General features: G+C 41.3%; 3 protein-coding genes and 1 long non-coding RNA gene across 5 annotated transcripts; 3 read left to right on the top strand and 1 right to left on the bottom strand.

Annotated features, from left to right (window-relative positions):
• Nucleotides 1-1,217: 1,217 nt before the first annotated feature.
• LOC124252725 lies at nucleotides 1,218-12,927 on the top strand. The gene is made up of 6 exons (XM_046686383.1): nucleotides 1,218-1,355; nucleotides 4,362-4,524; nucleotides 7,006-7,085; nucleotides 8,734-8,784; nucleotides 9,830-9,915; nucleotides 12,703-12,927. The coding sequence occupies exons 1-5, from the start codon at nucleotides 1,304-1,306 to the stop codon at nucleotides 9,895-9,897; spliced, it is 414 nt and encodes a 137-aa protein (XP_046542339.1). The 5' UTR covers nucleotides 1,218-1,303; the 3' UTR covers nucleotides 9,898-9,915; nucleotides 12,703-12,927.
• Nucleotides 12,928-20,285: 7,358 nt separating this feature from the next.
• On the top strand, nucleotides 20,286-29,007 carry LOC124292572 (heparan-sulfate 6-O-sulfotransferase 1-A-like). The gene is made up of 2 exons (XM_046686309.1): nucleotides 20,286-20,583; nucleotides 28,234-29,007. The coding sequence occupies exons 1-2, from the start codon at nucleotides 20,546-20,548 to the stop codon at nucleotides 28,862-28,864; spliced, it is 669 nt and encodes a 222-aa protein (XP_046542265.1). The 5' UTR covers nucleotides 20,286-20,545; the 3' UTR covers nucleotides 28,865-29,007.
• Nucleotides 28,745-39,322, bottom strand: LOC124252654. Of its 2 annotated transcripts, none has more exons than XR_006891995.1 (3): nucleotides 39,232-39,322; nucleotides 31,907-31,980; nucleotides 28,745-28,834 (listed from the first exon to the last, which is right to left on the bottom strand). It is a non-coding gene; the product is annotated as an uncharacterized LOC124252654 (long non-coding RNA). The 2 variants fall into 2 exon arrangements; XR_006891996.1 differs by lacking the exon at nucleotides 39,232-39,322 and adding an exon at nucleotides 34,299-34,531.
• A 7,712-nt stretch (nucleotides 39,323-47,034) lies between these two features.
• LOC124292565 (protein FAM151A-like) lies at nucleotides 47,035-57,263 on the top strand. Its single transcript, XM_046729708.1, has 6 exons — nucleotides 47,035-47,497; nucleotides 49,311-49,436; nucleotides 50,383-50,489; nucleotides 51,939-52,069; nucleotides 53,950-54,419; nucleotides 56,311-57,263. The coding sequence occupies exons 1-6, from the start codon at nucleotides 47,386-47,388 to the stop codon at nucleotides 56,973-56,975; spliced, it is 1,611 nt and encodes a 536-aa protein (XP_046585664.1). The 5' UTR covers nucleotides 47,035-47,385; the 3' UTR covers nucleotides 56,976-57,263.
• The last annotated feature ends 3,685 nt before the right edge of the window (nucleotides 57,264-60,948 follow it).

The raw sequence follows: 60,948 nt of genomic DNA, 5'->3' as shown, positions 1-60,948 counted from the left end.
TTGTTGACCAATAGGATCTTATTGGAGAATGTCTATTTATTGTAGGGACATCACACATGATTAGGTAATCGAAAAGATATTTAGGGATATCTATATATTGTAAAGGACATAACGCCCTACCCACGATTTGTTAATCAGAAAGATACTTAGGTGGAATATCTATATATCGTAGGAGCATCACGCCCAATCCATGATTTGTTAATCAGAAAGATATATGGGTGGAATATCTATATATTGTTGGAGCATCACGCCCAATCCATGATTTGTTAATCAGAAAGATAGCTTGATGGAATATCTATATATTGTTGGAGGATCACGCCCAATCCATGATTTGTTAATCAGAAAGATATATGGGTGGAATATCTATATATTGTAGGAGCATCACGCCCAATCCATAATTTGTTAATCAGAAAGATATATGGGTGGAATATCTATATATTGTAGGAGCATCACGCCCAATCCATGATTTGTTAATCAGAATGATCTTACTGGGGGAGACCTATGCATTGTAGGGACATCACACCCTGTCCATGATTTATTAATTTGGGTAATATAACTATATTGTATCTACTCATTGCCTATCCATAACTCATATAACTATTAATTACCTATCAAAGTATCTACCCATCTGTCTCACTGTCTATCCAAGTACCAATCTACCCATGTATCCGTCTATCGGCTATCTATCAAGGTGTCGGTCTATCTAAAGTGGATTACTTTAGCGGATTGTGGTAATTATCCGTAGGATCCTATATGCAGGTATTACTAATTGTATTTTAAGACCATACAACCTTCCTATCAGTAGCGGCGGTGAGGTAGTCCGATGGTTAAAGCGTTCGGGATCGATTTCCCACATAGCTACAATGTGTGAAGCCCATTTCTGGTGTTCCCCAGTATCCGTGCTAAGTTTATCTGTAACCCACAACTCAGTATTAACCTCCTCGGACACTCCTTTCATTGCGACACACTGTTATCTTTGAGAAAGCAGCCGGTGTGTGGGCAAAAAGTATCTAAGAAAATTCTGCCAGAAATGAAATAGAGAAATATATTTAGCCATGGATTATATTCTACAAAAATGACTTTTAAAATTGTTTTAACTGTCTTTATGTATAATCTGGATAGTGAACTAACGAAATATAAAATACATGATTCCATTTATACACTGCGGTTTTATTATCATGGGAAACGTTTTTCATAGGGGTCATTTTCCTATTACACCGGTCAGTATATAAAGCTGTGCGGTTGTCCTCGGTATTACTTATTGAACTAACGTTCGGAAAGAGAGTCATCAAGTCTGGATAAAATGTCAGCCACCAAAGTTCTTTGTGCTTCGTTGGTCTGTTTGGTGCTATACAGTAAGTAAATTATTTGTCTGTTGTGTGTTTGTTTCATTGAATGTTTTTCTTCATGTATCTGGCGCCATTCTCGGGGGCCACGCAGATAAAATGAGATAAAACGTTGCATTTTTACTTTCCAAGAGTGCAGTTTGGTTGCTTCCTGATTAAAGCAATTATACTCAAAGTGACGGTTGATTGCGGTTTATTGCATATAATAACATAAATATGTGCCATTTTGGTTCTGCCAATTCATCGTATCTTAAGAATTTTCAGGTACATCGAATTGTGGTCATCACAATCAAATAAGAATGAAAAGGGGTTGATTATTTTCAGGATTCAATTTACACTGAGCAAAACTAACTCTTATCCCAGCATATATCCCAACCCCTCGCACAATATGCTAATGTTGACGTAACACGCAGTAACAGGGGTGGTGGGGTAGCCTAGTGGTTAAAGCGTTCGCTCGTCACGCCGAAGATCCGGGTTCTATTCCCACATGGGTACAATATGTGAATCCCGTTTCTGGTTTCCCCCGCCGTGATATTGCTGGAATATTGCTAAAAGCGGCGTAAAACTAAACTCACTCACTCACTCGCAGTAACATAATCGGGCCTGTAAGTAGGTTACGGCAGTTACGTCAGTACTCCCGCTGACAAACAATGTGCACTTGGTCCGGTCTAGTAAAGTCATAACTGGCGGTCGCGCAATTTGGAACCAGAACTGGTTCATGAATACACGCTTGTCACCGGAAATTTGGTACCGGAAGTAAGCTAGGACCCGTCTCGCATATCGCAAGTTGGCGCGCGCAAAGAGAGCCAGGGTGCAGCTTAGTACCGGAAGTACCTTAGTACCGGAGACTTACAGGCCCTATAAACGTAAGGCCTAAATTACTAGTAACAAACCTTCATAAAGAATGTAAGTGTGGTCTTCAGGAGGTCACTAAAGGCGGTCTTACTGAGGTAGGTCACTGGCTAAAGGAACACTGCGCAGAACGCAGAATGTCAAATCAATTAATTTTTCAAAAATTTACTATTTGTCGGCGGACCCTTTTCGCGAACACCTAGTGTCATCATTGATTTTAATATGGTCCGTCCATATTATTTTCACAGCTATTTTGACCTTTACAAAAAAAACGAATCTCTTTCTGAGGATAGCCCAAACTGGTAGAAATCAGTTTGCTTTCTTTTTCGAACATCGAATATACGTCATTGCATTGAGCGTTGACATATATCAAAAGCTGCTTCATTACAGAGAGGGGCGGTCGGTAGCCTAGTGGCTAAAGCATTCGCTCGTCAGCCGAAGACCCGGGTTCGATTCCCAAATGGGATAAAAATTTGTGAAGCCCATAAATCCTGGTGTCCCCAGCCGTGATGTTGCTGCAATATTGCTATAAGCGGCGTAAAACCAAACTCACTCACTCACACATTACAGAGAACAGACACAAGAACTTCCAATGGGTAGCCTCCATCACCAGTGTAGGAGATTGCCTGTTGCTGCGACTGTCACAATGTGTTGTGGTGTTGCTAACCTGGACTCGGCTTAGAGCAGCCGCGCTTATCAGGGCGTTGGGAAATACCAGCAGACTGAGGATCGTGTACGTAGAGATTATCTTACACTTCTGTGTTTCGACAGAACTGGAGCTTATCACTGATGTTGATTGTTGACATTGCGAAGGGAACAATGTTTGATTTTGAGCGACAATAGCGTAAATAATCTACAGTTATGAGTGAGTGAGTTTTACGCTGCTTTTAGCAATATTCCAGCAATATCACGGCGGGGGACACCAGAAATGGGCTTTACACATTGTACCTATCTGGGAAATCGATCCCGAACGCTTTAACCATCGGACTGCCTCACCGCCCCAACTGTTAGGTAAGATGGCTGTATGTTATTAAAATACAATTAGTAATACCTGCATATAGGATCCTACGGATAATTACTATGTTAATCCACACAAAGTGTTTGTATAAAAACATCACACTATTATTGACGTAATACAAAGACTTCCGTTGACGTAATAATTAATGACGTCACAATGCTTAATCGTTCTCGCCATGTTAGCTTTAGAACCCAGTCTCGCTCAGAAATATAGAAATAACCACACTCTCACTGTCGGTTGCATCTCAAACTAGGTCAATAGGGGTTTTAATCCTATATATCCGGGCGGATTTGTTTTCCGGTTCCCGTTGGTTGTTCGTACTCGATTTTGCTAAAGAGTAAGTTTTATGACATCCAAAATCATGTAAGAAATAAGCAATCATTGGGTGACCCCTTTCGGATCACAATTTCATGATGGCGGGACTAATGCATGGATTCATTCCTAGAAATATTTATATAGCGCTAGTTTCTGGCATGTGCCGCTCAAAAGCACTGGAGACGAGTCAGGGAAGTCATTGTTTAAGTATGGTAGGCAGAACTACAGAAATGCTTTTTCAGTTGTGAAAGCAGTCGTGCACCCTTAGCGTCAAAGAATTGAAGCAGATATATCCGTGATCAACACAAGGTCGTGTTTTACACGTCTTTAGTGTGAGAGAAAGTGTAGTCGATATCACCCGCCTGAAGCAGCTACCCTGCAGGTGGTCGACAGCGTTCCACCACACAGGCAGAAACATTATTGTACATTTAAAATCGTTACACTTTCAGTTCCGTTTTAATTTGGTAGTATGATAGAATATTATACAGCTCTTTCCTGAGAAATACGTTGCAGTTTGAAATATCCCTGTATACAGTGATTGGACAACTTCTACTGGACTTCAGCTTCAAGAGACCGAGGCATGCGGTAATGTATGCTGCGTGCTTGAAAACCTGTTTTTGGATGTATCGTGACGGATTGTTGAACATCATTATCAGGGCAGCAAAGGAACATTTGCCAGTGAGGACTTCAACAACTGTATTGGAATAGAACCCGGGTCTCGAGTGACGAGAGAACGCTTGAACAACTGGGCTACCCCACCGCCCTTGGTCTTATGCAGATGCAACAACGGTTGGTGATGTCAGGAATAAAGGTTGTTTTGTTTGTTTCAGTTGGTGCCGTTGATGCAGGATGTGGAACTTTCTCGCAGATCAAGCTCGGGACGTGCGTGGCGACATTTTCTACCGCCAATTTACTTAACCTTAGCAAGCGCCAGAAACTTCTCAATGATGGCAACAATAGCTGTCCCACAGACATTTTCAAGGATAGCTGCCCGTAAGTTGAAAGGTCGAATAATGTGTTAGAGTAACCCTCATTAACAGTGGCTGGGCTGGGGTGGAGGGCTAGGGTGGTCCAGGCGAAGGCACAGCAATCCTCTGAGCAGAGACCACGCCCCAAAATTATAATTCCGGGTTTGAATCCCGGTCCGCTGCGAATCATGTTTCGAGGTATCTCTGCACCTCAAATATGTTCGTGTGTGTCACCAACTTGGAATTGTCTAATATCTGCAATACTGTTGAACGTTTAATTTCTTTGAGAGGCATTTTAGAAGTTGTGAAGATGAAGGAAAACTGATTTCTATGGATAGTCAACTTCTTTATTGCAATGAGTGCGACGTTTCGGTGTAGGTAACAGAACGTCGCACTCATTGCAATAAAGAAGTTGACTATCCATAGAAATCCGTTTTCCTGTTGAACGTTGTAAATTCGTTTCAACCCTACTTACACGTAAATAAAAGTGAATCGAAAGTTGGCCGTTCTAAACACTGCACTAGCAACATCAGGGGCGGATCCAGGATTTGGGAGAAGGAGAAGGGGAAGTGTGTGTGTGTGTGTGTGTGGGGGGGAGAAGTTGCATGCATTTGTACAAGTAATATTTTCCAAATAATATGAACAAGTCAAAAACAAAGTCAATAAAAACATTTTTCTTACAGCCAAAAATTATCAGTTCAAAAGAGTCTCCTCTGGATCCGCCCCTGAACATGAATCTCTGTGTTTGTTGTACAATAAATTGGTTTATGACGCATCACACCCTTAGGAAAGTTGGACCTTATCTGAAAATGAATTGCCAAATTATCACACATGCAGGTCGCGCATTTCACTCAGGTCAAACAGGTCAGACAGATTTACAACGTCGGTAAGCATAACGGTTGAGATAAAACCGACCAGGTCAAGGTCATATGTAGCAGTTACCGAGAATGACATTTAATGGTTTCATGGTAACGCATATTACCACAGCATGTTCTCGGTATCGGATGTTTGGACCACTGGATACTTGATAAAGGGCTACCATGTTAGTGGCAACACTGAAGATGCATAAACAACTAAATGCATAGTAGATAGATAGATAGATGGATGGATGGATGGATGGATGGATGGATGGATGGATGGATGGATGGATGGATGGATGGATGGATGGATGGATGGATGGATGGATGGATGGATGGATGGATGGATGGATGGATGGATGGATAGATAGATAGATAGATAGTCATGCTAGTGCATTTGGATGTTCTTCGAACTGCTCCCATGACATCTTCTCGTTCAATGCAAAACATCCAAATGCACAAGTATGAAGTTCTATATTTATGATATACCCTCTTATCTTTTTATCTGTTACGTAATAAAACCAATCATAGCGTAGCGGTAGGGGTTCAATACGGAATCTACCCGTGAAGGTCCGGGTTAGAATATTGATCTTCAGTTACCAATGCGTGTCTTAAGAGGAGACTAACGGGATCGGGTAATCAGGTTCGCTGACTTGGTTGACACATGTCATCGGTTCCAAATTGAGCAAATCGATGCTCGTGCTGTTGATCACTGGATTGTCTGGTCCGGACTCAGTTATTTACAGACCGCCGCCATAAAGCTTGAATATTGCGGCGTAAAACTAAACTCACTTACTCAATACGGAATGTGCGGTGCAATACGGATTTTGACCACGTCATCCGTATTGCACCCCTGTATTGCTATTCTAAATTTACATGGGTATAAAATAAATAGAGATTATTACACGAGCAAGTGTGTGTCATACGCCTTATGCGAAACGAGTGTGAACTTTTGTAATACATAATTTTGCACGAGTTTCGTATAAGTACTATGACGCACTTTCTCGAGTGTAATAATTTCTTTATTATCTATTTTATTCATGTTTATTTGTGCAGTAAAACACGGTAAGCAAGTGTGGCGGTCCTCTTCACATTTTATTGTTTAATGACGTCACTGACGACGAAATACAGAAACAATGGTTGCTGGGAAAAGTGATATATGTCTGGTCCAGACTCGATTGTTTACATGCCGCCGCCATATAGCTGGAATATTGCTGAGTGCGGCGTAAAACAACAAAACTTCAAATGCGTAATAACACTTTACTGTTTCATTTTGAGTGAGTGAGTGAGTGAGTTGAGTTTTACGCCGCACTCAGCAATATTCCAGCTATATGGCGGCTGTCTGTAAATAATCGAGTTTGGACCAGACAATCCAGTGATCAACAGCATGAGCATCGATCTGCGCAATTGGGAACCGATGACGTGTGTCAACCAAGTCAGCGAGCCTTACCACCCGATCCCGTTAGTCGCCTTTTACGACAAGCAGTCGCCTTTTATGACAAGAATGGGTTGCTGAAGACCTATTCTACCCCGGATCTTCACGGGTCGTTTCATTTTGAAGTGAACGCGAAATGTATCACCGGAAATTATTTGTGATAATCAATGTATGAATATTCAGGATGAATATTCAAATGCCCTCTCTTCCCCAGATCCTTCCATGCCATGAAGGGGTGTGTCGAACTGGATGGTTTCCCTTCAGGATGTGAAGCGGAATATGACAAAAAACTCAGTAAGCTTATGAGTAACACTTCATTGTATGTATCCTCTCTTACTCCGTCCCCTTGCTGGGACCCTTCATTCAGTTCCCTTTATCTGTCCCCTCACTATGTCCCCTTACCCCGTCCCCTTACACTGTCCCCTTACCCCATCCCCTTACTCTGTCCCCTTACTCTCTGTCCCTTCAGCCCGTCCCCTCACTATGTCCCCTTACCCCGCCCCCTTACTTTGTTCCCTCACTCTCTGTCCCTTCAGCCCGTCCCCTTACACTGTCCCCTTACCCCTGCCCCCTTACTCTGTCCCTCACTCTCTGTCCCTTCAGCCTGTCTCCTTACACTGTCCCTCACTCTGTCCCTTACTATGTCACTTCACTGTGTCCCCTTACCCCTGCCCCTACTCTGTCCCCATTACACTGTCCCTCACTATGTCCCCTTACTCTGTCCCTCACTCTCTGTCCCCTCTTACTCTGTCCCCTCACTCTCTGTCCCCTTACCCCTGTCCCCTTACTCTGTCCCTCACTCTCAGTCCCTTCACTGTGTCCCATCACTCTCTGTCCCCAAGCCAGCCTCACTATGTCCCCTTACTCTGTCCCCTCACTCTCTGTCCCCTTACACTGTCCCCTTACTCTGTCCCCTCACTCTCTGTCCCCTTACTATGTCCCCTTACTATGTCCCCTTACTATGTCCCCTTACTCTGTCCACTTACTATGCCCCTTACTCTGTCCCCACTCTCTGTCCCCTTACCCCTGTCCCCTTACTTTCTCCGCTCACTATGCCCCCTTACTCTGTCCCTCACTATGCCCCCATACTCTGTCCCTCACTATGCCCCCTTACTCATTCCCCTCTTACCCCGTCCCCTTACTCTGTCCCTTTACCCGTCCCTCATTATGTCACCTTACTATGTCCCTCCGTTCCTTCACTCTGTCCCTCTTCCCGCCCCCTCACTCTGTCCCTCATTCCGTCCCCTCACTGTGTCCCTCTTTCCGCCCCCTCATTCTGTAACCTCTTTCCTGCCCCTCACTCTGTCCCCTCTTTCCGCCCCCCTCACTCTGTCCCCTCTTTCCGCCCCCTCACTCTGTCCCTCTTTCCACCCCCTCACTCTGTCCACACTTTCCGCCCCCTCACTCTGTCCCTCTTTCCGTCCCCTCACTCTGTCCCTCTTTCCGTCCCTCACTCTGTCCCTCTCCGTGCCCCTCACTCTGTCCCTCTTTCCGCCTCCCTCACTCTGTCTCCTCTTTCCACCCCTCACTCTGTCCCTCTCTTTCTGCCCCCTCACTCTGTCCCCTCTTTCCGCCCCTCTCTCTGTCGCCTACGGTCCCTTACTGTGTCCCTTTACCCCGTCCCCTCACTCTGTCCCCTCATTCCATCCCCTCACTCTGTCCCCTCCGTCCCTTCCCTCTGTCCCCTCTTTCCGCCCCCTCACTCTGTCCCTTCACTCTGTCCCCTCATTCCGCCCCCTCTCTCTGTCCTCTCCGTCCCTTACTGTGTCCCTTTACCCCGACCCCTCTATACTCTCACTCCGTCTCCTTACCTTGAGCTGATAACGATGTTCACATTTTTCACTTAATAAATTCCGAGATTCTAATTTTGTCGGTAAATTTAATGCTGGGATTGCATATATATAAGTGTGTGTTTTGAATGATTTCTATTTTGTAATTGCAGAGGAACAAAAGATTGCATGCACACACACGGAGCTGTTAAACTTGTGTGGAGGTATGTGTATCGTGTGATAGTGAGTGAGTGATTGGGTGAGTGATTGGGTTGGTGGGTGGGTGAGTGAGTGAGTGAATGAGTGAGTGAGTGAGTGAGTGAGTGAGTGAGTGAGTGAGTGAGTGAGTGAGTGAGTGTGAGGGTGTGAGTGAGTGAGTGAGTGAGTGAGTGTGTGGCTGAGTGAGTGGGTAAGTGAGTCGGTGTATACCCAGCTTTGGACAGTCCTCCACATATATTCCTGAGGGCGAATCAAAGATCACGTTACCACTTTGCTGAACCCCACGGGTATGAGTGTGACAAGCTATAGAAATATAGTCGAACCTGGATTCAAAGGGCACCAAGGGCACGCAACTCTGCCAACAACTTGCCTCGCCTTTGGCGACTGGGGTAGCCTAGTGGTTAAATCCTCCACTCGTCACGCCGACGACCCGTGTTCGTTTCCCCACATGAGTACAATGGGTGAAGCCCATTTGTGGTGTATCCCTCAGCGATATTGCCTGAATATTGCTAAAAGCGGCGTAAAACTAAACTCACTCACTCACTGAAATTGTTGAACTGTATTTGTTATAAATTCTATAGTCGTAACTGATATGATATTTTCTTCTTGTTGAGACGTGTAAACATGACAATCTAAAAGGAAGGTAACATATTACCTTATCTGATTTTTCTTGCGAATTGTGAATTCTCTTCTATTTTTTTTACCTGAAAACATCACAATCTAAACGATAGGCGCCACCTAACCTTGCCTGATTTTACCTGTGCCTCTGTTTAATTGTGAATTCTCTTCTCCTTTGTGACGTGAAAACATGACAATCTAAGAGAAAGGTACCGCATTTCCTAATCTGATTCTACGTGCGCGTCTATTTATATTAAACTCTCTTCTCGGTTTTTTACCTGAATACATGACAATCTAAAAGATAGGCGCCGCCTTACATTGCTTGATTTTACTTGCGCTTCTATATATCTGTAAATACGCACATGCGGTGAAAGCCGATGTCTGACGTCTGATATCTGGTAAACCAAAATATTCACTTCTGTGATTGTCCAGGTGCGCCTGCAGTGGTGACCAGCTTCACTCTGCTCATCACATGTCTCATCGCCATCTTCAGCTTGTAACATCTTGAAGAAAATCAGGTACGTTATTAACATTTTACCACAAAAAAATACTTGTAGTGAAACGGATGATAGAACTATCTATGAATTGCAGGGTGTCATGTGGAAATGATAATGTTATAGGGTGTCATGTGGAATTGATAATATAACAGGTGTCATACGGAAATGATACTATTGCAATGTGCTATGAGGAAATAATAATATTACAGGTGTCATGTTGAAATGATACTATTACAGGTGTGATGTTGAAATGATAATATAACCGGTGTCACGTGGAAATGATACTATTACAGGTGTCATGCGGAAATGATACTATTACAGGTGTCATGTGTAAATGATAATTCTATAGTGTCATGTGGAAATGATAATATTATAGAGTGTCAAGTAGAAATGACAATATCATAGGGTGTTATGTGGAAATGATATATTAGAGGGTGTCATGTGTTAATGATAATATTACAGGGTCTCAAGTGGAAATGACAATAACATAGGTTGTCATATGGAAATGATATATTAGATGGTGTCATGTGGAAATGATAATATTATAGGGTGTCTTGTGGAAATGATAATATTACAGGTGGCATGTTGAAATGATACTATTACAATGTGCCATGTGGAAATGATAATATTATAGTCATGTGGAAATGATACTATTACAATGTGCCATGTGGAAATGATAATATTATAGTCATGTGGAAATGATAATATTGGGTGTCATGTGGAAATGATAATATTGGGTGTCATGTTGAAATTATGATATTGCATGGTGTCATGTGGAAATGATGCTATTGCAGGGAATCATGTGGAAGTAAAATCTATATTCCAAATTATATTTTTAAAAATATATTTCAGTCTGTGATTACTGAAATTGTGAATGTTAAATTGTTAGATCACAATTATCAGCATGGTAATTTTACAGCTATCAGAATAGTTTCGAAATAAGTTTCTCTATAAGATTCTCTATGAACACCGTAGCTGGATCGTCATAATCTTGGACAAGGTTACGTTTCCGACTTCCGACTTTGTGAAGGTAGAACACCATACTCACAAGAGGAGGATGGTTCCCCGTAACGACCTGCCATTTACTGCAGAAAGGGAGGCTGGAGGGAAAACCGTATGGTTTGATCATTGGTTGAAAACACGTTGGTTCTTATTTTCCGTTTGATATATACTGAGTCAAAAAAGAAACTTCACATTCTTTCTTCAGGGCACTATAAAAGAACAAGAGATGGTAAGATGGTTAAATTGTTATTATTTCATTGCTGAGATCTGTGTGATGTACTCGATACACTGACAGTGCCATAATCAGTTCCATTAGGCTACACCGCCGTTCGAAAACATGGGTGTACAGAATGTCAAGTCACAAGAATAAAAATGCGAAATTTCTCAGTTCAATATCGTGTATGGCCGCCCCGCGCATTCACCACTGCCGAACACCGTCTCCTCATCGACTGCCTGATGCTTGTGAACACGTGGTTGGGGATTCTGCGCCATTGCTCTTGCAAGGCAGCGCCAAGTTCCTGCAAATTCTGAGGTTGGTTCCTAAGACCACGAAGCCTTCTCCCAAGTGCATCCCAAACGTGCTGTATTGGATTAAGGTCAGGGGACCTCGATGGCCAGTCCATGACGTTGATTCCAGCGTTTTGAAGGAAATTTCGTGTCAACATCGCGGTATGCGGCCGAGCATTATCATGCTGGAACTGTAGACCTGGGCCATGGGCCGCCATGAAAGGAACGAGTTCAGGGGTGAGCACCTGGTCGCGGTAAGCAGCAGCTGTGAGGTTTCCACGGATGACCAGAAGTCGGGAACGATCGTTCACACAGAAAGCACCCCACACCATGCAACTTCCGCCCCCGAATCTGTCGACTTCCTGTACACAACATTGGGCATACCGTTCACGACGTCGTCTCCAGATTCTATGCCTGCCGTCCACGAATCTGAGGGTAAACCTGGATTCATCGCTAAAGACGACTCGATTTCAGTCTCTCTGGGTCCATCGGAGGTGACGTTGGGCCCACAGCAGACGTTGACGTTGATGAAACGGCGTCAATATTGGCCCACGATATGGACGTCGAGAATAGAGATTGGCAGCCCGCAACCGATTTCGAATGGTCTGTGAGGACAGTCGACCTCTAAGCATCTCAGCCCTGGTTCGTGTAGCCGGCAGAAATCTGTCACGTAGGTGACGTGGGACGATTTGACGGTCTTATGCTCGTGACGTCACACGTGGACGACCCGACCTTGGGCGATCAGAAGTGGTGCCAATTTGTTGTAGACGACCTCGCAAGTCATACACAGTACGACGGCTGCATCCCATTGCTCTTCGACGTCAATAACTGATCTTCCCGCTTGCAACATGCCAACGGCACGTTCACGTTGCACATTTGACAATCGTGGCATTTCAAGTACCGTTAGAACTGTGGTTTAAAAGTGTTTTTTTCAATCCTTGAGGCCAATGCAATCACGTGCAGAAAACTTCGATGCGAAGATCACGTGATCGACTGCACGTGCAAAACCTGATTTGGCACTGACGTCATTTGCACGACGAATGGATGGGTTTGAGTGGGTTTTGCTCACGTTTTTCTAGAGTTGAAAGATAGGGATCTCATTTCGGATACATAGATGTATCATCAGAGAAAAATTATTCATTATTTTTCAAATTACATTTTGTGAAGTTTCTTTTTTGACTCAGTATTTGTTTGCTTTTTACTCTTACTCTTAGGATGTCGGGTCAGGCACGTCGGTCCGTCGGTACTTATACAGAACTTGAACATTTAATAATCCTTTCGTATTTCTTTCCCTTACAGAGAGGTACTCACGGGATGTTCAGAATCGACGGGAATATTGTGAACCCGGCTTACGTGTGCTTCTGAGGACGAGGCCAGCAACATCGCACTGAGCTGTACATGTCTCTCCACCAATCAACGTACTATGCAGCAGCATTATAATCATTTTTTAAAGACCACATGTTCCGTGTTTTGGAAACCAATTTATGTAGTTTTTTTATGGAAATTAAATCGAATTCCGTGGAAGATGGCAATGTGATGACTGTGTTTAGCCATTTGGAGGCTTACTAAGGCGCCGTGTTATTGGTATAATATACCGCATGATATATAAAGCTCTGCCCTAATGATCTAGGGGGCGTCATGATTGTTATAAAAGCGTCGCACCATTGATCGGATATGCTGCATCATTGGCATAAGACGCCGCACGATGTATAAAGCGCTGCCCTATCGAACTCTGGCACGTCATCATTGATATAAAAGGGTCACACCATTGGTCGGATACGCTGCATCATTGGTGTAATGGTGTAAGACGCCGCACGATGTATAAAGATCTGTCCTTTCGAACTCTGGCACGTCATCATTGATAAAGGGTCACACCATTGGTCGGATACGCTGCATCATTGCCATAAGACGCCGCACGATGTATAAAGATCTGCCCTATCGAACTCTGGCACGTCATCATTGATATAAAAGGGTCGCACCATTGGTCGGATACGCTGCATCATTGGTGTAATGGTGTAAGACGCCGCACGATGTATAAAGATCTGCCCTATCAAACTCTGGCACATCATCATTGATATCGAAGGGTCGCACCATTGGTTGGATACGCTGCATCATTGGTGTAAGGCGGCGCACGATGTTTAAATATCTGCCCTATCGAACTCTGGCACGTCATCATTGATATAAAAGGGTCGCACCATTGGTCGGATACGCTGCATCATTGGTGTAAGACGCCGCACGATGTATAAATATCTGTCCTCCCGAACTCTGGCACGTCATCATTGATATAAAAGGGTCGCACCATTGGCCGGAGATGCTGCACAATTATGTTCTGCTAATATTCACATTTAATACGTGAGTAATGAGTGAAAAAAATTAAAAATTACAATCTTTAAATTCTCAATAATTTCTGGTTGTACTGTAATTAGGGCTAATTGAGTTGAAGGTGTCACCTGTTTATAAAAGGTTTTGAAGTTTACGAATTCATACATGATAGCAAACTAAGTTGACTGCTCCCAGTAAACCGACAGTGTGAGACGTTGCTCGTAATGTCAATCACAGGTTTGCCTGGCTCTCATAGGTATTAAGATGGTGACTTCATCCACCTAGAATATTTCTGCCAGTGACGCTTAACATCGAATGATGCGTGAAGAGGACCTGAAGTGGAGGTATGAATTGCTGCTGTTACATATAATTCACCCATAATGGTGACTATCGATCCCGTTCAGAAGAAGACGGTCCCGATTCACTCTGTACCTTATTGATAGAACCCGTGAAGATCCGGGATAGAAGTGGCCTTCAGCACCTGCTTGTCGTAAGAGGCGACTATTAGGATCAGGTTGTCATGCTCACTGACCTGGTTGACATATGTCATTGTATAGCATGCATAGACCGATGAGCATGTTGTTGATCACTGGATTGCCTGGTTAAGATTATTTACACATAATTCCACCTCTTCTTGATGACGTGGACCTGTGAAGATCCGGGTTACAATTGGTCTACAGGAACCCATGTTTGTCGTAAGAAATGACAAACGGGATCGGGAAGCCAGGCTCGCTGATATGGTTGACACATGTCATCGTTTCCCAGTTTGTAGATAGATGCTCATGCTGTTGATCACTGGATTGTCTGGTCCAGACTCAATTATTTACAGACCGCCGCGATATATACTCATGCCAATAATGTTTGTCACCCCCTTCATTTTTTTTTAATTGGAGAAGGGTTGGGGGTGTGAAGTGTGTAGGGGGTTGGGGTGTGTAGGCGGGTGTAAACCATTATTGGCATGAGTATAGTTGTAATATTTCTGAGTGCGGCGTAAAACACCAACCAAACAACCAGATATCGTATAGTTATATACAGTTCATACAGTAGATTCTCTCTGAAGGGGTCGTCAGCTTTGTTTAACTGATAGAGCGTGTGTTCGGAAATTCGTTGGTTCGATCCTCGAGCATGTTATACCAAGGCGATAGAAGATGGTACTTGTTCTTACCCTGCCTGGCGTTCGGTATCTATACGGTGACATGGTGGTCGTACTGAAAACAGGATTCGAGCCTTCGTACCTGTCCTCATTGGTGGGAATAAACGTGAAGTTTCAGCTCCATTGGCCCAGTGGTTTCTGGGTGCGACGACATCATATTCTGAGACAACTTTGGTATGTGCAAAAGTCAGATCAAGGTTAGTTGTTGACATGTCGCAAGTAATGAAACATAAATGTTGCTTCCCACCATATATACCAGGGGCGTTAGGGTAGCCAAGTGGTTATGGCGTTCGTTCGTCACGCCGAAGACCCGGGTTCGATTCCCCACATGGGTACAATGTGTGAAGCCCATTTCTGGTGTCCCCCGCCGTATCACTTGAATATTGATAAAAGCGACGTAAAGCCATACTCACTCGCTCACTCACAATTACTCCGTTGAGTGAGTGAGTCGTGTTTGATGCCACTTTTAGCAATATTCCAGCTACAGCAGGGGACACAATAATGGGCTTCGCACGATGATGTCATGTTGTGGATCGAACCCGAGCCTTACGAATACCCGCTTTAACCACTAGGCTTCCCCATGGGCTGTATAAAGCTATAAACCAAGGGCCCGTTTCGCAAAGCGATCGCAGTGCTACGACTGTCGTAAGTCTATGTTAAAGTATGGGAGTTACGATCGCTCACCTTAGCGCTCCGACTGTCGTAAGTCTATTTAAAGTATGGGAGTTACGATCACCTAAGCGCTACGACTGTCGAAAGTCTATGTTTAAGTAGGGGAGTTACGATCGATCACCTTAGCGCTACGACTGTCGAAAGTCTATGTTAAAGTATGAGAGCTACGATCACCTTTGCGCTACGACTGTCGTAAGTCCATGTTGAAGTATGGGAGTTACGATCACCTTTGACTGTCATGCAGTGATGATACCAGGTGTGGATTACAGGTTGGGCGTGCCCTGCACTACAGTTGCACGTGTTGGTTGTTCCCCTGGAAAACAAACAAGCAAAAAACAAAAATAAAACGAACACTGGAACATCCATATCGATCATCGATTTCTTCAGGGCTCCATTTTTGGCAAATCAAGGCTGGACTCGCCCATATACTAGCCCTGGAGATATAAATGATTTCACACATCTACCACATCACGTTTGGATCGTCTTTACTGAGGTATTGGTTTTGTTTGCTTGTGTCGGATGACTGGGGGACACCAGAAATGGGCTTCACATATTGTACCCATGCGGGGAATCGAACCCAGGCCTTCGGCGTGACGAGCAAGAGCTTTACAAAGTGTTAAGTCCATTTCTGGCGTTCCCCGTCGTGATATTGCCGAAATATTGCTAAAGCAACGTAAAACTAAATTCCCTCACTTAAACCCGTGAAGATCCAGGTTAAAATTGGCCTTCAGCAACCCATGCTTGAGAGAAGGGATCGGGTGGTCAGAGTCGCTGACATGGTTGATTGTTAGTGTATGTATTATAGGCATGAGATAATGGTACTTGTTATAATAAGGGGTATACAATTAACATTATTAATGACAGGGGATTAAGGGGGCAGAAGATACAAATTATGAGAGATTTAATAAAATATTTAAGATATGAAGTGATTGGTAACGTTGTAAGGTGGGAGGTAAGGTAGAAAGTCAGTAACGTAGGTAATGAACATGAAAGTAGGTCGTTGGAGCTGGTGAGTGCAGGGTGAAGTGACTCATAGCTTAGATAGAGGAAAAAACTACTATACTATCAAGATGGAGCGACGTGGCCGGGGACCTGGCCACCAGTTCCTGGTACTCTACGAGCCATATATGGTTACGGGAGAGAGACCCTGAGATTCCAGGAATCCACCTCACGGTCGTACAAATATGGTAGTGGGGGCACGAAATAGAGGTGGGGGAGAGAAATAGATAGTCAAATTATGGGTTATTGACCAATAGAAAAAAATGAAAAGGGTGTTGGCTGTGACGTAGGAACCCAGGTTTAAGCGGGAGTAAAGCTCAGAAACGGCAGTCTGGTGCGGGCCTGCTCTTGCTGTTGGTCACTAGGAATCGTCTCAGAAATTATCTTGAAGCACCAGCATTTTGGCTTAAGACTGAAGCTTTGCGGCTGAAGTCTTATAGAGTGACCATAGAGTAGGTTGACCAGCAACACAGTGTCAATAAAAACTACTGAACGAAGATCATCGTCTTGTGTTTGCTGGATGGACTACGGTAAAGTTCCAAGGGCCCCCGGGTACTGACACGGTACCTCTCGCACATCCCATATCGCCAGGACCGAAGTACGGGGGTATACCGTAGTCCAGGTAACGACACACCATCCCAGGTGAGGGATACCGACAGGTAAAATACCATCTACCTGCCAGGTAAAGGTGCTAGTCTGAACGCCTTGGAAATATGAACCAGCGATGCGGCAAATGCAGCGCCCGGACCGTCAACGGTCTTTGTCATTCTGGATACTGGCGGAAATCTGCGTGCACAGTGTTTCACAGTGTACGATTAGCAGACAGTGGAAGAGGTACCAATTCACCCAAATTGGTGACTATCGATCCCGTTCAGAAGGAAACAACGGTCCCGATTCACTCTGTACCTATATAATTGATAGAACCCGTGAAGATCCGGGTTAGAATTGCTCTTCAGCAACTGCTTGTCGTATAAGAGGCGACTATTAGGATCAGGTGGTCATGCTCGTTACCTTGGTTACACATGTCGTTGTATCCCAATTGCTACCCCAAGTACAAAGAAAAGGGAATAGGGATATAGGAAAGTAAGAAAATAGAGGAGAGAAAGGAAGGTGTTATCAAACATTGGTTTGCGTCCATCTATATTAGTAAAGGGGTCGATTTTTCTGCAAATTTGGTCTTATCTCCAGAAATGAATTTTCTATGCTGTGATTATGTTTTATTAGCGGTAATAATTTGGTAAATACGGAATAGTCTTATTGTAATGACAATTTTGAATATAACGCTTGGTTATCATAAAAAGGTGTTTTTCAAGGATATTCAACTTTGAGTCGCCAAGAAGGAAATTATTCATATTTAAGTCTAATTTTAAATAGGTTCTACATTCCAAAATTTGAACTCATTTATCATAATTTGAACTTTCGACAGGAAAAAATCAATGTTCCAGTGTTTCACTTTCTGACTGGCAAATTGTACAAAGGTTATCCTCTTATCAATACTATTTTGTAAGTATCCCAATTGCTTAGATTGATGCGCATGCTGTTGATCACTGGATTGTCTGTCAAGATTATTTACAGATAATTCCATATAGCTGGAATACGTGAGCCACAAACAAACACAATTGATAGACGTGATCGTATCTGTTGACGTTAAAGCAGGCAAGCTAATTTAAGCCTAAAGCTCGGACAGATTTGTCATTCTGTTGGCTGGGGGGTGCGAAAAATGAGCGAACTCCGGTCGATGTTGTGGGTGTGGTGATGGTGTGGTCTTGTGCGTAGAGCCCAGGTCATAATGACCCGACGTTAAGCAACGTTAACGTTGGTTGCGGAGAGTTCTTGGATGGGTGATCGTGTTTGGCACCTTGACTCCTGAGAGTCATCTGGTGTTTTACGCCGCACTAAGCAATATTCAAAACTATGTGGCGGTGGTCTGTAAATAATCGAGTCTGGGCCAGACAATCCGGTGATCAACAGCGGGGGCATCGATCTACGCATTTTGGATATGATAACATGTATCAACCAAGGCAGCAGTCTGACCACCCAATCTCGTTAGTCACCTCTTGCGACAAGCATGGTTGCTGAAGATCATTTCTAACCCAGATCTTAATCTACACAGAAACGTCGCTCTGTGCAATAAGAAGTTTTTACCAAGTAGGTTGTAATCTTCGTTAGCAATTGAAGGGGTTAGAATAACAACAGGGTTAACCACATTTTTAGCATTTCTTCATAAATGGAGGTTTTTTAAATATTTTGAATTATTATTTTTGTGAAACGCCCATAAAATCATTTATTGTGCTTGTGTTTGAAATTTTCAAAGAATGTTTGGCAAACATTTAAATACATTTTTTTGCAAACAAAAAAACACCAAAATTTGGATTTAACCTCCGTTTTATTCTAACCCCTTCAATTGACACCGTATGCAGAGTTCCATCCTTCTGTTCAGTCAGGATCTGTTGATTGATTCGAATATCAGTTTAGTCCAATTTACGACCTGTATGATTTGCCGCTCTGTTTCTACGTGCGGCAGAAAATACTATCAAAATCATGATGAAAATGTGGTTTAATATCAATACTTGACAAGATTAATACTGGTCATGATTAGACACAATCTTTATCCATAATGAGGGTGCAGTTCGTATCATGTGCAGTTCGTATTACAAGCAAGATCATCTTTCAAATAGTATCATGTTTAGAAATACCAGATGTAATTTGAGTGCCACGCTCCAACAACATGACAATAACAAAACATCACGATAAGTATTTAGCGAGTACACGTATATTTATTGAAATGATCCATTAATTTTACGCGAGTTCCCTTTAATCGGAAAATTGTAGGCGATGTTGAAAGAAGCTCGCATAAAACAATTTTCAAGAAGACTTAAAATGCCAGCTGACAAAATCAGAGAACTTATATAAATATTCATAACATATATGAATTATGTAAAGATTTGAAAATATTCAGGTACTAGTATTTATGCTCTCAGTGCTGCTTACTACAGATCTAATCATTCTGAGTATAATTTAAAGTATGTATCTGAAGATCTGAGACTAAATGCATCGTACGTAATTATGACAATGAAAACCATTATCATTATTGTTATTGAAATTACTTTTCGTCCATACATTCATGTCGTTATCAACATGTCATAACAGTAACATATCGTTACTGTAGATTCGCCGTACTCACTAACACATTTGCAATCCGGAAAATAACGATACAACTTTTAAATTCACCCATGAAAACAAACACTTGATTCTAAATCGTTCCAATTATTTCACCCACGTGATTGTTTTGCCCTGCGACGAACATACTAAAACAGAAATTATCCTCATTAACTATTTCCTGTCTGTACATTTAATAGTTCATTTATGAAAGGTCATGAGGTCATACAAAAACATGGCGGACGGAACCGAGTTGCGGAAATGGAACACTCGTCTCTCGCTCTAAAATGAAAGGATTCATTGTTCTGTGTTGCTGAGCTCAGTGAAAATCAACCCACTCGAACCGTATCTACTATTATGAATATTTCGTAGCCAGTATTCCACTATGAAGGCGTGGAAGGGAGCGTTAGTTGGGCTTCTTGGGTTGGTTATAGCGTCGATACTGTTTTTTGGATACTTTTGTTTTGATTCCAACTCGTGCGCTCTCACTCACCAAAGTGTTACGCCGGCGTATAGAACGGATCTTGATGCATTTCTAGCTGGAGCTTACAACAGACACAGTTTCCATGAGGAGGATGTTGTGCGAGATTTAGACGTGAATACCGAGGAAGATGTGTTTGTTTTCCTCCATATTCAGAAAACCGGTGGGACGACATTTGGTAAACATTTGGTTGACGATTTGATGTGGACCCGCCATGCTTCTGTTACAAGCGAAAAAAGAAGCATTGCGACTGTTTCACGAAGAACAGAAAGATCTGGCTATTTAGTCGATACTCAACGGGGTGGTCATGTGGCCTCCATCCCGACTGGACAGAGCTGACCGCTTGTGTTGATGCAATGATGAATAAGAAGGAAAAAATGAAACGCAGGAGAAGGTATTTTTCACCATTTTGGTCAATTTTACATATTTTATTTAAATGAATACTGAGAAATTTATGGATAGCAAGTTCTTGTGAGTGCTACGGAAACAAAATATAAAAAAAACAAAGTTGTTATTCATAAATTTGTCAGTAGATCTATTGTGCTTCCTAACTTCTAAAATGCCACTTAAAGAAGTTACAAGAATATTGAAACAAGCGAAATAGGGTAATCACATCTCATTTATGATGAGCCACTCCGTCATTTGAATTGTGAGTTCACCTCAGTGATGAGCTGTCATACCCGTAAAGATCCGGGTAAGAATTGAGCTTCAGCAACCCATGCTTGTCGTAAAACGTGATCGGGTGGTCAGGCTCTCTGACGTGGTTGACATGTCTTCGTATCCCAATTGCGTAGATTGATGCTTATGCTGTTCATCACTGGAATGTCTGGTCCAGACTCAATTATTTACAGACTGATGCCATATAGCTGGAATATTGCTGAGTGTGGCGTAAGTGAGGTTTTGTTATCGAAAGGAAGGGAATTCCAGAGAGGATGAGAATGATCTCTGACCGAAGGATTTGAGAATGATCTGGGGATGGTTAGTAGAAGTTGACCATTGGATCTAAGATTTTTGCTTGAAGTATATTTCTGGAGAAGTTCTTATATGCTGGTGCAACGTCATGGTAACAGCTGTATGGCTGAATTGAATGATATATGGAAACGTCCTAGAATTGACTCAGAATATAAGTCTGGGAAATAAGACTAGCCCATCCCAATGTCCTAATTCACCAGCCTTGCATTCTCAGGCAATATCCCCAAGGTATTTTTTTTAAAGTAAATGAGTCATTTTTCCCCGTGAAAAAGATTCACCACGCATCAGGCATTGACCAATAAACATATGGTGGAAGCCTTAAGTTAACACATCTGTAACCAAGGTAACGTAACCATGGTAACATGTGTAACAAGCACATAATAAGTAGTTAAGGGGTTAGTCTTTCTAACTGAACACAAACTCAGTTTGAAAATTTATGAAAGAATATTCAGAAAATTTCACGGTAAATATTTTATTTATAGATGTTTAAGGTTCAGTCTGCATCTTTAGATCCTGTTAACTTCATCAACTGCTGCCTCCTCCTCATCATCTGCTCATTGCAGCTGTTAAAATAATGAAGATGTCTAATTCCTAGCTGGCCCAGGTGGTTTGTTGGACTCTAGACATTCCAAGCGGGATGATAACATCTCAGATTATCACATTCACAAGGCTCCCTATAGTCACCAGTGCTTAATTAAGATAAACTGCATATTTGCATTAAATACATGAAATACAATGTCTCTGGAATGCAAATTTGGAAGAAATTGTTATTTTGTCCTAAATTGAGATTTCTTTCAAATATTTTTTAATTTTGTGGTCGGGCTAATTTAATGTTCAATTCTGAGATACTCAATGCAATAGTATATAACTATATATTGCAACCTCTTCCATTTTATTCATCTTGTTATCAGTGAATGCTGATAACTTAAACAAACTCATGAAAAAGTAACCAGTGAAGGTCCGGGTTAGAATATTGGTCTTCAGTAACCCATGCTTGTCGTAAGAGGCGACTAGCGGGAGCGGGTGGTCAGGCTCGCTGACTTGGTTGACACATGTCATCGGTTCCCAATTGCAGATCGATGCTCAGGCTGTTGATCACTGGATTGTCTGGTCCAGACTCGATTATTTACAGACCGCCGCCATATAGCTGGTATATTGCTTAGTGTACCGTAAAACTAAACTCACTCACTCACTCACTCACTCATAAAAAGTAGCGATTTGTTATATATGTACTGGCATAAGCTGGGAAAGTTTTAAAATTCCTTTTTGGAAATGTGTAATGCTAATAACAATTGCTGCCATCTTAGGTCCAATATAAATCCTGGGGTGTTGCAGGACAAACAACCTCAGCTCTACGATTGTCATAAGTTTATGTTATGGTATAGGAGTTACAATCACCTTAGCGCCAAGTTCGCTGTGTACAATGGCACCCTGATGAATCCAGATCTCCCAGCTAAGTTTGGATTGTTGGCGTACATGAAAGATTATACAAATTCAATGATATAACACTGGGCTCAATTGCCCAACATAGATTCCTTTGCTTGCGTATATATATTTCTTTTACCATGTTTGTTGATATTTCATTTCTGATGGAATGCAGGCATTTGATGTACATGTACTCTACTGCAGTGACATGCTTTTGTAACAAAGTGAGTGAGTGGGTTTGGTTTTCCGCCACTTTTAGCAATATTCCAGCAATATCACGGCGGTGAAAACAAGAAAGGGTTCATACATTGTGCCCATTTGGGGAATCAAACCCGAATCTTCAGCATAACGAGCGAACGCCTTAACCACAATGCTACCTCACCCCCCTTTTGTAACTAAGACATACATCACTGTTGTGAGCTTACACGACTAACGGGATCGGGTGGTCAGGCTCACTGACTTGGTTGACACATGTCATCGTATCCCATGCTCATGGTGTTGACCACTGGATTGTCTGGTCCAGACTTGATTATTTACAGACCGCCACCATATAGCTGGAATATTGCTGAGTGTGGCGTAAAACTTAACTCACTCACTCACTCATTATGTGACAAACATATTAAGCATATGCAAATTATAACCTTAATTTTGAAAAGAGCTGTTTTTTAGAAAGGTCAACTCATTGACATAAAATATACTGTTGACTGGACAGATGAGATGAGATATATATCACCAAAAGAAAGCTATTTCTTGGCATTGGCAAAAGAAAGTGTTCATATGAAATAGTCCCTTGAAAATGTATAAATGAAAAGAAAAATATAAGGAGAATTTTATGATTTAAAGCTAATATATGCATTGTAAGAAAGTAAATATGGAATATTATCTTAAATCTCTGAAATGATTAAGAAAAACAAATATGTTTGGCAGCACCGACAGTTCTGTTTACATTGTAAGCTAAGCGTTTTCCTGTCTGGCTAAAACCAGAATGTCTTTATCATTGCTTATAACAGAACTAATTGAGTTTGCAGGAATTTGTCTATGACTGACCAGATCCGCCGGAAATATCAGTAAAAATTTTGAATCAAAATCTTTCCCAATTTACTCTGATAATTGATATATTAATAACCAATCTTTTTCGGCTTGCACGGATTAAGAGACCAATGATAAAGCGAAATAGGATTGCTGGTTAGCTTTAGAGTAGTGCATTGAATGAATTTCATAAAATAACAAAAATCACAATGTTAAGAAAAATTATGGTTGTTTTTGGAATATGACTGGACCCATGAAGATCCAGGTTAGAATTGATCTTCAGTAACCCATGCTTGTAGGAGGCGACTAACAAGATCAGGTGGTCAGGCTCGCTGACTTGGTTGACACATGTCAACGTATCCCAATTGCATAGATTGATGCTAATGCTGTTGATCACTGGATTGTCTGGTCAAGACTTGATCATTTACAGACCATGTACACACAGCTGGAATATTGCTGAGTGCAGCATTAGATAACAAACTAACCAAACCAAACAGGTGTATCTTTAAATAGAAATTATTACAGATTATCTTTATAAAAAGTTGAGTAGCATACCAGGGCTCCAGATAAGGGCCGTATCGGCGTATGTACGGATAAAAATATGCACGATATGGTAGGAAATAATTTAGAAAACGTAGCAGAAACGCACCACAGCAATGATGTACGGTCTTAGAATCATTTACAGACGTATTTATCTGAAACATGATTGTTTTATTGTTTATTGACCTGTTTACACAAGACTAGCAATGCTGTGGTGCATATATGAAACGAAACACACGATTACTGATACTCCATTAAATTCCATTCAGTACTCTAAATGTACTCTTAAGGTTTTCCAGTACTCCTGTATTGAAAAAATAAGGAGTACGTACTCCTGATGTTGAAAAATTATCTGGAGACCTGCATACATTGCATTTATACCCCGAAACCAAACAAAAGGTTTTGCCTGACATATCTTTTGAAATCTTAGACATCTGTGAATGTTTCAACATGAACTGAAGTGACAGCAAGCGAAAACATGTTCCCAGAGATGGCAATACTGTACTGTCATCGTGCGAGTTATCAAGCAGGGTTTGACACTGAGGCACGACATTGTCTAGTAAATAGCTGGTCCGGTCTAATTTAGATTTAAAAAAAAAAAATCAGGTCTGGCTAGCCCGGCTGGTCATGTGGATATTTAATGAATGCTGTTTCAAATCATTGTATTTGTTTATTTTCATTTTAAAATCTTGCACAGTGTCATCTATTATAGTGAGTTATTATGCAGAGACTGTTATTAAGCTTATTTAATTGTAAAAAGACTATAAAAGCTACTATTTAATGATAAAAGTCAAGGTATACAGTATTCATAATGGTCATCAACAATTATCACATAGTTTTGTTTAACATAGCTTCTTCTAGTATGCACTGTTAACCTTCTGATAACAAAAATAACCTTGTTTTGTCTTCCAACAGTATGGTCAAGTTGACTTAAGACAGTTCTAGTAAATGTCTAGACCCACTAGTCCACTGGTCTTGTAGTAACAAATGTTAATGTTGAACCCTGTCAAGCACCGAACAGATTATGTTCACCCAATATAAACATGTAACACAAACTGCCTAATATGTCTCCTGCAATTGAGTGAGTGAGTGAGTTGGGTTTTGTGCCGCTTTTAGCAATATTCCAGCAATATCATGCAGGAGACACCAAAATGGGCTTCATACATTATGCCCATGTGGGGAATCAAACCCAGGCCTTCGGTGTGATGAGCAAACGCTTTAACCACTAGGCTACCCCACCACACCTGCGACTTCTGACCGCTGTCAACATAGTACTCATGAAATATACGTCAGAATCTGAGAATATCCTGTACACTCTGTGCCTTGTAGTTCTCAGTTCTTAGTCTTGAAGTTTTGATGGTACCTGCGTATTAACCGTGAAACAAGTAAACCCAATGCACCTAATGCAAGGCTAAAGTACTGCAGTTTCTGGGCCTCATTTTATGATATTTTATTATGGCAATTTATGGCAACTGTTGGGTCATTTTTTTTAACGAACTATTTTCATTTCAGATACTAGAAGTTAGTCGAATTTTGATACTTTTGTAACATGTTTTCATTATATTCATTGATTTGATAAAAAAAAAAGAGAGATTGGGTGAGAAAATAATCATAATAATAATAATAATAGGCCATTTATATAGCGCCTTTCCACGTCACAGGGATATGCTCAAAGCGCTTCCTGGAGTTTTTTATATCATGTTTCTTGTTGCTTTGGAGTTTCTGAACCTGTGGAATATCTAGATCTGCCTCATTGAGGGACATAGCTTTACAATAAGGGCTAGACGTGAAGGATCAAAACCGACTCCGAGGAGGTTTTGATCCAACTTATAAACGAACCAAAGACATACTTAAGATACCAGTATTTGTTTAATATTTGGGATTTATTGTCGAAATCAACTGGGATGCAACTGGCAACTAATACCTTGCCTTGTGCGCGTAATGCACATGCTCTGCACACGCTACCCGTGTCCTGCATGTGTCTTGTGAGGAACACATGGTTCATACTGACAAACAATCTTATTCTTCACAGCGATTCTTCGTAGCCTAGTGGATAAAACCGCCAAGCTAGTAAGCAAAGGGTTGGAGGTTCGAATCCAGGCATCGGAACATTATATTGGAAGTTTTCAATAATGTGATATTTTGCGATCGTATTCAAGACAAAGTTATGTCAATCTTCGAAACTTGTACAAGTTGAATAACTACTCAGAAAATCCCCGGGCATTCTGTAGGTCCCACAAATCTGAGTGTAGAGGTAAAAGGAGAACCTGGTGAGACAATAGTGACGTCACTGGAGGTTTATGAAGAAACGATGATACACGTACAGTCGAGCACCGTTGTCTTGATATTCATGGGATAAAGAAAAAATATCGAGTTATATGAAATTTGAGACATCTGACAAGGGCATATCATCAAATATCACTATGAAAGAAAACAAAACAAAAAGTAGATTTCATGTATATTTATTTGCATATACATTTTTACTCACGGGGAACACAATCTTGAAACAACTCAACAATCACATGCTAGTCACGTGATTACACAAAAACCCTCATTGCATATTCTCAGTATGTTTTGATTCGAAACTATAATCCGTTTTCAGTAGTGTTAGGTCATAACAGTGAGTACTTCCTAATTAATTTCTTCTTAATTAATCCTAATTAAATAACAAATAAGTGACACCCTCAACTCAATTAGCCCTAATTAGTTTACACTACCGCATCCCTTTGATTCATGCTGCTCCGTGTGTAAACGAGTGGAAACAACCGCAGTTCAGAAGGATACTTGCCCATGAAAGATATGTGAATATCGAGTTTCTTTGCAAGTATCGAGTTAAAGGGGTATTTTGCTTGTTTGGACCATGACATTATATCGAGATATCCGAAATATCGAGACATCCCTATCGAGTTAAAAGAGCTTGAATAATGATAAATTATGAAGAATTTTGCCGGGACCGAGATGTTACATCGAGACAACCGAGATATCAAGTTATCAAAGCTCGACACAACAGTGTTTGACTGTATATCATGCGGCATCTAAACCCATTGATGCAGCGTCTCAAACCAATGGTGCAACCCTTCTATATCAATAAAGGTCAGTTGGGCAGATATTTATATATGATCTGTCTTACACCAATGATGCGACCCATTTATAACAATTATAACGCGCTAGAGATCGGTAGGGCAGACCTTAATATATCATGCGGAGTCTTACACGATGATGCGGTCCGGCAGACCTTTTTATATAATATCACCTGCCAGAGTCTTATATCATTCGATGATGCAGCATCTCCGATCAGTGAACGCCAGATATCAATAATGACACGCCAGAGCTCACTAGGGCAGAGATTTATATATCATGCCACGTCTTACACCGAGATATCGAGTTATCAGAGTTCAACACAACGGTGCCCGACTGTGCCTGTATTATGGTTCACGGACTGTGAGACATACTAGTTAGACATGTGTGTGTGTTTGAAAGGTGACGAGTTGTCTGGTGGTGTAGTGGTTAGCATGCTGGCCTCTCACGCCAAAAGCCCTGGTTCGAATCCCAGTTGAGACACCAAAAATTTGTGACCTGGGTCTCATACTGTGTTTGTCCCTGGGCAAGGCACTTTGTCCACATTGCACTCAGTCCACCCAACTGTTTAAAATGGGTACCTGAGAAGCGGATGTACGGACCTATACGGTCACGTGAAGCGCTTAGTAGCGTCTTTAAAAGTGCAATTCCATCAGGGTAATGTAACGCCAGAAAACAGCATTGCGTTGGATCCTAGGTGCCAAAATTAGCATTATTATTATTATTAAACACAAGTGTTTTGTCTAAATGTTCAAAAAGTGATTTTCATTTATTCCTTAAGACTAACAGTTAGTCTCTGAAATGAACATATTTTACAGAAAAAAACGCTCATAGTAAAAAAGATAAAATATAATGAAAAGAAGCCCTGAAATTTCTTCATTTTCAGAAGCTGTGGAAATCTAGACTTGCCACATTTTCTAGACTTGTGTGGGCTTTCTTGGATATATTTGCTTCAGGGTCTGTATGACAGACTATTATTCCTTCTGTTATTTCTTTTTAGGTACCTGTACGTGACAATCCTTCGAAACCCGGTAAAGAGATTCCTGAGTGAATGGCTGCACGTTCGGCGTGGCGCAACATGGAAGACAGCCAAGTTGGCCTGCAACAACAGATCTGCCACATTGGAAGAGGTCCCATTCTGTTACGACACAGTTGACTGGAAAAACGTGTCAATAGAAGAGTTCATGAACTGTCCACATAACCTGGCCATAAATCGCCAGTCTCGAATGCTGGCAAATCTAACTCTTGTCAACTGTTATAACACAACCGGAATGTCAACAGACCAACGCAATGCCAAAATTTTAGAAAGTGCAAAAGAAAATCTGCGCAAACTGTCTTTTTTCGGCTTGACCGAGGTCCAGAATTTGACTCAGAAGTTGTTCGAAAATACCTTTGGATTAGAGTTTGCTGAGGATTTCGTCCAATGGACATCCACGAGGAGCAGCCAAAGTGGTCTTCCTAAGTCAGTTATTGATCGAATTATTGAATTAAATAAAAATGATATACTCTTGTACCAGTATGCAAAGGATTTGTTTTATCAACGTGTTACAGAAATGATGAAGGACCTCGATTCAAACTCTTCGGAAGAGGATTTGAAGAATCTGAAAAAAGAAGATTCTTTCGTGTTTTGATACAGATGAAGGAAAAGGGTTTGTTTATCAAAGAGTTGATGAAGTGTCGCTGCATCCTCATCGAGACTGGCAACTTCACTGACTGTTGTATTATTGTAACTTAATTTAAACATATGTTGTAGCTGTAGAGTCTCATTAGATCTGTATGTGAAGAAATATTGTGGTCTGTCACCCAAGACAGAATTTTGCTGTTATCAGAAACAAATTATGGACAGCAGTGAATAGTGATAACTTTGTTTTGGTTATGCTAATTTTCCAAAGCAGTGTTTGAAATGATGTCCAAATTTCAAGTGATCATATGATAAAGCCCACACTGAAAGGAGATGATTGAGGAAGTACTGTAGCTTTTACTCAGTAAGATGAAAGTTGTGTTTCTTGGTTTGGAGTATTTACTCCTTTTGGAAGCTTCAGAATATTAGTCCTTGAGCAGGCACTACCAAAAGTTGATACTTATGACAATTTTAAATATAGTATGACGGTTTGTAAAAAGTTAAAAGTTAAAATTTATATATAGTCCACACAACATAATATATTTTGCTTCTCAGAATGAATCCTTGGATGTCTGCCAACTGTAAATTATGCTTTTAAACCATAAACATTTTTTAAAATGAAAAATGAGGACTGGAGTATTAAAAACTGTTTACATGGCAACATATTCAGAATATCTAAACAGGGAGATTGTTATAATTTTCGCAGACTTTGAACTGGGATTTTTTAATATTTTTTTAAGACCAGTAAATGAAGAGACGTTAAGAGTTATGATATGTTATATATGATTAATGTGTAAAGATAATATTTTACACATGATGAAATGATTGCTTATCACAGCTGCCAGATGGGATCGTAATATTGATGGAAAGGGAAGTAACTCTAGTCATATGTCTAGTGACTGTCAGATAACTGTTTTGGATCATATCCGATATCATCTTGTATCATTACTCATTGAAAACTCTGGACGGTGGGGTAGCCCAGTGGTTAAAGTGTCCACTCGTCACGCCTAAGCCCGGGGTTCAATTCCCCACATGGGCACAGTGTGTGAAGCCCATTTCTGGTGTCCCCTACCACGATGTCACTGGAATATTGCTAAAAGCAGAGTAAAGCTAAACTCACTCACTCACTCATTGAAAAATCTAGATATCAGATTGGCTGTTCGCCATAATGACATTTGACACACTTTTTGGGATATTGTGATATATTGATGGATATCATTGTTTTATCAGTTAATTGATCCAGTTTGAGTTACAGAAAGTCAGATTGCAGCCACAGGATAGATCTAAGTGATAGACACAGATATGTTGGTGTACAGGGTTTTACGATTAGAACATTCTTTTACACCTTTTACGTTCAGTCTTTATTGGCCTGTTCAGCTCGTTAATCTTATATAACCTGATACTGGCTTATGTAGCTTATCTGCACATCAGGGACGGTGGGGTAGCCTTGTGGTTAAAGTGTTTGCTTGTCATGCCGAAGACTCGGGTTCGAGTCCCCACATGGGTACAATGTGTGGAGCCCATTTCTGGTGTTCCCTGCCGTGATATTGCTGGAATATTACTAAAAGCGATATAAAACTAAACTCACTCACTCACTCATCTGCCCATACAAGAAACTTTGAACTGGGGTGGCAGGTATTAAAATGTTGGTAATTCATGATAATGTTGGGGCGGTGGGGTAGCCTAGTGGTTAAAGCGTTGGCTCGTCACGCCGAAGACCCGGGTTCGAATCCCCACTTGGGTACAATGTGTGAAGCCCATTTCTGGTGTCCCCCGTCGTGATGTTGCTGGAATATTGCTTAAAGCGGCGTAAAACCAAACTCAGTCAGTCAATCAGTCATGATAATGTTTGAGACATTCCAGAGGAACAGCAAGTGGGTGTTTTTAAACAGTAGACATATTAAACATTATTATTTTTATATTTTTTTGTGTAAATGTAAACTTTTTCAAATTATAATATCTGATTATAGGATTAAACTTCAAGGAATTCAATAATATCAGGGTACTGAAAAATAAGTTTAAATGGTTCAGTTAATGGTTTAATCAACCTGAATCATTTGTCTCAGTATCAGCTGATGTTTGGTTGAGTGCACAGTTAATTATTTTTTGTTTTAACAATGGCAAGATAATGTTCTTAAATATTTCATGTTTCTATTATTGTGCGAAAAGGATTTTGAGAAATGATAAAGGACCATTAATACTCTTGGTTTGATCAAGGAGTAATTTGTTGATAACTAGCAGGGTTTGGTTTGGTTTGCGGTTATGGTTATGTCTGATTAAGTGACGCCAAAATGGGAGCCATGATATGTTGTCTATTAATATACTCTTGCAAGGGTCATTGTGGAGGTTGAAGTTTTGTTTAATTTTAAATAGAAAAATGATCTGTTCCTTAAATGCTGGTTGAAAATATTTTTTGGTCAGTTTTTTTAAAAAGAACATCCTTTTGATTAGATGACTGGACATGCTGGAATTTCTGCATAGTAATTTGTTATAGGTCACACAAAATTTGGCAGCTCCTGTCAGTCAAACATATTTTTGTTTTTAGGCACTGAGGATTTATGTATTTTCTTCCTGATAAAAATCAAAAATCCCAACTACCTCTCATGAAATCAAAGTTGACAAAATCGTTACTATGAGGGCCCAGATAGTTTTCTCAGGTTAAATGACATATATGATGTACATGATATGTGGGACCCAGTATCAAATTGTTCTCGCTTAGCGTTTTGCTATATGGAGTGGCCTCCCTTGACCATGCAAGAATCTGCTGATCCCAGAATGTAATCCTTATCCTGTCAGTTGTTGGTTTTGGATTGGTATTGCTTGACAAGGATTAAGATGAGTTAATATGATAAGAATTGTGTTGAATATTTTGCAGTTTCTTATTCTTATGATGATGAAATAGCCCAGCCTACTCTATTTACTCACTCCATTTTGATATTTCTCCGTATTTTCAAAAGTGTAAGGGTCATTTTGTGATAGAAATCATGTAACTGTGTACAAAAGATGATGGTGTCATCTGTGTGATGTTGCAAAATACTCCTGCAAGAATTACCTCCCTTGATTTTCAAGGATTACCTCCCTTTGATGCAGAAACTGCAGGCGGCTTGCAAGTCATACTCTACAGATCTGGAATGAGATACATGTGTCATTCTGATGTATCAGTAACCATGGTAACATTCTTTGGGAGAGTATGGAGAAGGGACAACCAATATTGGATGATATGATATCAATATAGAGTATTGTAAGAGGTCTTAGTGTGATGTAACAATTGAGTATGTCACATCGTTGGGTTTGATATTAGAAATTTACTGGCTAGTGAACACTTACCGCCATAGTTTAGCAGTATTTACAAAATTACTCTGCTATTCATTAAATGAATGAAACAGAATTAATTATGATACTTAACTAGCCATTCACTGATGTGTCCAGCCAGTTCACTGCCGCCGATCATGTTTCATATAACGTGGTGGAAGGGAATCATGGCAGTACAAATAGATGTTTTCTCACAATTAACTGCAACAGTTATCGCCATTCAGAATTTCTCATGCCATTCATGAGATAATATATATACTAGCCACATAAAGAAACTCTGCATTGTCAAAATATTATCCCAGTTGATAAGTACGATAACAATGTCAAAGGTACATATATGATTTAATGGAGGGATCGTGAGACCATAACAAGTCGGGCGAATTCAATTGAAAAGTCAATCACAATGACGTCACGAGTCCACAAGCGGGACAGGGGTCAAACGACCATGTCACAAGCTCAATAACGGGTATGTCCACCATCGGCATTTAGAACAGAAGTGCATCGATGACGCATAGAGCCTATCAAACGTGCAAGGAAGGCTTGTGGGATGTCACGCCAGATTCTCTCAAGTTCTGTTGCAAGGTCAAGGACGTTATCTGGCAGATGAGGAAGGCGGCGTAGACGTCGATCCATCTCGTCCCAAACATGCTCTGTCGGTGAGAGATCCGGTCAATTTGCAGGCCAAGGCAGTAAGTCAACGTTGTGGTGTTGCAAGAAATCCATAGCAACCCTTGCCGTGATGAGGGCGGCATTGTCCTGTTGGAATGTTAACCCAGGACCATGACGTTGCAGAAAAGGAATTGCCACAGGTCGAAGAATCTGATCCCTGTAGCCCACACCCAGTTAAGTTGCCCTGAACAATCACCAAAGGAGTTCTTTGGCGTGCTGTTATTCCACCCCAAATCATCACGGAACCACCACCAAAGCGATTCCTCTCCAAGACACAGGCCTGTGCATAACGTTCTCCCACGCGTCTATAGGCACGATGACATCCATCACTATGGGAAATGTTAAACCTGGACTCATCTGTAAAACAACATTTCTCCACCAAAACAAGGGTCTGCGGACATGATTTCGGCACCACATTCGGCGAGCTTGTCGATGACGTTGTCAGGATAGGCCGTATGGCGGGACGTCGTGGTCTGATCCCGTGATGACGTAAACGTTGTCGAACTGTGTTGGGTTGAATAGGGCGAAGTCCTGGGATGGTTCGGGTCTCACCAGTGCAGAAATGGTGTTCCGGTGGCAGTGGAAATGTGCAGCCACTTGTCGTTGAGACATTCCCCCACCGACCATCCCAATGGCCTCATGACGTTGTGCAGACGTGAGCCTTGGCATGCTATGAGTTTCAATAGCCGTTTAAGTTTTGAACGATCGCAAGGGCAGGGGTTGAGCTTTCCAATGTGACAGTATTGTGTGGCATTCATTTGCTCTGTTTCTCTTTCCCGGAATGCACGTGCAACAACGTATTGCACGTCTCAAGGACGAACCCACTGACGTCACGGAACGTGGTACGTGCACGCATGTTGGATACATGTCACTTATCTCTGAGTTTAAATCCTTATGTGTCTACACAGGTTTGATAAATTTAGATTTTAAATTTTTGTAGGCACAGTTTCTGTATGTGCCTAGTATATATTTATATCATACATTAACTTCGAATAATTGATTGTGTGACTATTTGAGTGTTTCATTTACAGTAGATTGATAGGGAATGAAACAATTAATGACTTGTTAACTTGAACTTGCTATTATATAGGTTGTGGGACATCCACCCAACTAAGTTAAACATTTTTTATGGGGTTCACAACTTTTATGTTTAATTTTTATCTTATGTTACTTATCGTGAAGAATTTTCTTTTGCTGCCCTTTATTGTTGTCAAATACTGTGAGAAAAAATATCATAATTGCAATTGACCGGAACTGTGCACGTGTGATACTGATGTATTGGCGATAACTGTTCTCTAGCCAGTAGTGATTCATGTTCTAAAAGCAAGAGAAGCAGTGACTCTAAGATTAATTATCCAGCCTCCACTAGCTTACATCATAAGTCCACATATGATTGAAGATTTGTCTGAAGGAGCCTGTTGCTTTAAGAATGATGGTTTATTCAATGAATATTTCTTACTTACCGGAAACATATATCGCCATCAAAATACCACCCCACCTATGAGACAACCCCACCGGAGATTCTCACAATCAATGCAAAAACATATACCGATCTTTTTCCATAATACAGAGGAAAGAACATTTGTAAACATTTCTTTTTGAAAAATATGTTAGTCTTTGGGATTTATTGTCATGACTTATCAAATTTCGAGAAGAGAATTACTTTTTGTAATGATTTTTTCAGAAAGTATTTGATCTCTGGATAATGCTTTTCTGTCTTTCTGATTTGAATCCGAATACCTCTTTTGGAATTTGGTATGCTTTGTAAGATCCTCTATAGGATGCTTTGTAAGATCCTCTATAGGATGCTTTGAACGACCTCCTTTCATACTACCAAACTCTATGTACCAAAACCTTCCACCATAGATGTCCATATCTTATGGATTATAGTTTTACTATTGTTGTACATCTTTGAACTGGTCACAACTAGCAGCTGGATGTGGATATCATTGCTGGGTATTGATGTATATGTAGATGGAAGGATGTTTGACATGTTTTGTCAGATTGTACAGAGGATTTGTGAATGCCACAGGGCTTGAAGCACTGTCACTGAGCATGAAGAAACTGGGACTATATTTTAGTCAGCTAGAGTTTTGTTGATCATATTTGTATATACTTTGAACAGACATTTTATAGAACTGAAAATGTATTGTCGGTTTACATTTATCAATGGATGAGATTGTTACCTGAGCATTTCGTTTGGTTTGCTTCAGTGGTTAAAGCATTTGGCCACAATAAATGCATGTTTCAAGTCAAAACCTGTCTGTATGTAGTGCCCTGATCTCTCTGTATAATCGTATTAAAGAAAGGTGTGCATAGAACACGAGAACATAGACATGTAGTAGAAGATGTAATATTTCCATAGGGGACAGAACACATGGTGTGAGATAGGGTGGTTGATGGGATGGTCGATGGTGAGATGGGATAGTCGATGGTGAGATTTTGGATGGTTGATGGTGAGGTATGGGGTGGTCGATGGTGAGATTTGGATGGTGAGGTGGAGTGGTTGATGGTGTGAGATGTGATCGTCAGTGGTAAGATTTGGGAGTGTAGATGGAATGGTGAGATGGGATGGTCAATGGTGAGATTTGGGATGGTGAGATAGGATGGTTGATGGTGTGATGATGGCATGGTATTAGACGGTAATTTGTCTGAGAAAGGGTGGTCAATGGTGAAATATTGGCTGGGCGAAGGTGAGATTTGGGATCATGAGATGAGAGGGTCGGAGTTGAGAGGGGGTGGTCGATGGTGAGATGGGATGGTCGAAGTTTAGAGGGGATGGTTGATGGTGAGATGGGCTTGCCAATAGTGAGATGGGATGGTGAAATTGGTCAAAAGTTGAAGGTGTGAGATTGGGTTTTTCGATGGTGAGATAGACAGTGATGAAATGTGATAATTAGTTTATTATAACTTGAGCTGGTCTGACCATAAAAGGTATTATTCCTAAAATGGATATTGAATCAACATTAGTTTCATTCTCACAAATGAAATTTTGAAAATATTTATCTTACTGGCAGATCCGATAAGAATGAATGACCATCATATTTGTGTAGTAATATGGGTGTTAAATATCCAAATTCCTTTAAATCATTTCATTGCCTCACTTCAAATATACTGCGATTGTAAAGTGTATTTAGCAACCACCTACATCATGAACAAGTTGGTAAATGAAGGAAACGGGAATATATTTTCTTATTTATATATTTTTTATTTATTATGTTTTTGTTTTTTTTATTAAGGACATTCTACAAGCCTCAATGTATAAGATGTGCTTCCTGCCTGTGGCTGTTATTCAGCTTGATATTGACTGAGGCATTTGCTAGACTTCGTACTGGGGCGGTGGGGTAGCCTAGTGGTTACAGCTTTCGCTTGTCATGCTGTAGATCTGGCTTCTTTTCCCCACATGGGTACAATGTGTGAAGCCTGTTTCTGGTGTCCCCCACAGTGATATTGCTGGAATATTGCTAAAAGCAGCATAGAACAAACTCACTCACTCATGTGTATTGGAGTTTAAATGTATGTCATAGGGACACAATGGCCTCTAGGAATGGCTAGTATGTGAATGGTTTGTCTTACATGACAGTATTTCTCCAGTGCATCATGCCTGTCGTATCTTGCATGAATTGGAGCTAGAATGTGTATTGGAGGGCCAAAATGGCCGCTGTGAATGGATAGTACTTGAATAGGCGTTTCTTCATGACATAAATACCCCTGTGCATCATGCTGGTCATATTCCACTTGAGCTTGAATGTGTATTGGAGGGCCACAATGGCCTCCAGGAATGGATAGCACTAGTTCAGGTTGTCTGACAGTATTTCTACAGTGCATCATGTTTGTCAAATATCATTTACATTGGAGTCTGAATGTTAATCAGGTGGCCACAATGGCCTCAAGGAATGGATAGCACTAGTTTGGGTTGTCATCAGTATTTGTCCAGTGCATCATGCTTGTCAAATATTATGTACATTGGAGTCTGAATGTTAATCAGGTGGCCACAATGGCCTCTATGAATGGATCATGAAGCCATCGGTTAGGATGACACAAAATCCGCCAGGTTCTAAAAAAGAAGAATGTCCGGTTCTTTAACTTTGCTGTTCAAGCAAGGTATTGTTAAAGACATTATCCAACAAGTGAGAGGTTTCTTTTGTGTTCATTTTGAAGATATTTTGGATATTTATTGACTGTGTTTGTAGGATCTCATTCTGATATGGAAGTATCCATACTTGTTCACAGTAAGACAGTATGAGAATCATGATAATTTATATTGATGTTGCTGCCAATGACAGATCTTCCAGTAGAGTAATTGTTCGCAATGTAAATATTGCTTCCAAACTATAATATGCTACTGTGATTTTTTAATTATTATGGCTTTTACTTTTGTCTGTATTTGTAATTAATGCTAGGCGCACAATGTATAGTATATCGCACCAGTGATATAGATCAGAAAATGATGTTGCATTTTCAAACTTATATGACAGGGTGGTGACACATCATGACCAAATGAATCCTTATATCGCCTCACTAATCACGATCTAGGTCACATTTGACAATCATCCTTTCCCTTGTTTCCAAACATTTACCCTTAATATTTGTTGTCAAATATGAGAATGACAAGGAAGTGCTGTAAGTCTGGATGTGGCACAGTTTGCAATGTTTTGATGTTCTGCCCTTTGTGTGCCAGGATCTGCTGATCATTGTTTTCAGCCCTGATTCTACCTGATCGTTGCTATATAAGCACTGTCATTGTGCATATTGTTGTCCTCTGGTTTCATTTAAGTGGTGTCCCCAACCATATTTCTTGAATTATTGCTAAAAGCAGTGTAAAACCATACTCACTCACTAAAGTGGTACATGTTTTTTATATGCATCTGTCTCATCTTAATGATGACTGACCATGATATATCAGAAATACTTCACATCTCACTCCCTGATAACATGGAATTGTTTCCCTTTGTCTTACAAAATGGTCAAATGGCTTTAATACTGACTAGCACTGAAGCAAAATAATTTTAGCCTAATTACAACTGATCAATTGAGGAAATACATGTATGTGGAAATTCTTCTCACTGCTAACTGAAATTTGTTTGTATTCATCATTTCCATGAGTGTCAGAAAACTTTTGTTGGGTTGATCCCCATCCTGGATTCAAACCCACACCCTGAGAGTCAGGCATCTAATCACCAGCACACAAAGTCAGCCGTCTAACCCACTCAGCCACCGCAGCTTCCACCCAACAGAAGAACTAGAATCTGTACTTTACTGAGAAAGTGTAATCCAAATATATAAATGTGTCACACAACATTGCAGCTCAGTATAAAAATAATTTTTTATCAAAAAATGAATTCAGGTTCTTGTTAATGATAAGACAACCAAGACCCCATTCCACAAACCATGTTAGAGCTAGATCATTATGGTGCTGAGATGACCATCACAATCATCTCAGCACTAAGATTTTTTGGTGGAATGGAGCTGAATTAACTGAGAATGTGTACTCTTCATTGCCTTAATGTTAGCATCACTTTTTTATTATTTGATATATTCTTCATAAAATCATGATTCAAAAGGTATTATTATTGTATATATACTCAGCATCATTATTAAAGGGTCACAACAACAATTACAGATTAGGCCAGACCAATTTTATTGCTTGTTTTACGGATTTTTGTCCTCAGAAAACCTAAAGGCAGGAGGGAATAAATTGAAAATAAAAATCGCCAGTCAAAGTAATATTCCTTTTAAATACTAAAAATATTTTATTTTTGCCAATTTATGAAGTGTATATGGGCCAAAAAACAATCAAAAAACTTTTTTTTTCTAAATTTACCTTTTTGGCCAATAAAAACATGAGGATTTTATTTTTTGAGCGGGGAAAATTCATTTTTATTTTTTTTCGTATTCTTGAAAAAATACGACCGGCGGATCCGTAAAACAAGAAATAAAATTGGTCTGGCCTTATGATATTTGAAAAAACGTAACATTTTCAACTTCCAGTAGTGTAGTACTGTTACCTCTGGTCGGAACCATTTTATGTCTACATTGACCGTTTTATGTCAGGTGTTTTTTGAATGACATTGTCTTGCCTCAAACATTGGTTGTGTCTTGGCGTGTGTTATGTGTAGCTTTCAATCAAGTTCAATCTTGCACTTTCCATTCTTTGTAAAAATTAGTTTTCCCAGTTTCATATAAGCATCCGCTCAGACTGACATAGGCACAAACGTGTTCTTCACCTGTTAATAGGTGATGGGGTAGCCTAAGGGTTAAAGCATTTGTTTTTCACGCTGAAGACCCGGGTTCGATAACCCACATGGTTACAATGTGTGAAGCCCATTTGTGGTGCACCTGCCATGATATTGCTGGAATATTGCTAAAAGCGGTGTTAACACTCAGCTCGCTCACCTGTTAATCACATTGCCAGCATACTCAGACTTGCTGGCGCTTGCTACCTAAATTCCTCTTGACACCAAGGTGACCCCTTAATAATGGTGCTGAAAATGAAAATGGTTTAAATTTGCACCAAAATATTTTTCATGTTCTGATGTAACTAGAAGCTTGATATATATACATACAACCATATGCATTTATTTACACAATATGTACCAAATTTGATGTATCTGGTGTCCTTTCTTGCCTGCATGTTGGACAAAATGTAACAGTCCTGTATCAGGACCCCTGTCAAGTATTTTTTCAAATGGACCACAAACATGTATCATAGACATCTTAAAACGAACTTGCATCATTTAATAAATACAGGGATGAGAAATTTCCACGGATCGGCGCTGGGATCATTGTATCTGGCATGGGAACCTACAACCCCCAACAACCCGTATTATTTTCCTCTTTTTTCTCGCATCCCATTCTCATCCCTGTAAATAGTGCAGGATGTTTTGTTTACTTCAGGATCTGAAAGCCAAAATTTTAAGTGCGGAATGAACTTGATTTATTAAAACATTGCTTTTTGCTTCCTAGTCAGTAATAAAAATGAAATGAAAGAAATATGTGTTCTACAATTCTGTGCTCTTTTCTCAACTTTTCACCCATATTATGAGATAATATGTTTTTTTCAATGATTGACCAAGTTATTTAATGAGATGAGAAACCTGCATGGCATGCTTGATGCTTTAACAAGCTTTTCAGTATCCCCAGAAAAGTACTGGGGTTTGCTATTACTGTGTGAAATGCTTGAATCTGACTGCCTTCTACAAGGTCCATAAGTATGAGGCAAGGTCTTGGTGAAATCCTACAACTTTATCATGTACTGATTTTAAATTTTCTATGTTTATGTTAATTAGCTGATGATGATGCTACAACATATTTTCTTCTGAATAATGTTTGAATTCATACATTTACTAAAACAGAAAAAAATGTAAGTATTTGAAAAAGAGTATTAGTGACATGAATTGATTGACAATCTTTTCAGTCCGATGTAAAAAAAATATTTCTTTGCACCAACCTGGCCAATCCTTTCAGTGCAAAAATGTTTCAGGTAAAATTTTGGATAGGTCTCTTAATATATTTTTAAGCAAATTCATTCATCTGACTATAATGTAATGGATATGAAGTATGTATTAATTACGCCTGTATTGAAATATTTAGAGCAAATGTTGCATCACTTTCACCTGGTAATTGATCAGTACATGACAATGGCTATGCTAGTCTACATTAAGTACCTGGGTTTTGTTTGGCTAAGTGTAACAGTGCCATTACTTAGTATCAAAGTTCTGATTGGCTACGAATCAGCTTTGGTTTCCTTTTCTCTGCTGTCTGGCTTGTGATGGGCTAGGGAATTAGGTTTATTAATCAACAAAGCCGACCCAGGGTTGTTAAAGGGTAAAAATCCCTTGCACACAGAGGATGAACAGATCTGTCAGAGCTGGCTGCTGGACAGTGTCTGTTAAGTCTAGTGATACTAGTCTCGCTAATGTTTGAAGTGCATAATGTTTTATTGTGAAAATGTCCCAGCTTTATATTTTTGTTTACTTATTTATGTACATATATATATATATTGCTGTATTAGAAACATATGCGAATGGAAATAGTATCATGCAACCAAAATTACATCTTCAGTAATAAAAGATTTTTTTTGTTAAAAAGAATTGTGTTATGAAAAATCATTTAATGATATTACATGTGATGCTTATGTAAACATAATTAAGAAATCAAGCATTGCACCCAGTACCTCATAGTTGTGGTCTAGCAGCTGAAGAAATGAGGCTTGAAGATTGTTTGTTTGTTGTTTAAAGCAGGAATATTCCACCTTTATGGCATCAGTCTGGACCAAAACACCCAGTGATCAACAGCATGAGCATCGATCAACCAAACTGGGACAGGATAATGTGTGTCAACCGAGCCTGACCACCCCTCCGTTAGTCGTGTAAGCTCACAACAGTGATGTATGTCTTAGTTACAAAATGGGACGTTGGGGTAGCCTAGTGGTTAAGGCGTTTGCTCGTCACGCTGAAGACCCGGGTTCGCTTCCCCACATGTGCACAATGTGTGAAGTCCATTTCTGATACGATGGCATGTGTCAACCAAGTCTGCGAGCCTGACCACCCGGTCCCGTTAGTCACCTCTTGCGACAAGCATGGGTTGCTGAAAACCAATTCTAACCCAGATCTTCACTGGTTCTATCAATGTAACGTAACGTAACCTAATGTAATGTAACGTAATGTTCAGGGAAGATAAACCAAAATTCATCCTGGATGTGTATCTTCAAGTACTCTCTCTCTCACTCACACACACACACACACACACACACACACTCACACACAAATCTCGAAAGTTATGGGGAAAATGATATAGCGGTATTGTTAATCGTGAAAACCATCAAGACTGTCGTTTGAGTGGAGCATAGCAAGAGTGCACGGAATCGATCGACAGTGGTATATCAGTGATGAAATCAGTTGAAAACAATATCTGTTGTCGAGAGTACAGCATTTGTCTCTCACGATATTTATACTCAATGATTTTATTGTGAGTGAGTTAGATATATTGAGAGACTTCAGAGAGTGCAATATTTCAGCACTACCACGGCGGGGAATAATAGACTCGACAACATATGTGGGTTTCAACTGATTTCATCACTGATATACCACTATGTCGATCGATTCCGTGCACTATCGCTATGTACCACACAAACGACACTCTTGATGGTTTCCCAGATTCACAATACCGCTCACTCACTCTGTGCTCCCAGAACGCTCTGATTCTGTTCAGTTAGAAGGACAAAAGAACAATGTATCCTAGATCTGGTGAACGCCAGGTACAGACTAATGATTTATCTGTGAATAATTAGCATTCCTTCTCAACCTGAGGAAATCTTGACTTGCTTCATTAAGGTCTGTGTGGGGCGGTGGGGTAGCCTAGTGGTTAAAGCGTTGGCTCGTCACGCTAAAGACCCGGATTCGATTCCCCACATGGGTACAATATGTGAAACCCATTTCTGGTGTCCCCCGCCGTGATATTGCTGGAATATTGCTAAAAGCGGCGTAAAACCATACTCACTCATTGACTTGAACAGGGAGGGAAATAGTATTATAAGTATCCGTATTTTAAAAAATATAATGAAGCGGGGGGAAATATAAAACTCCAGCCAGGTGAATGTTATCATCTAAAGACAAAATATTCTGCTCGTTGAGACGACTGATATAGTCTGTTATGTTTGTAGCGGTCTCAGCACCCTATCCCCTTACCCCTTTGGCTTCCACACCACCACGCCCACCCTCAACATCCGCACACACTTTCAGCTTGGACCTGCTCGCACCTATAAGAGGCGGTGGGGTAGCCTAGTGGTTAACGCGTTAGCTTGTCATGCCTAAGATCCGGGTTCGATATCCCACATGGGTACAATATGTGAAGCCCATTTCTGGTGACCCACACTGTGATATTGCTTGAATGTTGCTAAAAGCGTCGTAAAACCACACTCACTCACTCACTCACACCTGTAACCATGTCGTAGTGGCCAGACAGGGAGTTCGCCTTCCTATTGGGTGAGCAGCTGACACTCGCAGGCACTACTGACGTATGGGTTCCCAACACTAGGCATTGTCCTCGTACAATTCTCACTATTACACCTTCTACACCAGATCAGTTGACAACGTTCCCAACAGGCAGAAGACGACGCATTGTTCTGGACCGTTAGACCAGTACACAATGCCGAGATTCCATGTTAGAGATCACAATAGATACTGCTGTTATTTGTTGGACCAGTAGAGAGTCATGAATACATATCTGACAAGTACAAATTATACAGTGTTCCTAACACTCGGAGTTGTAGAGAGTGTCTGAGATACACATTCGTCCAGTAGACGTTCCAGTGTTCCTAGCAGTCACAGCTGTAGACAGTATCAAGAATACGTATTCGTATACGTAGTAGACGTAAGAGTGTACCTTACACTCGGAACCGGATACAGTGTCTGGAATACGTAGACGACCAGTAGGTTTAACAGTACTCTTAACAGTCGAAGGAGGAGACAGTGTCTTGAATACATAGTCGACCAGTAGACGTTAGAGTGTTCCTAACAGTCACATCTGTAGACAGTATCAAGAATACGTAGTCCACCAGCAGACGTTAGAGTGTTCTTAACAGCCTGAATAGCAGACAGTGTCTGGAATACATAGTCGACCAGCAGACGTAACGGTGTTCCTGGCAGTCGGAAGAGTAAACAGTGTCTGGAATATATAGTCGACCAGTAGACGTTAGAGTGTTCCTAACAGTCACATCTATAGACAGTATCAAGAATACGTAGTCCACCAGCAGACGTTAGAGTGTTCTTAACAGCCTGAATAGCAGACGCAACGGTGTTCCTGACAGTCGGAAGAGTAAACAGTGTCTGGAATACATAGTCGACCAGCAGACGCAACGGTGTTCCTGACAGTCGGAAGAGTAAACAGTGTCTGGAATATATAGTCGACCAGTAGACGTTAGAGTGTTCCTGACAGTCACAGCAGTAGACAGTGTCTGGAATAAATATTCGACCAGTGGAACATTTGGTTCGGTTTGGTGCTAGCAGGACATGCGGCAGTTTGCTTGGTTTACATCAGCAAGATGTTCATCAGCAAGAACTGTCAAGACAATTGCGGTTTGTGCAATTATTCTCAGTGTTTCATTCAGCTACAGTTTTTATGTCAGGAAACCTCGGGTATCTCCGTCAGTCAACATCAGAGGGGACGGAATAAAACGGAAACAGTCGATATTTCGCAAAATTGAGGTTTTTCGAGATTTGCCGTTTGACGTTAACAAAGACGTGTTTACACCATTGAATATTCCCAAAACTGGAACACCGGCTTTAATTGACTATATCATTCACAATTCTGATATCCAGCCTCGTTGTAGATTCTCAAATGGTAAGGGCTACATGTGTCTCTCACCCACTAATTCAACATGGCTGCTTGATTACACAACAAAGATGCCACAGGGGTCACCTTGCCGTCCTAACTCTGATTGGACGGAGCTAACGGAGTGTATCAAGGCGAGATTTGACGAGAACGAGAGCGAGACCAGGTGAGTTTCAATAATGGGTTCATTAGAACTGGAACACAATCCAACGCACACAAAACTATGTTTTGGTTCCCCAAATATTGTTTGAAATGATATTAAAATTATATAATCCTTTTGAGTCCGAATACTAGAATTACCAGTTTGAAACCACGTGGTGTGTAAGCACCATGTCGTCATGAGAAACATCACCTGTGTTTTCCCCAACATTAAGTTCACAGTTAAGTACCAAATTGTCTAAAATAACCACTAAAACCACTAGACAATCCAGTGATAGACATCATGAGCATCTATTTACGCAATTGGGATACGATGACGTGTGTCAACCAAGTCAGCGAGCCTGACCACCCGATCCCGGTGGCAGCGTGGGTTGCTGAAGACCAATTCAAACCCGGATCTTCACGGGTAGGCGAAAACGTTGACACACGTACTTTTCAAGTAAAACTAGTATTTGTTTTGATCGGTACGATCTGGTTTTACTGAACTTAACAATGAAGAGAACCAAAATTACACTGTCGGATTAACTCCGATGATCGGTTGGTTGGAATGATCCATTCAATAGACATTTTCTAACAATCGTAATAAGTGTTGTTGGAATGGTCCGCTGATTACAGACATTTTCTAAACGCACAGATGCTGTTATTTCTACGATGAGCAGTTCGTACATCGGAAATATTCTGATTCTGACGGATGGGCTGTAACCTATTCTGTTTCACTCCGAAACCGCCAGAGTGTGAAACCCACAAGCATGAAATCTGTGATTCGAACCAACGATCATAGGTTTGAAGCCCTTAAAAGGGGATAACTCTTCTAAAATTGTCGATTTCTTTATTGCAGGTATCGTTACATCACTGTACTAAGAGACCCTGTTCAAAGATTCATCAGTGAATTTCTAAGAACTAAGAAAATTTTCAAGTGGCCCGATATGAACATTTGCCAAGGACAGTTTCCCTCACAACTGGAGCTTTGGGATTGTTTTGAGGGACCAAAGAATCTGACGCTGGGTCGTTTTTCTGGCATGTCGTTCGAACCTTGCCATAAACCGTCAAACAAGAATGTTGGCAGATTTGCGGATGGTAAATTGCTATAACAAGACGGGGATGTCGAAGAGGAACGAGACAGAAAATTGTTGGAAAGTGCAAAAGAAAATCTGTTAAAAATGTCGTATTTTGGTTTAACAGATTATATCAACACTTGAGTCAGGCTGTCTTTGAAAACGTTCCATGTTAAATTCCTGTCCGATTTTTGATCAGTTTAATCTAACGCGTGCAAGTAAAGCAGCAGTTATCGCTCCTAGCGACCTTGAAAGGATTGCCAAGGTTAATCATAACGATGTTGAATTATACAACTTTGCTAAGTCACTGTTGATGGAACGAGCAAGATATATGAATATCCATTGAAGATACTTAACACAAATTCAGGAAAGGTTATTAAATATTTGTTCTTTTACCCAGGACTGTATCATTGTGTTGTTTATTACTGTGCCATATTACGTCATAGATATGATACGGAGCGAGTGACATGTAGACAAACAAGTGTTCTATCTATCCAACCAATTCCCATCCAATAGCGGACATACTGACCAACTAATCCACATGTAATTCAACTTAGATCCGGAATTAAGAGAATTCTTAACCAGTCATTCAATACAGGGTTATACGGTAGAATCAGGTATGGATAAAACAAAGTCCATTATATATTTTTAGGCAGCAAAGTTACCGTTAATCCAGCTTTATTATCGTAGTGAGTATATCTGTATCTGGACGAAACAAACTACCCTCAAACACCGGTATGCCGACATTTGAAATAGTTTATATACAGACTGAGGATGAACCCAGTGACAGGGGTAATGATAATGGTTCATCATCATCATCATCATCATCATCATCATCACCATCATCATCATGTGTAATGTACGTTTCTGGTGTTTCCCGTCGTGATATCCTGGGATATTGCTCAAAGCAGCGTAAAATTATCCTCACCAGAAAAACGGTGTAGGTCTAAAGAAGAGATTGGTAAAATGATTTTGAAAAGGACATCTTTGTGTGAGTTGTGAGACCACAATCTATACACGTTTAAAAGAGCAAAATCGTCTTCTCAAGTTTGTGACGTTTAGCCGGCAAAAAATTACTAATTTTAAATAGTACATCTTCATATATTCTCATTTAAAGGTTAGCTAATTTTCTAAATTTTAAACATAAATAATGATTGGGTACAGAGTATTGCTGCTGACAAAATAAAGACAAAGTTAGTGTGCATCTTCACACAATAACCCCTCCCTGTAATTATATTCAGTAACCGCTCCCTAAGCGCAATGAACTACAGACCGGGCTCCGTCTCTATATGACATAAATAGGGAAGCGCACCGAGACCCCGGAAGCAGCTATCCACACACGGACATCCAACCTTTGTGTTGACATTGTTGCAGATGTAGCCGATGCGCATTTTGCCATGAACACAACGAGGCTCATCTTACTGGGAATGTGAGCTGCAACTTGTATTGTGCTCCGTTGTACGCTGACAGCTGAATAGCAGATACACCCACTCAACAAATACGGAAAGCAGCAGCTCGCGCTGTCAATTTTTCTACGGTAGCCTGTGCGGACCATATCATATGATGATATGTTCGACGAACATGTATTGCGTTATCAAAGAATAGCGACGTTCATTTCATTGTAACCTCGTCTCCTATCTCTTATTTGTTCAGTGTCAGTTCTGTTTCAAACAATAATGTAAATGAAAACAACAACATGATCAAATGTATTTTTATTTGCGCAACACCTGCTCAGTGAAATGCCGGGAATAGACAAACGTCATAACTCGTCGCGTACAATGCGAAAACCCGTCTCTCTGAGCACCTGATTGTGAAGCATGAAATAAACAGCCGCTAATAGTATTGATCTGCATGCAGTTCTTTCACCATAGCCCGTCTCGTTTTGTCGGAGCGTGTGTCACTTGACAAATAAGCTCGAACCAGAACGCATCAATCAATGGGATAAAACAGCTGAACATCACGCCAGGATACTGTCCAGAGTCAGTAGCATACTGAGAGCAAGATGAAGGTAAAGCTGTACTACCAGCTAGGTGGCGTGGTCTTCCTGTTTGGATTTACCGTCTATTTGCTTCATAGATATATCAGCGCCTCTCGTCTCGAAGAAAGGAGCCTGGGTAAGCTTTCACTTTGTAACTTTTCGTTTTGTACGTTTTCACTGGGTACGTTCAATTTTGATCTCTAAGCTTTAATTTGCCATCAGTCATATGACTGTCGGGAAATCCAGTCCCAATCATAGTCCCTGGATCATATTATTTTTACTTCGCCCATTCCTTAGTAATGTAATAGCTCTAAACGAAGCAAGTATAAATTTGTGCAAGTTCAGACCCACTCACAGGGGCTCCTGTTCAAAATTGTATTTTTTCACAGACTAAGTCTTTAAGGGATGATTCCCTCGGGGCTAGACTGGTAGCCCAAGCGCGTTGTATTTTATTTAAATTTCACTTTGTTTATCTGGATATATTTTAAAAAAAGAAACGAGTTAAAATGTAGCATCGACATTTTCCAGACATTCGGCTACATATTAACTATGATATGTCTTATGCGTATTTCAAGATCGGGGGACTCTTGAGACAAATTTTGGGCGTGATGGGTTTTGAAATAAATTTCCTGACCACTTTACAAACAGCAAATATATGCCATGATTATACTTCTGTGATATATAGCTACAATGGAATCGATTTTCTTGTACATACATTGTGAAGTCATCGTCACCATGACGTCACAATCGAATGACATCACTAATCCCTCTAGCCGAACCAGTAACTGATACATTCACACACGTGCATGAGAAATAAGTGTTAAATGTGTTTTTGGGGTCAAACGCCGTTTTAAACAGACTCAGCATTCCAGTATATCACGGCATGTCTGCTCATTGTGGGTTCGAAGCCTGGTATTATGTGGGTTTTGAATATCTACTACAATGGTGAAACCCACAAGCCATCGATCAGCGTAGATCAGGGACTCGAACTCGGATAATACAATCTTAGCGAACACGTAACTTCCGATAATTAGCCGACAGTTCCCGAAGTATTCCGTTTGACACAAACGACTCTTGAAACTAATATTTCTAAAGCGACATTACTCATCGTGGCATATCTATTCCGGTGACGAATGTAGGCAGCAGCTGGCTGATGTTGATAATGTGCAAATAACATGTGGAATCGTGAAAGTAACGTATCTAGTGTGTCACTCAGTGGCTGAAAAACATTATTTTCCCTACTGTCTAGCCCTGAATGAAGCAAGTCAAGATTTCATCAGGTTCAGGAATCTCCCATCTCACTGGGGCTTCTTTTCAGTTTAAATGGGATTATATGTTAATATCAGAATTATATACATTCAGAGGCTAAGCGTTAGTCCGTGGTGTATTCAAAGATAGAGTGAGTGAGTTTTACGTCGCACTCAGTAATATTCCAGCTATCGTGTGGCGGCGGTCCGTAAATAATCGACTCTGGACCAGACAGTCCAGTGATCAACAGCATGAGCATCGATCTGCGCAATTAGGATACGATGACATGTGTCAACCAAGTCAGTGAGCCTGACCACCCGATCCTGTTAGTCGCCTCTCAGGACAAGCATGGGTTACTGAAGATCAATTCTAACCCGAATCTTCACGGGTTGGGCCTTCGGTGTCAAGTGGAGCCGACCTCTCCCCATCAGATCAGCATTTCAGCCGGCACCAACTGGTTTAAGGGCCTGACCACGAGGGGTTTATGTGTGTGTGTGTGTGTGTGTGTGTCAACCACATCAGCGAGCCTGACCACCCGATCCCGTTAGTCACCTCTTACGACAAGCATGGGTTACGGAAGATCATGTCTAACCCGGATCACGGGTCCCAAAGATAGAAACTGTAGGAGATGGGGGTGGAGGCAGCAGTTAATGATGTCGTTTTACCTTGAACTTCATGAAAGTATTGTCCTTCTGTTTCAGAGTTACTGCAAGTCAAGATACAAGACGAACCAGGCTTCCAGTCGCCCCTTCTCAAGTTCTTCCAACTTCACGATCCTATTGACATGAAATGGCAGCATGCATCATCATCTGATCTCGGCATAGTCGGTGCGTAAATAGCAGCCATCACAACCAGCCTATGCGTGCAATCATCGAACTCTGAAGCTGATTGTTGTATTTCAAAGAAATTCTGAAACGTTATTTTCGTTGTCAGTCGTTGAAATGGGAAATGGTTTGATTTGTCAAAAGATATTTTCATCGGGTTTGGTTCAGATAGTGCTATGATTATTTGAATTTAGATGTTACAATTGGATTTGATTTGAGTGAGTGAGTGATTGAGCCGGGTTCAAAACTACTTTGAACATTGTTCCAGTTATATCGGTTTGTCATTTGAATGTTTGAGGAACGCTCGAGGTGAACGCCCGAGGTGAAAGCCCAAGGTGATCTGGGTCTCACTTTGGTGAAAAAGAAGGCCCGTGAAGATTCGAGTTAGAATTGGTCTTCAACAACCTATGCTTGTTGTAAGAGGCGACTGAAGGAATCAGCTATTTTATCCCCAGGCACGGTAACAACAGGTTCCGTCTTTCAATCTATTTTGGAACAACATGGTCGGGGAATTGAATCCACCCACCTTCCCATGCTTCCGCTCTCTGGGAAGGCGCCCAGTTCAGAGACGCGCCATAGGCACATATTCCATCTTAAAAACTGCAACTTTCCTTGATTTGTTGAAGACAACAGGAACAAGATGAAAACCTTTCCACGAACATAATAAAATGTCACGAATTTATTAAGTATTCTGGAATTTCCACATATTGTAATTAATTTGAAAGAGTCTCATTTCCGGTTACAATACGTCGATGTTCTAGACAACTTTCATGGCCACGTTGGGGCGGTGGGGTAGCCTATTGGTTAAAGCGTTCGCTCGTCACGGGTTCGATTCCCCACATGGGTGCAATGTGTGAAGCCCATTTCTGGTGTCCCCCGCCGTGATATTGCTGGAATATTGCTAAAAGCATAATAAAACCAAACTCACTCACTCATGGCTACGTTCCAGGGGCCAACAGAATGATGAGCGTGGACATTGACAGCAAGACGACTCTCAACCTGTGGATGGACCACGCCAGGAAAGTCAAGGACGTTGGACTGAAGCTGAACTTCAAGGTGAGGTGACCCTGACTTGATTGTTACGGCGAACGATGTTAGTAGAACCTGTTTGAATGTTTAAGACACTGCAGGATCAAAGGCATCGAAACTAAACTGAATATATAACTCAACGAAAACAAAACGCTCTCATGCACACACGCACACGCCAAGCAAACCCAACCAACACACACACACACACACACACACACACACACACACACATAAACCCCTCGTGGTCAGGCCCTTAAACCAGTTGGTGCCGGCTGAAATGCTGATCTGATGGGGAGAGGTCGGCTAGCCTAATAAGTAATTCGTTCGCTCCACTTGACACCGAAGGCCCAACCCGTGAAGATTCGGGTTAGAATTGATCTTCAGTAACCCATGCTTGTCCTGAGAGGCGACTAACAGGATCGGGTGGTCAGGCTCGCTGACTTGGTTGACACATGTCATTGTATCCCAATTGCGCGGATCGATGCTCATGCTGTTGATCACTGGATTGTCTGGTCCAGACTTGATTATTTACAGGCCGCCGCCATATAGCTGGAACATTGCTAAGTGCGGCCTTACACAACAAACCAAATGTCGATTGACGTTTTACTGCCGTGCGGCGTAAAACTAAACTCGCTCACTCACACCGAAGGCCCGCGTTTGAAATCTCCACATGGGTACAATGTTTGTAGCGATATTTCCGGAATAACCCCAAATCCCTCCCTTGCTTAGATGAATGCTTACCCATGATTAGTTTATCAGTTTTGGGTTAGTATGATCCAATTTAGGGTACAGAGACCACATTGATATTGATGACTGAGGCATTTAGGGACGTATATCACTTTATTGTACAGTGCTGACGTGTACGTACGTGTAACAGAATCGGTGTAACGGAATTAATCCAACAGCTTGCTGGTGTTATCTTCCACCGCATGTTTCCATCGTGCTGGTTCGCCCGATGCCGATGTGATTATGGAAACCTAGCGGTGATACACCGAAACAGCATTTCCTGACATCCAGATCGAAGTTTTATCCCATGGGTGTGGAAAACGGGGACAGAGCGATAAGCATGTCAGAACGCCTAAACCGTTGAATATTTCTAGATGAAACGCTTGCTATGCTGATCAGATTGGTGGGGAGCTGATGTCTTTACACGCTTTGGGGAGTTTTATATGTTTTATGGTTGTCATGACAATGAGTGGAACTTGGATTGAGAGTTATGCTCGTACCCGCGCGTGCGTGCGTGCGTATCTGTCTATGTTAGCAAGATAAATATTTTGATTAAAGGAATATATGGCAAATTTGTACAATTTCCAGTCAGATTTCACGTTATAATCCTTCAATATTGCTAAAAGCGGCCTAAAAATATATTCACTTTGGTGCATGTTTGGGTTATCAAATTGCTGATTGTGATTCTGGAACAAAAGCAAACACACATTGAAATTAATATACCCTATACTATTTGTTGTTTATGTTTAGAACATGAGCGTGCTGGAGACCTGCCTGCTTCATCTCGACGACAACAATTACAACATTCACTACCCAGTCATCGTCCACGGAGATGTCGCACTCGATAATGCTGAAGAACAAGGCGCGCTTCTGGCTGATGTGTGAGGCACTCTTGTCTGATTGTTTTGGAGAGGTTTTTTTGTTAGCACGGATCAGTTTGTGTTTGTGTTGTATTCAGTTATGCATTATCATAAGAACTTATACAAACAGGCTAAAAATATGATATATTGCATATGAATGTCCATGATCTCCATCGAGCCGGGAGAGTGTAAGACCGTGGTTTGATGTCCATTCGGACTCGCGAAGATCCGGGTTAGAGTGATGCCGCACCACGTACTATTCAAGCTACATGGCGACAGTCTGTAAATAGTCTCTGGACCAGACAATCCACTGATAAAAAGCATGAGCATCGATCTACGCAATTGGGATGCGATGACATGTGTCAACCAAGTCAGCGAGCCTGACCACCCGATACCGTTAGTCGCCTCTTACGTCAAGCATAATGTTGGAGGTGGAGTAACCTAGTGGTTAAAGTGTTCGCTCATCATGTCAAAGACCCGTTTCCGATTCCTCACATTGATGCAATGTCTAAAGCCCATTTGTGTCCCCCCTTCCCCCGATATTGCTAAAACAATTGCTGAAAGCGGCGTAAAAGTACAGTACAACCAGAAATTATTGAGAAGTTAAGATTGTAATTTATTAAAAAAAATTCACTCATTACTCACGTATTAAATGTGAATATTAGCAGAACATAACTCCAGATTCAAAGACAGGTGAACAGTTAGTATTTTGTCAGGTCACCATGGGCAGCAATGCAGGCTTCAATGCGGCGGGGCATACTACTGATCAAAGAAGTTAGAAAGACGTGGTCTATGCTGTCCTAATATCGGACCACCTCTTCTTTCATTTCAGCAATATTTGTCAGATTTTTCTTATTGACACTTTCCTTCATAAGTCCCCAAACATTTTCTATTGGATTTAGGTCAGGGCTATAGCTTGGCCAATCTAATAATGTCATATTTTGGATCCGAAACCAGGCCTGTGAATGCTTTAAACGATGTTTTGGGTCGTTGTCCTGCTGGAAAATCAAAAAAAATTCATAGAACACGTGAGCAGATGGAAGTACATGTCCCTCGAGAATATCTGTGTACCGCTCACTGTTCATATTCCCTTCAAGTACACAGAGGGACGTTGCCCCTAACACAGATATGCCACCCCACACGTTAAATTTCGGACTGTACTTTGGGCGCTGATACAAAGGTTTTTCAGTTTGTTTGGTCCAGAATTTCAGTGTATTAGGAAACAGCCACACTTTCATCTGAGAAAATCACATTGTCCCAGTTAAAATTTCTATGCTGTAAGCACCGGTTCAACCTTCGCTCCTTTTGTTCAGGTTTCATGATCGGTGATGGAATTCCTCGACTTTTCTGCCAACCCATTGCCTGCAGCTCAGTTCTAATTGTCTCCTTACAGACAGCCACAGTTCCTCTATCAATCATATCCAGCCTTAAGTTTTCTAAACTCCTTCGTTTGTTTTTAGAAACAAGAATACCAAGCCGCCTCCTGTCACCGACAGTCAATTTTCTGTCCCTACCTGCGCCTTCTTGGTGCTCAATGCCATATCCATTTGCAATATTTTTCAAAACACGATAAACAGTGGACAAAGGGATGCCTGTTCTACTTGAAATCACTTTAGCTGATCTGATGTCCTTGTTATAATACTCTAAAATCAACTTCCTCTTCTCTAAATCATCCATACTGAGGATCACTGAAAATGCCGTCTGCTAGCGAGTATATAAAGGGGGATAACTCTTCACAAACTAATGAAAAAGGATTAACGGATGCTTGGATATGTGGCAGAACTTGTCTCAGAAGAAGAAATATGTCTCCAGCAAAGATCCTAAGGCTCCCCCAACCCATTTCAAAATGAATTATTTCCGCAAACAAATTCAGTTAATGTTTTTTTGTTTTGTTTTCTCAGGTTCTTCTACAAAATACGAACGACGTACCCGGCAGTTACATTCAGTGTCGGCCATATTCCTTCCTCTGTCACCAACACAGTACACCAGCGGTATATGGAGGCGTTATGGAAACAGATTCGCAATTTCAAACAGCCCATCTTCATCACAGTCTGTGCCTCGGTCATAAGAAGGTCATGGCTTCCGGTTAGATGGCTACTCAATCAGTCCCAAGACATATCTTTAATTATTACTTATTCCTCTAGTAATTACTTTTGTTCCGGGGTATCAGTCTTTGACCTTCTCTTCGTTCGGAACGATTGGCCGAAGGAGAGGGTGTTTTTTGACATACCGGAAGCGAATATGGACCGCTTCCGGAAAGCCGCAGTAACGGCAGGAAGTCCTCTGCATTATTTTGGGCTACAAGATGCTGCGAAAATAACGTGGGCTCATCGTGTGACAAATATGAAGTATTTGAAGGAGACTATGAAAGGTAATGTTATTTGCGAGGTTGACTAAAGAAAAACATTTCTCATTTGGGCATCACTTTAAACACTTGTTATCTATATTGCCCGAAAATAGTTTGAAATTTGGCACCATTTACTGTATGATTAACAACGAACTTGCTGTAAACCGAAATGCAGAAGTGTTCCTCAAGCATCATGGGCAGTGGGGTAGCCTAGTGGTTAATTCGACCGATCGTCACGCTGAAGGCCCGGGTTCTATTCCCCACATGGATACAATGTGTGAAGCCCATTTCTTGTGTCCCCCGCTCACACAACTCGCGCACTCTTTTAATTTACCAAGAGTGTCCACTGGTTAGGTGTCTGACTCTGAGAGAGTTAGTTCGTATCTCCGACAGGGCTCAACCATTTGTTTGTTTTTTTATTATATTATTATAGTATATTTATATAGCGCACATATCCAGGCAACTGGTGCATGCTCAAGGCGCTGGTAATTTTCCCCTCGATCATTGGATGTATATCTCAACGGCACACAGTATTATCATTCTCAACTCCCCGGGGAGTATACAACTCTTGCTGCCACTAGGCGCACCGAGATATTGTGGCTTTTTCATCCTAACGAGGTACCCACTCACAGCAGGGTGGACTGGGACATATAGTCACAGTACTTTGTCCAAGTTTACTGCACGTTGCTGTACCCGAAACTAGGTGTTTGCACGTATTCATGTGGCCACCATCTGATCATATACGAACGGATTCGTGGGTTCTTTTAAGTGCACAGGGTTGTGTACTGTACAGTAGGGTTGTGTCAACACTGAAAGAGTCTGCACACAAAGTTGATTCCAAGGTTTTACACCCGGTCACAGGTGGGCTCGATCCCGACATCTCAACCTCGCTGGATCACTAGCCTGGCGCCTTAGCCAGCTCGCCCACCGCGACTCCAAATTTTTCTGATTTCCATATTTTTCTGAAGTCATTTAAGCATTTCAATTTCATCAGTATTGTTTGTCGTTTAACACCGCACTCAGCAATATTCCAGCTATATGGCGGCAGTCTGTAAATTATTGAGTATTGACCACACAATCCGGTGATCAACATCATGAGCATCGATCTACGCTGTTTGGATACGATGACGTATGTCAACCAAATCATCGAGGCTGATCACCCGATCCAGTTGGTCGCCTCCTACAACAAGCATGGGTTACTGAAGAGCAATTCACGGATCTTAACCCCTAAAAGTACTAGAATCTTTATTTTACTTGGAAAGTGTAATCCAAGATATAACAAACCGTATTTCCTATAACAAGCGCCCAGGCGCTTATTAATTCAGCAAACTTTCAGACCCGGCGCTTATTGGAAACCCGACGCTTAAAATTTCAATTTTTAGCGACCAAACTATCGTAAGTCTATGATATTTTGGATACATCAGACTTGGATTTTGATAATACAATTTTAGTGGGTTAATGCTGACAGTCCTCAAGGTTATTATTTTTTCTGAGAATAACATTAGACAGTACTGATGTTTACCATTTATGGACATTTTGCAAAGTTGCCAGTCCGACTGAATTTTTGGGAATGTTTTTAGTGGTATATTCTCATTTTACGACACAGATGAGTATCCCTGTGAAGAGTTGAGTAGTCTAATCCTTATGGAGGGCTGAGTAGTTTACAACCCATGGTTACTAGACTGGCTGGTTTATATACTCACGGGCGAAAGAAACACCACCTCGCTTTTTTAACAGGTCACAAGACAATTTAACAATCATGTGGAAAATTCACGGATTTACAACATTTTGAATGATGAAAGTGTGAACTACAGATATGAATAATCACTTAGTGTACGATAAAAGATATACAACTCATTTTGGTGACGTTTCTTTTGCCCGTGAGTTTATGACACTAATACTTTCGTTGTTACAGGTGATACGATGTTTATAGAAAGTGACGTGATGCTCGTTAGCCAGGACTCCAAAGATGACACCGCCATTCCTATAATGGCGCATCCACCGGAAGTACATAGTGATCTGAATGTCAAGGACTTCTTACGTATGGCTGGGACTTCCGGTAAAGGCATCAAGCTGGATTATAAAGACTTAGAATCTGTCGAACCATCACTGAGACTTCTTGCCGAGATTAATAATGGCGGTGGAATCACAGCGCCTCTTTGGATAAACGCTGACATTTTGACAGGTCCAAATACAGACAAGAAAGGACTGAACGCGAGCGTGTTTCTCTCGAAAATAGACGCCATTTTCCCGGAAGTGACACTTTCACTTGGTTGGACGACAGAATGGCTCAAAACTGGTGATAACGTCGGTTATTCATTATCTATGGTGCAGACAATGAATAAACACGCCATCATGTTACGTCAACCAGTTACCTTCCCCGTTCGAGCCTCACTTGTGCGGAAGTCATGGGAGAACCTTGTTTGGCTCTTACGCCAGTCACGTGGCTATTCCCTCACAATCTGGACCCCCTTCCCAAATGGGGATGCTGTTGAACTAGAAGATATGCACTATGTCCGAAATCATTCCGAAGCAACGAAAGTTTATTTTGATTTGCCACAGGACTTGATGCCGACATAGTATATCAACACCTGTGAATTAACAATTCCCGTTTTGTATTGATGTGGATTTCGAAAGTATTAGGCTATAGGGCAGACGTGTTGTGACGGAACACTATTCATACTACCCAACATTTGCTAGGGATATTTTGAGTGGCAAGATGGCCGATAAATCTGCTTGGTTGTTCGGAGATGTTGGACATGGATTAGATTATCACTCTACCTTGACACCGAGAACGCCGGATAAAAGTCGGCAAAGACCACACGATTCTTCATATTTCAGGGGCGGTGGGGTTTCTTTGTGGTTAAACCGGTCTCTCGTCACGCCGACGACGGCGGGTACAGTACAATGTGAAGCCATTTCACTGGTGTCCCCGCCGTGATATTGCTGGAATATTGCTGAAAGCGGCTTAAACTAAACTCACTCACTCTTCGTATTTCAATTATTAATCTGTCATGCCAACTTTAAATATCGGGGGATTTATTTTTCCGTTTCATATTATACCCCTATTACAACATGGGGCGATAGGGTGGCCTACGTGTATTGCGTCCTCAGGGGCGGTGGGGTAGCCTAGTGGTTAAAGCGTTGGCTCGTCACGCCGAAGACCCGGGTTCGAATCCCCACATGGGTACAATGTGTGAAGCCCATTTCTGGTGTCCCCCGCCGTGATGTTGCTGGAATATTGCTAAAAGCGGCGTAAAACCAAACTCAGTCAGTCAGTATTGCGTCCTCAAATCTAAGACCCGGGATCGATTCCCTGCATGGCAACCATGTTCCAAACCGGTTTCTGGAGTGCACCGACATGATATTGCTGACATATTGCTGTAGGCGACGAAAACCTATTCTCACTCATTCACTTATGACGATATAAACCGAGTAAAGAAGGGTTAAAACTATCTTAAAAGGACCACGCATTTTAGTTCGTCTTAACCGTAGTTCGTTATCAATATTTCAACTATGATACACAAGTGGGCAGGTCAAACAAACAATTCGTTTCATCCGTCAGTTCGTTACAAGCGTAGGGTACCGTATTGATAAGGCTAAACTGTTTCACAAATGCCCCTCGGCAATCAAAAAATAATTTTGAACATGTTCAAATCACTGCCCCAATAATTTTACCTCGTTGTAGCCAAACACTCCACTTATTACGTCAAAATACAGTTCAAGTATAAAAACAAAAGAAGGTACAAAAAAGTAAGTTGTCCGTCAATGTCCTGAACATTGTTTTCAGTTACTTCAAAATCCTCGAAAACTCCAGCGATCCGAAACAGAAGTTTTACGCATCGCTGAGCAATAATACAGCTATATGGCGGCGGTCTGTACATAATCGAGTCTGGACCAGACAATCTAGTGATCAACAGTATGAGCATCGATCTATGACGACGTACATGCGCGTGTATGTGTGGCTGCTTGTACTAGCCCAGACTTAAGTGCTAGCCCACTGAGATACCATGCCGCAGTAATGCATGAATACCCCACTCAGACACATTATACTGACACCGAGCCAACCAGCCTTGTTTTACCTATTAATGCCGAGCGCCAGGCATTGACCAACAAGTACCATATTTTAACGTCTTTGGTATGACAAGACCGGGGATCGAACCCGCGACCTTCCGCTCTCCGGGCGGATCGTCACAACAGTGCATAATATCATGTGCAATAATTTGTACAGGAGACCTAGTTAATTTTAGAATAAGGTAGACTCTAGTGACAATTTTAGATGTTATCATCCTGTTTTTCAACAGTTGAACCTGATTTTGCACCCCCTTGCAATGGTGAACTGTTCCAACAAGTCCGCAGCATAAACACTTTAAATAGCAGTTTCTCTCGAACTTCACTTGTAACTGGTGACTGTTTTATTGCAATCTGGGTGTATTTGGTTGTACTGAGACATTTGTCTAATTGTTTAATATGAAGAAAAAGAATGATTTCTCTCTCACATTTTATGCACGAATGTATGCCGGACAATCTTGTCTGATAATCACAACGAAGAATGGCTGAATGCTCAACATTTTGTAGCCTCAAACTTTCAGTCTCTTTCGACACGAAGAATTTACCAATCGCGGATCAACACGTGCGGCACGTCTTTTGTTAAATGTGGAACAAAACGGGACTGTTCTCACGTAGTCACGTGACGACACCAGAGGAAGGGTATATGTTTTCAATGTTTTTTGAGCGGTATTTCAAGCGGTTTGTCTGTTTGCTTGTGATGTGGAGTGGGCGTAGATGCTTCTACGATTGTACGATTGTACAAACTGCGTTGAATGTTGAAGTCATGTGTTGAATCATCTGGAATCTTTCTTGTATTTTTGCTTTAATTAAATATTCTCTTTGATCTCCGTCCATGTTGTATTTCCCATTCGGAAGGAAAACTTAACCAGCACACTCCTTTTCTTCTCGATTTTCAAGACTGTAGATTTTATCTACAGTCTGTTATGATAATACCCGTGAAGATCCGGGTTAGAATTGGTCTTCAGCAACCCATGCTTGTCGTAAGAGGCGACTAACGGCATCGGGTGGTCAGGCTCGCTGACGTGGTTGACACATGTCATCGTATCCGAATTGTGTAGGTCTATGCTCATGCTGTTGATCACTGGATTGTCTGGTCCAGCCTCGATAATTTACAGACCGCCGCCATATAGCTGGAAAATTGCTGAGTGCGGCGTAAAACTATACTCACTTACTCAGTTTTAAATTTATGGAAGCGAAAACCGAATCACATTGCATCCTTAGTGATTATATTTCACGGCGACATTGTGTATGTGCGTGACCAAAATCAATGCTACAAGTTGTGACCAACTGAACACTTTCACACGCTGCAACTTCCAACTAACTCGGATTTCCAGCTAACACCCAATTCCTCGGGAATCGGTGCTACAAAATCAGTTCATTCGGGTTGACTCAGTCCATAGTACGACACTTGGCATTGATCAACGGGCCAGGCATTCGGATCAGCTCGGGATATTCGCTGTTTACGTAATGCTCACGAGCCGGAAGTATTCAATCCTTGAGCAGTTATGTCCCTTTCGATATTATTATTTATACCAGGAAGTGATGCGATGTTGCTTCTTACTTCAAGCCCGCTGTGGTCAGTTGCCGATGTAAACATTGCATTGAATATCTAACTTGTACGGGTCTTAAAAATAGCGCTGACTTAGCGACGGGTTTTCCCGCCTGGCATCGCCGGGTACCAATCAGTCAACCCGTGGAGGTTTCGGCTGCTACGTCCAAACATCAGGTTAAGTGACATATGTCGCATACCGCAGTGTCACAGATGTTTCATCCCTGTTCAGGTGGTATAATCTCACAGCGTCATGGAATTTTGGGGAGTCCGTTAAGCAATCGGAAACAATGCCGGAATCAATCGAGGTGGTTTTAGCAATATTCCGAGGAATATCACGGCAGGGAAACCAGAAATGGGCTGCACACATTATACCCATGTGAGGAATCTAGCCGGTGTTCAGCGGACGAGCGAACGCTTTAACCAGGCTACACCGCCGTTGTGGGATCGAAAGATAGTATGGGTAGTATCAGCTTTCGAAATACCCGCCTGCCCGACCGACCGGGACGGGTTATTTTCAACACGAACTGCCCCATTCTCAAATTCACCTGCCGACGGTCGGGTTAAAAATATACTTCTATATGAAGAGATATTTTTCGGCGGGCGGGTAAGGATTTTGGTCAGGGATGGCATGTTTCAGGTTTGGCAAGCCCTGTGAGTTACATGCCCTGCTATTGTGTGCTGAAGCCCATATGTGGGTCTCCTCCCCAAGCCCATGACGTCGTTGTAATATTGCTAATAGCGACTTAAAACCATACTTGTAAAGAACATACAACAAAACTGGTATCAAAATGAACATTATAATACTTCTTCAGACGGGAGATGACTGTGTATGTGTGATTCGTCAAGGGATATATGTACTTGATAACTGACTGTGTGCGCTATACAAATGTATATATGATGATGATGATGATGATGAAATAGCTGTATACG

This window comes from Haliotis rubra, unplaced genomic scaffold (genome assembly GCF_003918875.1).
Source record: "Haliotis rubra isolate DU_JTF1 unplaced genomic scaffold, ASM391887v1 Scf1139, whole genome shotgun sequence".
NCBI classification, from domain to species: Eukaryota; Metazoa; Mollusca; class Gastropoda; order Lepetellida; family Haliotidae; genus Haliotis; species Haliotis rubra.
The sequence above is the reverse complement of the archived record's forward strand: the minus strand, read 5'-3'. Positions and strand labels throughout refer to the sequence as shown.

What these genes read in the sequence shown, in the direction of transcription:
- LOC124252725 (XM_046686383.1), top strand. Translation starts at nt 1,304, where the DNA reads ATGTCAGCCACCAAAGTTCTTTGTGCTTCGTTGGTCTGTTTGGTGCTA. An exon ending in GGTCTGTTTGGTGCTATACA is followed by an intron (nt 1,356 to 4,361) that starts GTAAGTAAATTA and finishes TGTTTGTTTCAG; the next exon opens with TTGGTGCCGTTGATGCAGGA. An exon ending in ATTTTCAAGGATAGCTGCCC is followed by an intron (nt 4,525 to 7,005) that starts GTAAGTTGAAAG and finishes TCTCTTCCCCAG; the next exon opens with ATCCTTCCATGCCATGAAGG.
- LOC124292572 (XM_046686309.1), top strand. Translation starts at nt 20,546, where the DNA reads ATGATGAATAAGAAGGAAAAAATGAAACGCAGGAGAAG. An exon ending in AAAATGAAACGCAGGAGAAG is followed by an intron (nt 20,584 to 28,233) that starts GTATTTTTCACC and finishes ATTTCTTTTTAG; the next exon opens with GTACCTGTACGTGACAATCC.
- LOC124292565 (XM_046729708.1), top strand. Translation starts at nt 47,386, where the DNA reads ATGAAGGTAAAGCTGTACTACCAGCTAGGTGGCGTGGTCTTCCTGTTT. An exon ending in TCTCGAAGAAAGGAGCCTGG is followed by an intron (nt 47,498 to 49,310) that starts GTAAGCTTTCAC and finishes CTTCTGTTTCAG; the next exon opens with AGTTACTGCAAGTCAAGATA. An exon ending in TTTGAAGGAGACTATGAAAG is followed by an intron (nt 54,420 to 56,310) that starts GTAATGTTATTT and finishes TCGTTGTTACAG; the next exon opens with GTGATACGATGTTTATAGAA.